Source organism: Saccostrea echinata, unplaced genomic scaffold, assembly GCF_033153115.1.
Source record: "Saccostrea echinata isolate AGI-Se365-2 ecotype Australia unplaced genomic scaffold, CSIRO_AGI_Sech_v1 ptg000002l, whole genome shotgun sequence".
Lineage (NCBI taxonomy): Eukaryota > Metazoa > Mollusca > Bivalvia > Ostreida > Ostreidae > Saccostrea > Saccostrea echinata.
Window position 1 is genome coordinate 15,943,998 of NW_026889751.1, and position 72,089 is coordinate 16,016,086.

The 72,089-nt window shown below is 32.4% G+C and overlaps 3 protein-coding genes across 3 annotated transcripts in view; 2 read left to right on the forward strand and 1 right to left on the reverse strand.

Annotated features, from left to right (window-relative positions):
* Window positions 1-20,419: 20,419 nt before the first annotated feature.
* Window positions 20,420-38,390, forward strand: LOC133173498 (neuronal acetylcholine receptor subunit alpha-7-like). The gene is made up of 8 exons (XM_061308486.1): window positions 20,420-20,553; window positions 28,945-29,096; window positions 29,970-30,014; window positions 31,795-31,901; window positions 33,880-34,094; window positions 35,539-35,865; window positions 36,941-37,152; window positions 37,432-38,390. The coding sequence occupies exons 1-8, from the start codon at window positions 20,496-20,498 to the stop codon at window positions 37,789-37,791; spliced, it is 1,476 nt and encodes a 491-aa protein (XP_061164470.1). The 5' UTR covers window positions 20,420-20,495; the 3' UTR covers window positions 37,792-38,390.
* A 4,757-nt stretch (window positions 38,391-43,147) lies between these two features.
* On the reverse strand, window positions 43,148-59,630 carry LOC133173509 (neuronal acetylcholine receptor subunit alpha-7-like). The gene is made up of 8 exons (XM_061308494.1): window positions 59,550-59,630; window positions 50,147-50,295; window positions 49,754-49,798; window positions 49,559-49,668; window positions 47,093-47,304; window positions 44,445-44,771; window positions 43,571-43,785; window positions 43,148-43,475 (listed from the first exon to the last, which is right to left on the reverse strand). The coding sequence occupies exons 1-8, from the start codon at window positions 59,593-59,595 to the stop codon at window positions 43,197-43,199; spliced, it is 1,383 nt and encodes a 460-aa protein (XP_061164478.1). The 5' UTR covers window positions 59,596-59,630; the 3' UTR covers window positions 43,148-43,196.
* Window positions 59,631-68,922: 9,292 nt separating this feature from the next.
* Window positions 68,923-72,089, forward strand: part of LOC133173518 (neuronal acetylcholine receptor subunit alpha-7-like) — a 5,753-nt gene continuing 2,586 nt past the window's right edge. The window contains exons 1-4 of the mRNA XM_061308506.1: window positions 68,923-68,962; window positions 70,061-70,170; window positions 71,149-71,360; window positions 71,699-72,025. Of these exons, the coding sequence (XP_061164490.1) occupies window positions 68,954-68,962; window positions 70,061-70,170; window positions 71,149-71,360; window positions 71,699-72,025 (658 nt within the window). The 5' untranslated portion in view covers window positions 68,923-68,953. The remainder of the gene's footprint in view (window positions 68,963-70,060; window positions 70,171-71,148; window positions 71,361-71,698; window positions 72,026-72,089) is intronic.

Here is a 72,089-nt window from a genome sequence, read left to right on the forward strand (position 1 = left end):
TAAATATACAGGAAAAGCTAAATGAATCTAATTTGTGTAGCTTGTTGAATGTTTTCATTTATAATATTCTTATAAGTGACTTGCTTGGATACATGTTTTCATTTTGAAAAAATCCTTATTTGTCTAGATGCATGTATTCTGTTGTGAGTACTTATATAGTCCTAACTATAAAGATTCCAACCTTTTGATATGTAAATTACAGAACAAGATGAGATTAAAGTTTGGCACTTTAAACTGGAAAGCTTGATAGGAAACCAAAGGCAAGGACAAAAGAAAAGGATAACCCAAAATTTCAGAAAGTGTTTGTTAAGTTGTGAATATACTTTTCGCTGTGTATTCTTTTTAGTGCCTTGGTCGGAAAGCAATGTCCGCTAATTCAAGTACAACGCTAAATGTCTTGCACAAATACACATAAAGAAGAACATTAACAAATGCTCTAAATCAAATCTCCACTAACTTGCTCAATAATCAACTTCTGCCAAATATCGTACATGCTAAATATTATACATTTAAAGTAATTCAAAAGGCTAACAAGTTCTAAAGGATAATCATTTAATACAAATCAAATACACAAAATGTTAACTAGCTGTTTTAGGAATTTTAATTTTAAAATTTATTCTTGTCCTTTTGCTTTTAAAGAAGTGTTGTTGTGTCTTAATTAAGATTGGAAACTTGATCACTGATATATTTTTATTTCATTTTTATGTAAAAGCTTTAATGGTTCTATTATATAATTATGTATTTCAGTTCCATTTGTAAGATGTGTGGACAAAAGAAAAACAGCCATAGAGTGCCAATGTGGAGTGGAATAAGTCAGTATGACTTAAACATGGTCAATTGAAGTGTTTGAATGCCCCTCCAGAAAGCAGAACAATCTTTGAATTTGCAGGAAAGAGTATAAAATTTGCTGTTAAAATATCATAACAGCTAGACAAAGATTAAATAACAACTACATGTACATCTAAAGAATTCTTTTGTCATAATAGTGATTCATGTGCTAGTACATGTGACAAGTGCTATAACGACCTAATATAAGTGTGTTTTAGGAGCATGTTGACTCTATTGTAAATGTATTGACTCCTTATATGACCTCATTTATATATAACATTATATGAATGGTAGTGTAGTGACTTGAAATGTGTATTAGTAGTATAGCTCGTTATGTGTGGTAATTTTGTTATTTGTTTTACATGTATGATGGTACATATAGTATGGTGACTCATGTGTTGGGAATTAATGTATAATTTTATGTGTGTTACTGGTATAACTCATAATGTGTGTAAATATTGTTTTTTGTAATATATATTAGTAGTGTAGTGACTCGACATGTGTGTAGGTAGTGTAGTGACTCGACATGTGTGTTATGAGTGTAGCTTATGATGTGTGGTAATTTTGTGTACGTATGTAGTATGGTGACGCATGTGTTAGGAATGTTTAATTTTATGTATGTTACTGATATGCCTCATCGTGTGATTTAAAATGGTTATTTGTAATGTATATATTAGTAGTAAAGTGACTCGACATGTGTGTTAGTAGTGTAGTGACTCGACATGTGTGTTAGTAGTGTAGTGACATGTGTGTTAGTAGTGTAGTGACTCGACATGTGTGTTAGTAGTGTAGCTTATTATGTGTGGTAATTTTGTTATTTGTTATGTGTGTTGTACATGTAGTATGGTGACTCATGTGTTGGGAATGTATTATTATATTCTTGCTCCAAAAGATACTGTTTTACCCTTGTCTGTCTAGCTGTGTGTGTGTCTGTCTGACTGTCCATAACAAATTTTTGGTCACAGTTTTCTGAGCAACTACTCATTGCAGATGCTTGAAATTTTAGCATACTCTTTGTTTAGGCTTGGTGGGAATCATTTTCATACAAATCTGATGTCAACTTCCTGTTTATCCATGTGTCTGTCCATACCACACATAACACATTTTCGTCGCAGTTTTCTAAGCAACTACTTATTGCTTGAAATTTTAGCACACTCATTGCTGAGACATGTCATATGGTGGGATTCATTTTTGTATGAATTTGATGCCAACTTCCTTTTTATCTGTGCGTCTGTCCGTACCATACATAACGAATTTTTTTCGCAGTTTTTTCAGCAATTACTCAGAGCAGATGCTTGAAATTTTAGCACATTCTTTATTTTGGCATGCCATATCGTGGGATTTATTTTTGTACAAGTCTGATGTCAACTTCCTGTTTATCTGTGTGTCTGTCTATACCATATATAACAAATATTTGTTGCAGTTTCTCATCAACTACTTATTGCAGATGCATGAAAGTTTACACACTCTTTGTTTAGGCATGCCATATGATGGGATTCATTTCTGAATTTGATGTCAACTTCCTGTCTAACTGTGCGTCTGTCTGTATAATATGGAACAAATTTTTGTCAAAGTTTTCTCAGCAACAACTCATTGCAGATGCTTGAAATTTTAGCACACTCTTTGTTGACGCATAATTGTCATATGGTGGGATTCCTTTTTGTATGAATCTGATGTCAACTTCCTGTTTATTCATGCATCTGTCCATAGTTGAACTTGTGAATATACACATGATAGTGTATATTCAAATCACAGCGGAGGTATTACCAGTGAGCATTGGCTCACAGGCTTCTTGTTTTATGTGTGTTACTGGTATAGCTCATCATGTGATTTAATGTTGTTATTTGTAATGTATATATTAGAAGTGTAGTGACTCGACATGTGTGTTAGTAGTGTAGTGACTCGACATGTGTGTTTGTAGTGTAGCTTTTTATGTGTGGTAATTTTGTTATTTGTTATGTGTGTTGTACATGTAGTATGTTGAATCATTACGTGTTGGGAATATGTGATTTTATGTGTGTTATTGGTAAAGCTCCTCATGTGTTCTTATATTGTTATTTGTAATATACAGTGAAACTTGTCTTATTCGGATGTTGTGTACTCCAAAAACTTGACTTATACAATGTTAACTTTAAGTCACCTGCAGTAGACTCAATTGTTTTAAATGTTGTCTAATCCGGAATGTCGTCTAATCCAGCGAATTTCTCGACATGTGTGTAAGTAGTGTAGTGACTCGACATGTGTGTAAGTAGTGTAGTGACTCGACATGTGTGTTATGAGTGTAGCTTATGATGTGTGGTAATTTTGTTATTTGTTATGTGAGTTGTACATGTAGTATGGTGACTGGTGTGTCGGGATTGTATAATATAAAATGTGTTACTTGTATAACTCATTGCGCGATTTAAAACTGTTATTTGTAAGGTATATATTAGAAGTGTAGTGACTCGATATGTGTGTAAGTAGTGTAGTGACTCAACATGTGTGTAAGTAGTGTAGTGACTCGGCATGTGTTTTATGAGTGTAGCTTATGATGTGTGGTAATTTTGTTATGTGAGTTGTACATGTAGTATGGTGACTGGTGTGTCGGGATTGTATAATTTTAAATGTGTTACTTGTATAACTCATTGCGCGATTTAAAACTGTTATTTGTAAGGTATATATTAGAAGTGTAGTGACTCGATATGTGTGTAAGTAGTGTAGTGACTCGATATGTGTGTAAGTAGTGTAGTGACTCGGCATGTGTTTTATGAGTGTAGCTTATGAAGTGTGGTAATTTTGTTATTTGTTATGTGAATTGTACATGTAGTATGGTGACTGGTGTGTCGGGATTGTATAATTTTAAATGTGTTACTTGTATAACTCATTGCGCGATTTAAAACTGTTATTTGTAAGTTATATATTAGAAGTGTAGTGACTCGACATGTGTAAGTAGTGTAGTGACTCGACATGTGTGTTAGTAGTGTAGTGAATCAACATGTGTGTTAGTAGTGTAGCGTATTATGTGTGGTAATTTTGTTGTTATGTGAGTCGTACATGTAGTATGGTGACTCGTGTGTTGGGAATGTATAATTTTATGTGTGTTACTTGTATTGCTCATCGTGTGATTTAAAATTGTTATTTGTAAGGTATATATCACTAGTGTAGTGACTCAACATGTGTGTAAGTAGTGTAGTGTCTTGACATGTGTGTAAGTAGTGTAGTTACTTGACATGTGTGTTAGTTCTGTAGTGACTCGACATGTGTGTTAGTAGTGTAGCTTATTATATGTGGTACTTTTGTTATTTGTTATGTGAGTTGTACATGTAGTATGGTGACTCATTTGTTGGGAATGTATAATTTTATGTGTGTTACTGGTATAGCTCTTTGTGTGTTTTAATATTGTTACATGTATTGTAATACATATTTTGTATTGTTATTTTGATTTGTTTGTTGTACATGTAGCATGGGATTCATTTTGTGTTGGGAATGTAGAATTTTACCTGCGGTAGTGTACATGTAGCTCATTTTGTGTGCTAATATTGTTATTTTTATGTGTAATAGTCATGTAGTGACTCAATATGTGTGTAAGTAGTGTAGCTCATTATGTGTTTTCATGTTGAGTTAGTTTAGAAGAGTGTTGACTTACCGTGTAAGTTAGAGTAGCCTCTTGCTATGTGTGAGCATAATATAAAAAGACACATTTTTATGATGTGTATATAATTATTAAAACATTGCTAAATATAATATTATATCAACCTCTATTGATAAACTTGCATGTGTTTGAATTTCTAATGTAATGTAAGCTACATGAATAGATCATATTTTGACTGAATTTTGAATGAGCACAATTTGTGATGATTTTTATTTTTGAAATAAACAGAAATTTAATTTTCTTTGTATATGTTTATTTTTTCGTTAGATTGCAGAATAAAACTACATAACTTTTGCAGTATTAAATATCTAGAAATGCTTTTCATGACCAGAACGGTGGATACTTATACAGTTAAAATATACCACTGAGGGAGTTAGCAAGATTCCAGTTCCCCAAGGCCAAGACTATTTCCCGAGGCGAAGCCGAGGGAAATAGTCCTGGTCGAGAGGAACTGAAATCTTGCTAACTCCCGCAATGATATACTTTTAACTGTTTTATTATACTGATAAAAACTTAAAATTTAGAGTTAGAGGATTCAGATAGCATGATTTCATAGCAGGGATTAGCTCACTAACTAACTAACACACGGGGATTAGTCCATTCACATATCATACCAATGTAAAAGTAAAATCTAGAGGATTACGGATAACCGGGAATTAGCTTTCGAACCAGGGATTAGCTCACTTGACTAACGCACGGGGACTAATCCATTCATTACGATTTCTAGAGAATTAGTCACATCTAACGATCTAATGTTCTATAGGGAAAAAATCAGTAGAGATATAATAAAACTATATAACATGTTATTCTGCTTGGGAGAAGGAGTTAAGGGGAAGATCAAATTGGGTAAGAATTATAGACCAATGCAAACTGATGTACAATGTATATACATGTAAAAGCAGATAAATGTTTGTCGGTGGTATGCTGTAAATTTTAAATGATAAAAGCTTGACTTCAACTGTAGGAAATTCTCGAATGGGACAAAAATACACACAATCAATCAATCAGCTGTAGGAAATATCCCTACTAAAATATCATGGTAAAGTTAGATCAAAATAACGATAGTGGTTTTATAATGCACATTATTGTGAAACCTAAAAGACATCTTAAAAGAAACGGGGCGTATAAGGCGGGGACAATCACCCGCTCAGGCCCCGCCGTCACCAACATCCCTCAACTCAATACTCAGCCTCAACTCTGAGGTTTTCTCTCAAATTCATAACCTCACCCTCAAGTCACCGTCACCACGCAAAAATTGAGTTTTCCTCAACCGAATTTTGAGTAAATACTCAAATATTTAAGTGTAGCTCTAAAGTAACCTTAAAATCTTCCTCAAGAGCAAAAATGGCGGAAAGACGTCGCAGACGTAGGAAGTATAATAGGTTTTTGCGTTTAAGAAATCAACCATCGAAGAGGACAATTAGAGACAGAACAAATCCTTTTGAAATTTATACTGACGACGAGTTGTTTGAGCGTTTCAGGTTTAGGGGGCCTACCATCATACATATTCTGCAGAAAATTGAAAATGATCTTTTAAACAGTGCGAGGAATAATGCCTTATCTCCACTTTTGCAACTTTTGGTGTGTTTACGGTTTTTTGCTACCGGGGCATTCCACAAACTTATTGGGGATAGCTTCAATGTGTCCGAGTGCACGGTAGGAAGATGTTGTCGTGCGGTGGCCAGTGCAATCGTCAGCGTCCGAGGCGACTTTATTCAATTCCCTAAGGATCATAAGGCCAGAGAAACCAAACAAGAATTCCTAAAAATTGCAGGTAAACTTTCCCCCACTAAAACCAGTCTGCTAGCCTTTACTTTCTTTTTAAGAGTTTACAAGAGAGATAATTCATGCACAACATTATCTTTGAAAGCTCGTACGTCGGAAAGTCGACTTTTTCTACTAACCTACAGTGTAAGAGTTTTTGTTAAACTTGTCAGTATGACCTGTCATGGCGAAATTCCAACGAGAATTTAATACATTCATTTAAATTTCTATATAATCGTCTGTATTCAGGTATCTTTATTGGCCTTCATATTTTTAGGTGTTTTTTTTTTAATTTTGCACCCCACCTTTCCAGTGAGAAAGTTGGTTCGGGGTTGGGTTTTTTTTTTTGGTTGTATCTTTGGCTTGTCAGTTTGCCCTCCTTCCCCCAGAAAACCGTTGCTATGTGCCTGTTTCATGCAATTTCTTATAAAAAAAATCATAATTTCTAATTATATATAATACTGACCAGTATTAACATGGCCGCAGGAACGGGGGGGGGGCACGGGGGGCAATAATTTTGCCAATATATAGATTACTATAGTAAACATAGATACTATATGCTAGTGCCCCCTCAATGAAAATGTCTGATGCCTTTTTTTTGGCTTGTCAAGGAATTTTTGGTAGTTGATAGTGCCCCCTCAACTGAAAATGTAGTATAGCTGTACCCCCCCCCCCCAACTGCTTCCTACGGGCCTGCATCTTACAGACTAGAGATATTAATTATTTTTAATATACAGGTATTTGTATAACGCAAAGATTAATTACAATTAAAGAATGAAAAAATGGGGATATAAAACACGTTATACACATTTAAAAAAAATATTACATAGAAGAATGTAAAATATTTTTTTTTATTTTATATATTTATTAAAGTTGTGTACGTTATCAGGCACACAAAAGGAATTAAGAACGGTAGAGTGTTAAAAAAATTGGTAAGATATTATTTTTGTTGTCGGACTGAAATAAACTAGTATAAATTTTGTGTATGCACCTGCTACTAAGGGAGATAATGATGCGAATCGTCTGGTCATCAAAACAGCGGAAGAGTTGGGGTAAGTTGAATGTTGATATAGAATACTTACGAATTGAGAGTGTCTGTGATAGACTGCCAGGTCTCTTCCTTGATTTTACTGTGCTTCCCCTTGATACCCGCCCCTTTCATTTTGCCAAATAATCTCTCCTCAAACTTTAGAACCTCCTCTATCAACACGATCTCCTCCTCGGATGACCAGTTAGCCCCCCTCTTCCTCTTTGCCGCAGATATTAAATTCTCAATTTCTTTTTCAGCCATTTTATAAAAACTTAAACACAGACGACAAAATTTTATTGCGTAAAATCATTACGTAAAAATTCCGCGAAATCCCGCGAAATTTTTCATGTACCTACTCAGCTGAGTTGAGTGTAAATTTTCAGCCTCAACTGAGGTATTCCTCAAACCGTTTGGTGACGCCGATTTGAGAAAAATCTCAGTTGAGGCTACCTCAGTGACTTGAGTTGAGGTTTGAGGCTGAGGTAAATAAAAGTTTGGTGACGGCGGGGCCTGAGATAATAAATTTCTCAATCTTTAAAGTTCATGGAAAAGTTATATTTTTCTAAAATAAAGTTTTCAGGAATGGCATTTTCAACATATTTGATTCATTTATTTTATTAAATGGCATTGGTTGATGATTTGTTTTAAAGTTGTAAGTAAAGCATATTTAGTGGAAAACTGGTTTTTTGGAGCCACACAAAATGATTTTTGAAAATGAATGGGGCAAGTTCCCTTTCTACATTAACCTTTAAATGACCGAAAAGTAAATGTAAATTTAACTTAAAGTTTTAAAAAATGGAGTCTGAGCCCATTCCATTTGAAAATCGAACATTATAGAAAAAAATACGCTTCAACAACCTCTTTTATTTTAATCACACTGAAACACATCAATGACAAGAAGACTTCGTGGCGAAAAATAAATTATTTATCAATAAGTTATTCAGTAAAATAAAGGAAGCTAATGTGTAAAAGATGATATTGACAATACATTTTTTTTTTTTTTAAATGTAACTTTTCAAGAACTTTCAAAATTGAGAATCGTGTTTTTTCAGGCTGGGAGATTGTCCTCGCTCTGTACCAGGGACCTTTACAGCGAATATAGGTTTTAAAACATATCATATATAATGTATCCATTTAATAATTGAAAGGAGATTATGCTTTAGAGGTTATTGACTCACACAGCACAGATTCTATAATTGGTCTTCCAAATTGAACATAGATTACCCCCCCCCCCCCCCCAAATAAGGAATAGAACAGGAAGTCACAGTCACGGTCTAGCCTTGATATTAAACCGGGAAATACTACGATCTGAAGCATGCAGTATCGAAGGGGTACAGGGATGCCCCCTAGTGTTTTTTTATTCTCCCGAGAAAATAACTGTTGCTAATGTACATAGGAAATTTTAATATAAGGCGTGTTGTCATGTTTTCTTCCCTTTTGCTGCTTAAAAATCGATTTTTAACGCGGGAGGGGGGGGGGGACTCCAAAACAGTTTGACAAGCAGGAAAAAAACCTAAACCTATTGTCTAAACTCGAAAATCTTTTCTACATTCGGGCCACAAAAAAGAGAGAGAAACTCCAACCATTTGAACATGGGTAGGAAAACGAGATTATATATATATTTTTTTCTTTTTGTCCTTGGTCTTCTTGTTGGATATCACCAATCCTTCTCTTTGAAGCGTTGTTCCACGTTTTCGCATATTGATAATATCTTTCCGCAAAAAATGAGTCACAATTTCTCGAATATTTTTTTTTAATTACGATTCCGCATAAAAAAGGGGGAAAATGTATTACGATTCCGCAAATATGTTATCTGGATCACTGGTACATAGATAAAATAAAAATTACACAACAGATTAAGATACAAACAGGAGTAGCTGAATAGATTGCTCCCATGCATGTAGTTGTTTTTTTTCTTAAATTTCATTAGAACGCCCTTCTTGTCTCTCTGAGCTGAGTCGAGTTTTCTACCAATTGGTCGAACTGGATTTAAAAAAAAAATCACGGAAATAAGTTTACGGAGGGCTTCTGAAATAATACACACCGATCGATGCCTTAACTACATGTAGCGCATGTATAATTCTTGTATGACTTTTTAAATAACTTTAAATAACTTAATAAGTCATACCAGATTATGTTCAGTTTGAGACTAAATGAAAAATTGTTACAATTTTCTTAATTCAATTGCAATGCATGTTTCTAACACCGACTATACTACTACGTATAGAACCATGTAAAAATAAAGTGGGTCAATTCTCTTCACTTTGTTGGACTTTCATTTAAATGTACATGTAATTATAAGTATATTTCGTGGGGGACTTAAAGGTGGAGTAAGGGTGAGATTAAACACTTTTACCAACAAGCAGTTTTCCTTCACATGCATATATGTATATAACGTCCTTACTTATAAGGGGTCGTGTTTCCTGAAATGGGGTGTGTATCGAAATTCATAATTTTGTTTCTTTATTAACTCTGAATAAGATGGAAGGCTTCAAAGACCCCTGACCGTCCTGCAAGTTTCGATATTGAGAAAATAAAAAGCTATTTATAAAACGAGCATTAAAGTGTAAAGAATAAAACAAGAGATTACAATTAAATTTGTCCACGGCTCTCCGAAAGGTTCCGGATTTTTTTTTTACTATTAAGTAGGGTCATAAGTATGTTTTAGGCGCAATCTTAATACCTGCCTAGGTACTACTTAAATTTGTCTTAAACCGTAACATATAATGAACTTAGCTAGGTCTTAGCTAAGTCAAACTTACGTTCAAAATATTTTATGAATCATCATAATTTTCATATTTATTTATATATATACATGTATTTCTAAAAAATGATTTAGTTGCGTTTTAAATTACACATAGATTAAAGTTGACGTCCTTACCTATCGGTTTTAGCTAGGTTAGATTAGATTTCGTATTAAAAATATTCTGTTTAAAATTAGTCTGAATATTTGAAAATAAATATTGCACGGACACAAAATAGTGGTTCACTGTAATCACTAGAGACTGCAATGTTTGTCGTTATTCTTTTGTTTTGACAAAGGTTCACTTGCTTTCAAATTGTCACTTTCGCAGACATTGCACGATAACCGAACATCTATGTACTTGAAATTGAAACTCTTAATAAAACAATAGGGACATATTAAATTCTTTTTACTCCGATGAATCAGCCCATATCAGCAGGCAAAGACTGCAGACGTTTTATGATATACTTATTTACAATTCTAATCAAGGATGGAAAAGAAGATAATTTTTCGTATACCTCCTCTCTCTCTCTCTCTCTCTCTCTCTTATATTAGTGAACTCTGTCTGAATCCACGCTTGTTGCATTCTACGTTTAATCTAATTTAAGCAGACACTCTTTATTAGTTTTCTAGTAAGCACCCTTTAATTCAACGACAATTTTTCTGTTTTTTTTTTTTTTTATATATATATAAATCTATATCATCTCATTTTTGAATATAAAAATCCATGATTACTGTGTACAATTAACTTATAATGCTTAGTGTTTATAACCTAGGTCCCACTAACATTCAATCGTATCCCAAAAATAAAATTTTGCCTTTACATGAATGTCATTTAGAGAGTGAAATTGGAATCAGTGATCAATATCACCCCCCTCCCCCTTCCCCCGACGAAAAAATAAAATTCTTATATATACCAATATTAAATAGAGAAAATTATTTTCTTTAATGTATACTATGATTAGATGAATGTTTTGACGTCGAAAGTCAACCTTTGAATAGTTCTAAATATGTGTTTAAAGAAGTTAAAACATGCTTAAGTCACCTCTACCGACTGCCTAAGTTTTGCTAAGATTGTCAAATCTTAGCACGCTTCTAGTTATGGTCTTAAGTTTTAAGACTGTACTTAAGTCCTACTTTAACATGGTCTTGGACTTAAGTACATTTATGTCACGACCCCCTGAACCGTAATCATGCTGAAAAATTCATTTAATCAAAACAGATTATGGGCAGAGCAAAAATAGACCTCTGAAAACAGATCAGGTGCCATGGAGGAGTAAGCAACCCCTACCGATTGACCGGTGTTGCATATTATTTGTTCCGCCTCGTTTAAAGATCGGGGGGGGGGGGGGGGGGCTAATACGATAACTTTTTAAAGAAAAGGTCCAGCGCGTATAAGAAAAGGTCTGCTTACATTTAAAGGTCCAGGTAGTGCAAAATGCTACCTGCATAAACCTTGACAATCACATAAATTTTCAGAGAATGGGTTTATATCATTTGAAAAAAGAATTGTTTACCCTTGTCGTTCAATATGATCTCTAAGGCAAGACTTGCTATTCCCTGTTCAGCTGCTTTGAGTTGTGCTGCTTATGCCCCAAAAAATAAATGTAAAAAGTGTCACATTTATGGTGCTATTGTTTGTTGTTGTTTTTTTTTTACCAGCGTTTGCTTCGATTAAAGGTGTTAAATCTGCCTGTGTGTTCAGGTAATAAAACAAGGGGGGGGGGGGGCGGTGAAGTAATCATACCTCTACCTGCAGGTAGGTAGCAATCGCAATGTAATGGCCATGTATTTGCCTTATATCAATTGCTCTGAATTCTTTATTTTAATAATTTATGCCAAGGAACAAATTATAGTACTATTATGATATTCATACTTTAAAATTGTAATTTATATTATTATAGTCTATTTTTAGTAGAATATTTTAAGATATTTCTTATCCCAAGTGTAGATTTCAATACGAAAATCGATTAAAAAAATATACGAATGACTATTCTTCAATTTTGTTTTAACAATCGCCATTTGTTTTCAGTTTATAATTACATTTTAATTATTTACTTTTGGATTGGGTAAAATATGCATTTACCTAATGATGTATTCTATGTATATCTACTACTGAAATAAATACATTTAATGCTTAAGCTTTAAACAGGTAACTCAATGTTGAAAACATACATCAGAATGAAAGTATGGTTGAATAGATTTAATTCTTTGAAGCATAGGGGAGGAGGGAAGGGGCTATTAGTTTGCAAATATTTACTCAAGAATAGAAAATAAAGCATATTTACAGTTGGGCCCATCGAAAATAACATCAGTTGATCCTTTTTTTTTTGCGTACCAAGGACTTTCTAATATGTGCAACCCCCCCCCCCCCCTTTAACTGAAAATTAGTTCAATGTGTAAGCCTGTATCTGTACCTGTAGGGTTTCTGAACATTATCATTGAGATACAGACATCAGCAGAATACGATTTGGGTATCTGGATTAACCGGGTGCAACATGCTGCATACACCCCGGGCACAACATTGAATTTTCGTCAATATCTTTAAATACGAACTGTTTTATAAACAGACAACTTATGCATACATTTATACAGATAACGTGTACTTAACAGTAATATGAAATTGGTGATAAAGCGAAGCTTTGTTCTGATATGTAGTAGTTACCCCATATAATATTGTTTGTTATGTACAGATAAGCTACACTTTTATATGGCCGTAGGAACCGGGGGGCATGGGGGTGGGGGCGTGCCCCCCCAATAATTTTGCCGATATATAGATTATTATAGGAAACATAGATACTATTTGCTTGTGCCCCTCAATAAAAACGTCTGATGCCCTTTTTTTATTTTTATTTTTTTGCTTGTCAGGAATTCTTGTGTCCTCTCAACTGTCAACTGAAAATGTATGGCTATGCCCCCCAAACTGAATTTGCTTACTACGGGGCTGTTTTAATAAAAAAAAAAAACCCAGCTAACTAATGGTACAATTGATCATAAACACAATGTAGCGTCAATCTTGCTCTGATCCTCGGAATTGTGTTGAGGTGTTTGATAAAACTAGAAAGTGTACAGTGGATTCATAGGTATCCATATACTTCTTAGATAATGCTTTCTTCCGTATGCATATGCTTTCCGGCGAAATATATCCATAAATTGAAATATTGATAAGGTACAAAAAGGATACATTGACCCCCTTTTTATCACCCCGAAAGCATATACCCCGTGCACAACGTAGCATACACCCCGTATGTTGGAATATACACGATGTAAAAGGTCGACCCTCTGTATTTCAGATACAGTTTATCTTTCTGTTAAAAAGTGAAAATTATGGACAGGGTTTATTGGATAGCGTAAAAACTAAAGGTTTACGTCAAACGTGGCCAACGCACATTTATTTTTCAATACTTCCCTCGAAAATTTTACCAGATGTGAGAACAAAGCAGTCCTGTAGTTTTTTGTTTTTTGTTGTTTTTTTTTTTTTTTTTGTTTTTTTGTATACCGTATTTAAAGAAGGCTGGTTAAGTCCTGTGCGTCACTTTCAAGCACCTGTTCGACTTCGATAAACTCGCTTGCCTGTCTGGAAGTTTTTGTATGCTTAGAAAGCATTGTCTTATAAAGTCTGAAAAAAAATTCTCGAGGAGTTTGTTTTCGACGAGTTACATATATGTCTTCTATAATTTTCGTAATTTTGGTAATAATTAATATATAATTATTGAAATTTGATACTGGTGTGCAACCTAGAGTAAGCCCCAGGGCGAACTTAAAAACTCAATTTGATATAAAAGATATCCCCTCTGTATTCCCAGGTATGCTTCAGTCAGAAACTTAATTAATATACATGCTATGATTTATGAATATCGCTCATTTCTGATATTTAAATAATATCAATTCATACGTAAACCTGTATGGCAAGGCCACACAGAATATGATGAGGTCATCTTTTGTCCTCTCCCGACCGACTGCTTCAAAATGGCTGTACTCAAACCTTTTTTAACCTCCAGGGAATGCTAATTTTCCCCTTTTATTCCCAGATTTTCTCATCTTGTCAATATGACAACCATTCAATTTTTTTCAGACCAGTGGAGAGCTACATGTATATATCTGCAGCTATAGATATGACTAAAATTTTTCGATAATATATATATAATATTTTGTATTTTATAAAACATTTATACCTCGTTCACCACTCTAAACAATTATTTATGTTATATACATGTAGTAGACTTTATCCCTAGCCCCCCCCCCCCCCCCCCGATCTTTTATTACATAGTGCCATTGTGCACCTCGTATATTACTTTTTGATCTGTCACTTATTTCGGGTCTCTCAGAGCAAAACATGGACTTTGCCTTTATAATCATATCGGAGGCGGGGGTATCCTTCAGTGAGTTCAGTGCTCACAGTACCTCTAGTTTGTTATGTGAGTTGTACATGTTGTATGTTGACTCATGTGTTGGTAACGTATAATTTTATATGTGTAACTGGTATAACTCATTGTGTGTGATTTAATATTGTTAGTTGTAATTAATATGTATTAGAAGTGTAGTGACTCGACATGTGTGTTAGTAGTGTAGTGACTCGACATGTGTGTTAGTTCTGTAGTTACTTGACATGTGTGTTAGTTCTGTAGTGACTCCACATGTGTGTTAGTAGTGTAGCTTATTATGTGTGGTAATTTTGTTGTTTGTTATGCGAGTTGTACATGTAGTATGGTGACTCATGTGTTGGGAATGTATAATTTTATATGTGTTTCTGGTATAGCTCATCGTGTGATTTAATATTGTTATTTTTAATGTATATTTCAGTCGTGTAGTGACTCGACATGTGTGTAAGTAGTGTAGTGACTCGACATGTGTGTTAGTAGTATAGTGACTCGACATGTGTGTTAGTAGTATAGTGACTCGACATTTGTGTTAGTAGTGTACCTTATTAATATGTGTGATGCATAAATAAACCTTCAGAAAAGCATTTATGGAGAAAGCAATACATTATATATGTAAACTTACGTTCATGTGACATCAAAAGTTTAGCCCAATAAGTAATCATTCGTGCCTTTATACGTATTATTAAAGGGTATCGCCCAGTTTCCCCATATATATATACCATACAATTTGGAGTGCTGGATTTAACATGTAAAACAAATTTCAGAAATTTTAAGTGTATACCGTAAATTAAATTACCTTATTTTTCTAAGTACTCCATACATGGCTTTTGATGCTTGTTTAGTTAAATGTGTTTTGGCACTTCTGAAGAAACCACTACGAGACATGATAACACCTACATTGTAAATATTTAAATTCGTTCACAATTTCAATTGGTGCACCTCTATACAAAAATATTTTCTTTGGTATTCTTCCTCTAGAAAAATTACTATTTTATTCTTGTCTGTATTTACTTGAAGCTTACAATGGTCACAATAATCAGAGAAAATATTCAAAGATCTTTGTAAATCCTCTGGATTATCAGATAATAAAACTGTGTCATCAGCATAAAAAAGTCTAAAAAGTTTAAACATTATCTGCATTTCAATTTCTAATTTTTCATCAAATCTCGTAACCCCTTCAATATTATTCTGCAATAAATAGTTTTCTAAATTGTTAATATATAAAGTAAAAAGAAATTGGGATAAATTTTCCCCTTGTCTTACCCCAAGGTTACACATGAAAAATTCAGAGATATTTTGATCAATATATATCTTCGATTTAATACCACTGTACATATTTTTGATAAATCTTAGACATTTACCATCTATACCACTTTTAAACACTTTGGACCACAAACCAGATCGATCGCCAAGCAGCATCAAAGGCTTGCTTAAAGTCAATAAATGCACAATAAAGTTTTTTCTTACTAAAAGAAACAAATTTACACAAAAAATCTAATATCAATATGTTATCTTTTGTACCATATCCTTTTCTAAAGCCAGCTTGGGCTTCAGTAATCAATTATAATTCATCAGAAAAAGTATCCAAACGCTCACATAAAATACTGGTAAATACTTTTCCTAAACAGCTTAATAGTGTTATTGGTCTATAGTTTTCAGGAAGAGGTGGGTCTTCCTTGTTTTTATACATTGGCCTAACGATACCAATAAGCCATTCCTCAGGTACAAAACCATTATCAAAAATCAAATTGAAAAGGTCAACATATAGTGGCAAAAAACATGATATTGTTGTACTAATATATTCGTTACAGAATTGATCATACCCTGGAGCTTTATTATTTTTCAGTTTGTTAACTGCTTGCAAGATTTCTTCTGCAGAGATTTGACAATTTAAAGGGGCGTTATTATCGAAATTGACATCATTATCATCTACATCACCTTCATCATCTTTAGATTCATTATTTTTTTTTCTTCAAAAAATCGTACATTGCTTTGATATCAACTTCAGTTTTACATCTAGCCTTCGAACTATTTAAAATTCTCCAATATTCCTTAATATCACTTTTCTGTAAATTTTCTAATTTTGACGTTATAGATAAAGAATATTCTTTAATACATTTATCCATTGTTTTCTTGTATTCTTGTATTTCTTAAACACGAAATAGTGAAGTCATCTTAAATTACTTGAAATATATCATTAAATCAATCATTGCTCTCATATGAACTGAAGTGCCAATCAATTATTGCTCTCATCAATTGAATTAATGCGAATTATTGATGCTGGCAAACATTAGAAAAATTAAGGCGCGCATCATTTGAATTGATGAGATCAGTAATTGATTTGATGCTAGCAGCAATTAAATTCAGTCATTCTTCTCATCAGTGGAATTTAACTCGAGCCCCAACAATGTGATGGCATTATTAATATTGCTGAAATATTTAAAATTTCTAACCAATTATCACATGTTTTTTTTTATCATTTCAATTTACATGCTTTATTTGAATATATCTTTAACACAAGTAACATAAAAAGTATGTTAATTTGGCTGGTATGGCAGAGCTTCCATATTTCCTTATATGCTCAAGCATGCACATCGTTTAGTCTCCCCCAAAGTAAATTGATTAAAAAAAAATTAATACTCCTTCAGGGCATAGGATACTCAAAATCAAAGGTTGTACATATTTTATCATTGACAAAACTATAATTATCACGAAGTTTGCATAGAAAGCCATCTTCGTATATGAATTTTCTCTTAATTTTTACTTTCATATTTATACTGAAATTCATTGTAGGAACACGATACAAAAATGTTATCACTAAAACACCCTTTTAAATTTTCTGTTTATGTACACTTTATAATGTATTTCATTAACTTATGATTGATTTATCTTCTTTAAAAAATTTTCAAATACTCTATTAATGTAGTACCGAGAAATTTCAGTCGCCCAGTATGCCTCACTAGAATAAGAACAAAAATATATCTATTCTCCAACTTCTTCTGTGAATAAAATGGCTTTGGATCGTCAAAATTCCGGAGCTTTCAGGGACTTTAGTCCTCTGCGCCATCATCTGGGCTTTGCCCTAAATCTATCAAGGGTATGGAGGCGGCTTGAGACACCCTGTCCGTTTAGAGAATGCATTTTAGCATTTTCTAGCTAAAACACATGTTTCTTGTTAGATAGCGTATTTTCAAATCATTGAAAGTCTCCCCCACCGGTCAATCTGAGCAGTAGGGTGTTACATGTAAAACACACTTTCCCAAGCGGTCAGGGAGTCTTCGCATCTTCTTAACTATACATTAGGGTATATGACTATATGTAATCTTTTAAGAATTTTCTCTTGAAAATGGTTAAAAATGGAACTGCGAAGTATTTTTATCATTATCATTATTCATTTTTTATCATGTTTTTGCATTGTATATATAGATATTGTACCTCTGAACAGTTTATATGAAATATATATATATATATATATATATATATATATATATATATATATATATATATATATATATATATATATATATATATATATATATATATATATATGTTATAAATGTATCCCATGTACTATTATTTTGGGTTGGGTGAATGAACTGAACTTGCACTTGAACTTGGGCGATTATCATTGGGTATTAATGAGAATGAATTATCATTAATACAATTAATTCCACTAACTTTTTGGTTACCCAGATCACGGAATATTTACTGTTTTGAAACTATGATGAATTGACGTTCGAGTTTGTTTTTTTACTAACTGACCACACGATTCTTCACACAGGGATTTTTTGGGAAAAATTTAAAGAAAATTCGATGCTGAAAGAATATATATTTCAAACATGCCACTACTCTAAATTTTGAAAGAACTTATAAATCGCAAGTTATCTAGCTTAATGCCAAGCAGCTAATATTGACTGCTGATAATAGCAGTATTGCTTCGGATGCTGCTTTTTCCTTCATTATCAGCAAAAGTGACCATTTAGGTGCTTAGGGAGTAGCTTTTTTCGTAACTTTAACAAGCATTTTGAGAGTATTGCATATGCAATGCTAGCACCCTACCGGCAAATGTTATCTGGTTCTCCTAAAAAATTGAAATGCCCGTAATTCCGTCAAAACTCTTGAAAGCAGAAATTCAAACTTGATCTGTAACTTAGTAAAGGTAGACTCACATACCAAACATCAGTTCAATATTTGCAAGCTGTAGAAAAAGGGCGGAAAATTCAAGTGCCATGGGAAGGACTTACAGAGGGACAAACAGGCAGACAGTTGAGGAAAGAACCGTTTTTACCAGTAGGGGACTAGTTTTTAGCTTAACGAATCTTGCACAGATGTTACATGGAAAGAAAAGATACAAGACATGCTTAGGATACTGCTTGAAATACATTTTCTGAATGAGTGAGAGCATCAGATCAGTTATTCCTCTCATCAGCTGGATTTATACGCGCAACTATTCAATAAAGGAGAGCAATAATTGATTTGATGCGCTTATCAATTGAATCGAAGATAGGCCTATCAATACAGTGGCGGAAAATTTACTCGCAAAGAATCAATTTAGAGATTGTCTTACAAAAGATTTTTTCCGTTCTTTCATTAAAAGAAAGTATCGTTCATTCCATTATTAATAATAAAAAATGAATTGATGATGTCCTTGATTATTAAAAGATATCTTCAATTATCGACTCTGAGATTAATGTTAATTAGAGTTTATGTTAGACCGCCGCTGTACATGCTGTATACATGTATATGTCAACATGGGAACAGCTCTGATAACATACATTTTTGCCGTATATCCAATCTTTTCCTTTGATCTTGTATACTGTCTTGTACATAAATACACCATTTATACCAGTAAATAAAATAAAATAAACGGTGCAATTAAAAAATTAAACATGATCACTAGCTGTAGTGATTTTCCTGTGTGTTTATAACCTTGTAGTGAATTGACGGTTGAATTAGCTGTACTGATTTGCACGTGTGTGTTCAATAAGTGTAAAAATGTAGTGAGATTCATGTCGAATTTCAATATACTTAAAGTAAAAGATATCAAAAATTCCTATAGATACAGAGAAATCCTAAGGTTAACCTCGTTATATTCTGGTCTTACTTTCTCTTTTTCAAGCCTCTAAATCGGTGAAGCGAGATGAAGGTAAAATTTCAAATGTAGTCAGTTGGCTGGATTTACAAACAAGGGTGTGTGTGTGTGTGTGTGTACAATTCCTATGGAAATTTTTAAAATGTGACAAAATTTTAATTTCCTTTAAAGACAGAATATTACGAGATTTTTGCTCCAGCAGACGAGGTTAAAGCGTGTTTTACAATGTGCCAAGCATTTTCCCGCCACATCTCAACGAAACTGAAAGAGAAGAAATGCAGTGGTGGATCTAGAGGGGATTGTGGGGTTTCAACACCCTTCGTTGGCTTTGCCTAAGAGAGAGAGAGAGAGAGTGAGAGTCTCAAATACTAGTACTTGTTGTGTTTTTACTAAAGTAAATGTTCCTTGAGAGACTACTTATAATAATGTTGTTGAAAAATAAAATCCGCGCCTGCAATGTCGCATGCACTGTTTTATGTCACCGGGATATATTAACAGATATATTAACAACAGATCACGCATTTCAGTCTGTTGCGTCATAAAACATGTAAAAGGAACAAATGGTTTGCAGCCGTTTTTTGACGCTTGCGTCAATATGTTTCTTGTAAATATAGAGATAGTTCGCTAACTTTTTAATCACCCCTCCTATAATGCATAGATGTTTTCTCCAGGTTCTATATACTACAGAATAATTCGAATGTATAAAATGTTATCAACTGTTATTGCACATTATTTATTTAGAATACCTAATGCGAGCAATTCAAAGTTTATCCCGAAGGTAAACGGAAATTGTTGAATAACAATACAACCATGAGCGCGTCAAGTACAGTAATCTATCGGCTGATGGACTGTACTCGAAAATTAGTCGTGTAGATTTAAAAGACGACGCCCGGACGTATAACGGGATTCCGGATATGCTTCAGTGAAGCAAATCATTTCTCTTATCACGTTCTCCACAATAATGAAAAAGACATTTTACATTTAAAATCACGGGAATAATTTCAAATCGATACACTTCTTTTAGAATGGATTATAGTTTCAACGGAATTTTACTTCTTTGTTTTTGTTCATCTTTCAGTACAGGTAAGTTATTAATATGTATGTATAAATTTTACAAGTGATTGTGATGCGATTATTTGAATGTCTACATTTTTCGATTGAAAAAAAAAACCCAGTTCAAATCTACACGTACAAAAAAATTCAACATGTTTGTACAAAAAGAAAAATATACCATTTGATAGATTATGTCATTTTTTTTTTTTTTTTTTTTTTTTTTGAGAAAAAAACATATTTCCTAAATTTCATTGTCACGGTATTTTTTTTTTATTGTACGTTTAATGATATTCAGATGGTATCATGTTCGGTTCGCAGTATAAAAAGGGTTTAAATGTAGAATAAAGTTACATAATTTTGAGAACTTAGGGGAGTGACAGCCCAGCCATTAGTCTGTTGACACGGCCATCAGTACTGTTCTATTGACTCTGTCATTTCGTTGGATTTTAAAATACCCGGGCTTATATTTTTATTTATTTATCCACTTTTTTCCCAAACCACGTATTTACCTTTACTATATGAAGTACCAGGGAAACACTGGCAAGAAAGGGCCATTGTAAATTCTAGTTACATTAAATAATTAAACAATCGTTGATTATTGTCAGTCAGAGCCGGTATTTCCCGGGAGATATGTTAACGTCAATATTGAAAATGAAGCGACTGTATCGACAAATTTAAAACTGGCCTATCTCAATCACAGAACACATCCTTAGTTATATACTTATAGCCATGTAAGAAACAATACATATCTCAAGGTCATATATCGCAAGATTTGTTGATAAAAGAACAGTTTTTGTTAAAATAAAGTACAGAAAAACTTTGACTACAAATAGCATTTTTAAGTATATTAAACATACAAATCCATGTTTGTTTATTTTTTTTATTTGCTGTATACTGCAGGGTGAAAATTTTGGCTGAGTGAATCATTCAGCGAAATCTGTTGATCCTTTGAGCGAAAATTCCCCGTGATTTGTGGGTAATTTTCCCCATCTTCACAAATTCAGAATTTTACTGCTTCAATAAAATGTAGTCAAGGTAATTCTGTGGCTTTTATTTTACCTGTTTCGGTAAATCTTTATGTGCAAACTGGAGGCGAGAAAGATAATATCTCAGGTATTGAAAACAAGTTTGCGCATCACCACTTCGTTTAAGTACAAGACTATTCCATCAGAAATATAAACATTAACTTATTCGCCTACAAACCTTCTGTTTGAAATGCTCTCTTTAGATGACACAGAGATGTTTTGATATTTACCTTGATTTTTTGTTATATATATATGATGAATCGGTTTTGTCATGGGAATCCGACCTAGATACTGAATCTGTTTTATTGATATTACGCACGCAACTCTCCAATAAGATAAATTACTGAGCAGTTGATAATTACTTATCAATTTAGGAAAAAATTTATTTGTCCCATTCTTTTTCCCAAATGCATTTTCTTCAATTAAATTTGGATAAGTCATTTTTGTTCATCACTATAACTATCTTACGTCTGTGTTGTACTGGTATCTGTGTTCGAGATAACGAAGTTCAACTGTATACGTAATCAAGGCCTTCGCCACGTGGATGTCTTAGCAAATCATTCCAAACATCTAATAAATGAAGACACACCAACTTTATTAAACTTCTGATAGGGAAGTTCTATGCAAATTTGAAAAAATAATTAAAGGTAAAATAATTTTTTAAAAAACTTTTTTATATATAAACATTTTAAAAGAAAATTGTAAACCATTCAGCATTAAGGCTTATTACTGAGGCTGATTATAAAAGGATATTTATGAGTTACAACAAATATAATCAAGGAATACCTTTTCCCTATGTTGACTATTGTTTATTTTATGAACCGATGTCACTTACATAATGCTAAAAACACACTAAATTAACCCTTCTTTTCGCATCAATTGTAAAGTATCTCATACTACGTATACACTGTATGTAAGATGATCTTTATGCTAATACGGGAAATATTTTTACCCATTGTTACTGAATTTATATGCTTGTAGGAAAAAATTATATCCCAGCTGAGTTATCATATTGATTATAAAGGCATTCTCACTATTTGTTCTTTATAATTGACATTAGATTCGATCTAATGTAATGAAATGTATGCAAATAAGATAAGGCTTCTTTGTAAGGCTTGTCAAATGTTGCAATATTCGATCTTTTCCATTTGTATTGTGTATTTCATAATTTTCTATTTGTATTTTATAATTTTACAATGGTATTGTATGTTTTACCTATATATGTACTATTATATATTTAACATTTTTTTTGGTATAATTCTTTATTTGTATTTCATATTTTTTAATTTGAATAACATATTTTTTTTTGTATTCTATAATTTCTATTTGCATTCTGTATTTCGTTATTTATATTATATAATTTCCATTTGTATTGTATAATACAACAATTTCATTCAATAATGTTTCAATTTGTATTGTACGCAAATTTCATTTGTATTTGATAACAATATTTATTTGCATTCTATAATTTGTAGGGTATGTTAATTTTCCTTGTCAGTATAGATTTTATACAAACAAAGATATATGGCAGGTTCCAGTAAATGTTCAACCAAGCCCCTATCCTTACTTCTCGCCTAAATATTAACTGCTGTGAAGGAGAAACTTCAGACGTATTGTGCCACAGCATATTCAAGAAGTGGTGTAAATCATACGTACATTCTAAAAACCTCCAAAAAACTTTTAGAAAATTTAAAATCTCAAAACTTTTCAAGTATCAATAGCAACAAAACATATGAGTTGTCTACAGTCTATCCAACCATTCTCCACGATAAATTAAAGAGCAGACTTTTTTGACATGATAGAGACAACTGCTTTCTCAGTAAAATGGAACTCGTGCATTTTCATATCTTGAAGTTGATATTAAAAAAATTCTGGAGTTTCTCATTGACAGTATCTATGTAACATTTGGAGACCAGGTCTTCCAACAATCTATTGGAATTTCGATAGGCACCAATTGTGTTCCTTTACTGCCTGACCTGTTTTTATATTCCTGTGAAGCACTATTATACGAGAAGAAGAAAACTCTTGCTGTACGTGTGACCTTTAATTCAACATTTAGAAATATCAAAGACGTTTTATCAATTAATAATAGCTACTTCCCTTCAAACGACCGGTTACGGTAGCCTAGTGGTAGGGCGTTCGCTTCGTGATCGGGAGGCCCGGGTTCGATTCTCGTTCGCCGCGCTGCGTCGAACCTAAGTCATAAACAAAGGTAGTGATTGTTCCTTCGCCCAGCGCGCGTCTTTAAAAGGTGAAAGTCAAGGGTCTTTGGGATAAGACCTTAAAAACCGAGGTCCCGTGTCACGGAAGGCGTTGGCACGATAAAGAACCATCAATTTGAAGCCCTTCACCACTATATAAGTGAAAAATTTTCAAATTGGACGTAAAACAACATTTAATCAATTAATCCATTTAAACGTCGATTCGATATACATGTACACTGTACATGTATTCCAGTGAACTCGAAATAAAAGAAACTTTGTGGTGTCTTTTATTTCGAGTTCACTGAGATGTATCGAGTCGACATATGAATAGAAGTAACTATTGTTAATTGATAAAACGTCGTCGATACATCTGAATGTTGAGTTGAAGGTCAAAGCAAATGTTTTCTTCTTCTCATGTTGAAATTTTTAAATAAATTCTGCTTCAGAGAAATATACAAACAGTGGGCTAATAAAGTAGCGCAATTAGTGCCCATTAGAGTACCGTCGTAACAAAAAAAGAAAGAAAATACACACATCCCATAATTCTAATTTTAGAACACAAATTAATTTTGTTTTCGAATTCGCATTCAGAAATTGAAACATTATAGAATGCAAATGCTGCATCATACAAAATAAATGGAAACCATGAAATATAAATAAAGAAATATATAATACTTTATACAAATAGAAAACATACAATACAAATAAAAAATTATACAACACAAATTGTGAAATATACAATACAAATGAAAGACATACAATACAAATGAAACAATCGAATATTGCAACGTTTGACACAGCATATCTCTGAAAGTGAGAATTAAACTTATATCGTACATTGCGATTTTTTTTTTTTTTTTTTTTTTTTTTTTTTTTTTTTTTTTTTTTTTTTTAGTTGAAATTCTCTTTGTCAGTTCGTTTCCCTGTTCTTGTTATATGTGACATTAATTTTCATACGTAATTTACCGTGTTCAATGTCATTACCGAATTTTAATAGTGACAAAGGTTTATGTCCCTGACATAGATGAATAACATTCAAAACATTTTCTTTTTCATCCTAGATCTAAGCAATTTAAACTTCTTATTTCATTCAATTGTGAAGCTGTTTACAGCCAGGCGCGTAGCTGCCTATACGCAAATACGCAAGTGCGTACACATCATTTTCAGAAAAAAGAAAAGAAATAAAGAGAGAATTATTCGGAGAAAAAAAATCTCAGTACCATCCAACATATATTCGTGTTTCAAATTATTCTGTGTCATACTGTGTCGATTTAAATTTTAAATTATCATGGCTGTATGATAAAATTGAAATCTTTTATTTAATAACTGACAAATCCAAATAAATCATTCATTATTTTGTCATTGTTCTATCATACATTGATATTTTTTAAAAAGATCTTTGAAAAATTAAATTTCAGCCACATCATTGAATGCTATGATCTACTAGTATGATTTACAATACGATATTTCTTTGTTCATAATTAAAATTTTGTATACGTGTTTTTAAACGTTAAGAATGATTATATGATACCAATTAATATATCGGTTAAATTTTTAGCCTCAATTATATGTACAATAAGTTTCCATGGAATATTAATTTTCGTTAAAACAATAAATATTACTATGTCTTTTATTTCCTAAACAAAAAATAAATGGCATGATTTTAATATTTCAAGAAAATGAATTAATTATTTGGTAAAACTTCGGAGCTTCTGGGCCCTCACCAGCAGGCACGTAGTATCAGGGGAGCCTCCCCCAACTTATTCCCAATACCTAACATTTTACTATTGAAAATGTACATTGACAGGGTGGACCCCCACTGTTTGTTGTACCATTGTTAAATCATGGTAATTTGGTAATGTATCAATAAAAGTTTGGTTTGTGAAAGATGGACCTCCGAATTTTGACAATCTTACTTTTTCGTCCTTGCAAATCAAAATTTTAAAGTTGTATTTTTCTTCCTGGCTGGCAAAAACTATATTACGTGCCTGACCAGAGCCCTTAAACACTGGGGGGGGGGGGCTTAAGACCCCCCGCACCCAACCCCTGCCGTTCTCTGCGTACACATCATTTCTATTCTGGCTACGCGCCTGACAGCTGTTTATCGTTAAAATGATTACAGTATCAAATCTCACAAATACATATTACTAAATTAACCAAATTTTATTTTTCGGAAAGAACTTTGATTTGAAGCACTACTCAGTATATAAAGATCTAAACTAGTTGATGTATGGCTTGCTACACTAATACAAATGTCATTGTATCTACTTATCATACACGTAACTAAATTCTCACACATTCTTATTATAAAATAGTCATGCATAAGAGAATTTTTAGTGGAAAATTTTAAATGTCTACCGTTTTTAAATTGGACTCATGACCTCCTTTTCAAATCAGTAATTTAAAATGATTTTTTTAACGGCGATAATTGTCCATAACATATGTAAATTAAGTTTATCATTTCTACTGTCGATGCTTGCAAATGAATTCTTTAAGAAATTTTGAAATTGTGTGTGCCAGTCACAGATCAAAATTGAATGTACATGTAAAACACTTTCTCTTGATTGTGCTAATGATCTATAAATATCTCTCTCTAAACTAACTATATGATCGGTATCTTTCCAATTAATGAAATTTCTGCGATTTAAAATTAAAGAAATATACGATTAATTTATTTTATACTGTCTGTGGATATTTCATAGTCTTTCAGTAAAATAAATCATCACTTTTGTTTGAAACTAGGTCCTTTCATATAGATGTTTGATTCACAAACACATCGTGTGCCTAGGGGCTCCGTACATGTGACTGCTTGTTAAATATATACAAAGGCTCTAGCAATTTTCTTCTGCAGAAAAAATAAATAAATTGTCCTTATCTTGTGAACATATCGAATTTTTGCACTTCTTGTTTCTCTTTAAATGAACTCGAGAGACGGAGAGATCTATATATTCAATAGCGTGTAAAATTAGAAATGTCTCTCTTTTACAACTTAACAACAAGGTTATGTACATTTAAGGACATATGTACATGTAAACAGGATTTATATCGTTTTGTTTTCGTCATTTCAGTTGATAATCTGAATTAAAGTTAACATTATGTTTTGAATTTTGAAAATTGATCGTTTTTAGACAAGGGTATATTGTCCTTTAATATCTTTTTTTTAATAATCATTTGTCAAACTCATCGTATAATTACACGTTATTAAAAAAAGACCTATGAACCGCTGTATTAATCACGGAAGTAAATCAAAATATGATTGTAACTGAGATTGACACTATTGATAAGCAAGGTCGCCTCTTCCCATGAATTCATCAGACCAAAAGATTACGTTTAAAAAACCAGACTAGTCAAATCTTGACATTCTAAAATTGTTCCTCAATTTTAGCTTGGTCAATCACTGGAATCATTAGCTTTTTAACATATGCTTTCGTACATATAATTTAGTGTAATGAAGTCTTCAACCTGTTTTTGATCAAGCAGATTTAGAAGTACTTTTGAAGCAGGTATGCTTTTGAAATTTAAGGTCTCCATCGCAAAACATGTGTGGTTTAATCTTTGATGCACACAATTTATTTAAATTCGATTCCTATTGTAAACAACATACGAGAGTCAATTTCTATTGACCTTAAAGATTCCAATTCCAAGTACATTAAATGAAGTTTCATTGGCAATTCAACACCACTCAATAGGAAAGATGTCCGACATCAAGCTTTTGAATGACCTTTTAGAAAATTAGTGAGAAATTGTTCATGGTCAATACACATTTTATAGTAAGACAAGAGAGTTAATTTGAAGGGTTTACCTGAGTTTGACAGTCTATGTTTATAACCAGGTCCCCCGCTGTCGCAGTGTTTATGTGTGTGTGTGTCTAGTGAATCACATTCTTTACATAGAATATTCTCTGTAACATGTTTCAGTTGTGATTACATGCTTTTCGTATAGAGTAAGGTGGTGACCTTTTATTTTGACAAAGTTGATGATAGATCGATGTTGTTTGATGATATTGACAATGTCTTACTCAAATTTATACAGTCATGTTTCCTACAATAAGATCTGATGGCTAGAAAAAGCACACACTGGCAATGTCCTATACACAGGCCTTTATATTGCTTCAATTCGACTTATAAAAAAATTGGGTGTAAAAAATACCATTTTTATATTGCTTTAATTCGACTTAGAAAAAAGGGGGTTTAAAAAATACCATTTTTATATTGCTTTAATTCGACTTAGAAAAAAGGGGGTTTAAAAAATACCATTTTTATATTGCTTTAATTCGACTTATAAAAAAATGGGGTGTAAAAAATACCATTTTTATATTGCTTTAATTCGACTTAGAAAAAAGGGGGTTTAAAAAATACCAATTTTATATTGCTTTAATTCGACTTATAAAAAAATGGGGTGTAAAAAATACCATTTTTATATTGCTTTAATTCGACTTTGAAAAAAGGGGGTTTAAAAAATACCATTTTTATATTGCTTTAATTCGACTTATAAAAAAATGGGGTGTAAAAAATACCATTTTTATATTGCTTTAATTCGACTTAGAAAAAAGTGGGTTTAAAAAATACCTTTTTTTGCAAGTCGGATTAAAGTGATCTAAAGGCCTGGGGTCCTATATATGAGGTTTACATGTAATGTAATGCATCATTATCAAAATAAAGTTTAGTAAGCTCTGCTGTACTCCATATAAATTTATTTTCTGTACAAAATTGTTTTTTTATCTCGTTTTGATAACTCATAATGCACAAAACACATGATTAAATTAACATTAACAAAGGTTTCAAAAGCATTTAAATATTTTATGGTCTTATTTTTAAGATTGAAACATTGAATATAGCAACTCTTCATATTGTCTATAATAACGCCTAATTTTTATGTCAATATTCTCATATTTATTGAGTAAACATCATTCATTTACTAAAGCTTTCAAACCTGCAAAGAAAATACACATAAAAAGGTTTACAATTGGAAAGTCAATCAGACAGTTAAGATTTCATTGTATCAAAATCAATTTCAATAAAAATTTTGCAACAAAATATTATTTATTTATTTTATTTATTTATAAATGAATAAAATGTACTTTCTTATGTTTGAGAGTACCTATATTTAAATTCTGTATCGTTTCAGTGATGTTGGCCGTCTCGTCCACTACAATGACTGACGCCTTATGATTAAATTCTGTATCATTTCAGTGATGTTGGCCGTCTCGTCCACTACAGTGACTGACGCCTTATACAACCAACTATTCACTAATAACTATAATGCCAAACTCTTGCCAAAATGTTCCCAGGGTAACAAGGTTGATGTGTTTCTGGGCACCGCCCTCAGACAACTGATGAATGTGGTAATGTTTTAATGTTTTACCTCGACGTGAAACTAGAATTCTGAGAGTACAATTCTTGCAATTCTTGGTGTACTTAAAACTTTCTTTTTGGATATCTGCCTATTATAAGAAAAAATGCAATATTTCTTGTTATGTTTTCTTCTTTTGAAATTAAGAATAAAAGGGTTCAAGAGACATTATACGAACTCTTCTGAGGTTAGAACAAATTCTTTCAATGCCTCATATGAGAAGATAGGGGAAGAGACACAGTAACCTCGGCAGTGTAAAGCGTAGGAAAATAAACTAATCTAATTATATTTAAATATAAGAACAATTCTATTCATATTTAGAAAAAAAATATTTTTGTCAGTTTTATTTTTGTAAATATGTAAGAAATGGAATTGCAAGGTTTTTTTTTTTCAATTTTCTTTTAATAATTAGAGCAATGTTCGTATGTAAATAAGTTTATCTCAAAGATATCTTCCATGATTCGGTCCTATCTCTTTAATTCACAAACTCGTCGTATTTTACTCTTTTAGCAATAAAACAAATTTTCTAAATTTTTAATCAGTACATAAATATTTAACTATTTCGCTGTCCCACTTGATCTATTTTTTATGCGCACACTATGAACAGAATTTTGCAAGGGATCTCATTCGAAATTTGTTAATTAACCTAATCATTTAACAAAAAAGATGTTCACACACACACATATTATATATATATATATATATATATATATATATATATATATATATATATATATATATATATATATATATATATATATATATATATATATATATATATCCTTACTTTGTGCATTCTGTTGTTTGACATTTCGATTTTGTTGCACTCAACGCTTTAATTTTTTTTTTGTTTGTAAATTGACAGAATGAAAAAGACCAGGTCCTGAAGATCAACATTTGGCTGAGACTGGTAAATCAATCTTTACTACTAGATCTATAACCTAGAATATTATAATAAATAAAACAAGGCTTTACTACTAGATAAACTTGAATATTGTAACAAATCTTTTAGTTCTGGAAAAACTTGAATATTATAATAAATAAAGTAAAGCTTTACTGCTAGTACACTAAAATATTATAATAAATAAAACTATTTTTTACTATTAGATAAATAAGAATATTATAATAAATAAAACAAATCTTTAGTACTTAGATAAATAAAAATATAATAAATAAACCAAAGCTTTACTGCTAGATAATACCAAATAAACTAGAACATTGAAATTAAACAAATCTTTACACCTAGAACCACTAGAATATGATAATAAATAAAACAAATTTGAACTTCTAGTTTATCTATAATATTATAATAAATAAAACAAAGCTTTACAGCTAGATACACAAGAATATTTGAATGAATAAAACAAATCTTTAGTACTAAAAAAACTTGAATATTATAACAAATCTTTGATTTCAGAAAAACTAGAACATTACTATAAATAATGCAAAGCTTAACTACTAGATACACTAGAACATAAAATTAAAGATAACATCTTTAGTACTAGAAAAACTTGAATATTATAATATTTACCACTAGATTCACTAGAATATTATAATAAATAAAACAAATTTTTAGTACTAGAAAAACTTGTATATTATAATAAAGGAAGAGAAAAATAAATCTTTTCTACTAGATAAACTAGAATATTAAAGATAGAAAAAAATTACAATCTTTGCTACTAGTTACACTCAAAAATTAAAATAAAAAAAACCATTTTCTTAAACATGACGAATGGGTACAAAGGAGGTGGAAGTTTCAATATATTGGATTTCAATGACTGGTTATATCTGTGCGTATTGTCTAGAGGAAGTTTCACAGCAGAAAATGACAATTATCTTAACCTAATGGGATGGAATGGAGTTAGTAAATAAATCATTTATTATACGAACCCGTGTTGCATTTACATTATATGATGAATTCCTAGGTGTGCCAGTGTCAGTGTGACACGAATGCCCCAGTTGAAACTCAAGTTTTTAAAAATATCTAAAAGTCCAACACCAAGAATGTGACAATATCATTGGGTGGAAATAAAACAGATAAAGAATATGATATCTGCTTTTGTTATCTAAATGACTTGTCAATACTACAACTTACTATCCACAAGCACATCCCCCCCCCCACCCCAAAAAAAAAAATCAAGCCAGCACAACTATGAATTTTCGAAAGTCAATTACCCTCGTGATAAATAGGATCAATTAACATGAAACTCAAATTGATTTGTAAATCATCAATATAATAAACAAAACCAAAATAAATTCAGTATCTACAAGATCAGAAAAAAGTCTGAAAACAGTGAATATTAGAAATTTTCAAAGTCTAACGGCAAAAATTTTAGTGAACATGGATCAACTGACAAGAAGTCCTAACTTATACCGTAAGTCATATACTTTGTCTTAATTCCCAAGTTTGCAGTTGGAGCAAAGCTCGCGCTAAGGTGCGTGCAACTGGGGGACGTTGTGTTTATGTTACAGACTGTGATCGATCATTATTTTTTACCCCCTAGTTTTCAGCCCTTTAAATTTAATTATTTTGCCTTTTTGAAAAAAAAGTACGATATATAGTTCATAGAAATAATTTATTATCTACTAGATATGTCGATTAATAATTGTAACGAATTCTGGGCACTGTATTCATTCTTAAATGTTTCAGACGTCTATGAATTTCTCCTGTATGTAAACTATTTCTACAGAAATGGACAGACTGCCGCTTGAGTTGGAACATTTCTCAGTATAACAATTCCAATCTGGTGGTTCCCTATGAGACAGTGTGGACCCCCGACATTACACTCTACGACAGGTATCTTATTTACAACTGTTCAGTCTGAATTATCTTGAGAATTACAATCTCCAATAACACACATCAAGTAGTTGATTACAATGTAATTTGAAGAAAATGATGAACCAGCATAGAGAGGTCAGAACCCGCGCCAAACGTGTTCTCTCTAGACTTTTTGTGCAATTCCGGGACGCCTCTACACTTTACATAGTTAGAAATCATCACTTGTTACTTTCAGTTTCAGTGCTAGGTATCGAGGTTGTTTTGGTTTACTGCATGTTTTAATCGGCAGACGGTAGAAGGGAGTTATTCAATCATTTTTGAAACCTGATCTTACCCGACACCGGTAGGAAAAGTGTAGATATTGAATAAAATCAAGTGTAAACCGAGGCACCCTGGGATCCAAGATGGCAATTGCGAACCTTGTGTCTTTTTATATGCAGAAATACGATATCTTTAAGAAAAATGCTTATTTCAGCCATTTTTTATTTTTATTTCAATGAATGTATTTAGACAAACATAGAAAAACACACAATTCACAAAATACACAATCCTGAAACTTAAGAGTCTATGCTGCATACCTACCTGTAATAATAAGGCAGGATGTGACACGTCATGGAACTGTTATTCACATAAAGTAAATCTGACAAGCAATCGAAATCACCAATAGACAAGATAGATTTATATAACAGATTTACATATATACATGTAATAGAGGATAAATATAAAGCTAGCAATAAAGGGACGCATTATAAATGATCTGTTACATAATTATGAAACAGCTCCAGTAAATGTGTAAACAAGATCATCCAATCTAAAAGACATACTTTTTGCATTTTGAAGGACACCAGCCAGATCTTAAACAAGAGATGGCAAACCTAAGAAAGGTCATTTAAAGGTTGAGTCCCTTATCAGACTAAGATATTTTTTTTTTCAAATTAAATTTCATACAAATTTAAATTGAAAATTATGCTAAATTTGGTAGAGGACACTTGAATGTATGGAAAATAAGTATAAAGATCACTTTAATTGACGTACCGGGCATATGTAAAAGATTTCTGAAAACCAATACTGCATTAGTGGGCTGAGAAGGTGAACATTATAATGTAGATAAATACTTGATCTTTGTAGGTATTTCCCCCATCGAAAGAAAATTTAAGTCACATTGATTCTATATCATGAATAAATCATACACAATCAATACTAATCATTGTCCAAAAGGTCATTATGAACTGAAAACATTTGCTTGCGATGGCATTAACAACCCGTTTCCTGACATGACAATTCCAAGTTGAAACATTAATTTTATAAATGAAATGCGTTGAACCATGTCCCAGAATAAGAGATGTATTTACACTGACGTTCATCCATTCTAAAAGCTTGAATTTTCTCAAACTTAACCTTGGATACAATGTTACATATGTTAGTTGTATTACATGTACCAACCCAGAGAAAATATCTACTGTATGTGACCAGCACCTGGGCAATAAAACCACATTCCGAAAGTGCGATATTGAGAAAGAAAGTCGAAGACGCGAGGGATCAATCTAGAAATATCTGTAAAACAAGTGATATGACACAAGAACATGATTCTGCAAGATTGAAAAAAAAAATCCACTACCCTGAAAAATATGAGGCACACTGATGATTATTTTTCTTTACTACTCTCTAACCATGTCACGGTGTTTGATTATAAGTTATCATGGCTAACAGCTGTGATGACCCATCTTTATTGATTACAAGAAGAATTGTAGTGTCTACAAAATACTAAAGAGCAAGGAAAGCAATTTGAGGGTTCCGTTTTGCATCATGTTAATGTCAGTTTATATAAAAGACTGTGCAAAGCATACAATTTGGGATACGTAAATAAATACCGATTATGGTATGATATCTCTGCGACCTGTCAACGTACATGTTGTATTCTACATAAGTATTTCTTCAAACTCAAAATGCTAAATACGTGTTGAGGACACCTACAGGTATTGTTGTATTTTTGAAGCTCGGCTGAGGAGGAGATGATGCCGGGTAGAACAGACTACCGAGCCACGATTTACCCCAGCGGCACGGTATATTATAACTTCCCCACCGTCCTACAGAGTGCCTGCCTCGTCAACGTTCTCTACTTCCCCATGGATACTCAGATCTGTTCCCTCAAGTTTGGGTCGTGGTCGCACAGTGGAGCGGAACTAGATCTCTACCCGAGCAAGGATCAGGGTAGGCCTATAAGCAAGTAACATAAATATTCATCGAATTTTCGGAGCTTATGGGAAATTGTTTGTTAATTTTTAAGTAAAATGTATGCTTCTATCACTAGAAGTTTTTCTAAAATGCCATAATGACTGGTAGGTAAATGTCTGTATGAGTGCTTCGTTGTCACTGGACACCTTACTGACTTGCTTAACACTTCAAAATTTCACTAAATGTTGCTTGCTTTAAGTGATGTACAACTATCTATTTCTATTCGGATATTAATTTGTATTTTGTAGAAAATTGTCTAGTAGTTAAATCATGCATTACTTAGTTTAAGGTCACATGAAAAACAAGGACTGTTCATTACTATTCATTTTCGTTTGTACATCGTCCCTTATCCATCATTCACAAACCTTTAAAATTATCGGTCTCTTATTCAGAACTACTCCACGTTCAATAAACTTGCCTCAAGGCTTACTTGGTAAGGATTCTGGAAAGGAATTGAGCCACAAAAGCAATTCAAAGAATGCATCAGAAATTTATATAACAGATGATGGGATTTAATCTATGAAAATCCTACTTTACTTCTCTCATGCAGTGTAATTAATATTTGTTTATATTTTGGCCATTAGGATTTGTTTGGTCCGAAAGTAAGTCTTGCGCTGAAAGACTGGGGCAAAAAAGATAGAGGATATATTTCAGAAAATAAAATACTCAGATAATAGTCTCTGAAATTAAAAGAATATAAGTTTAAATTAAGTAACTGCATGTTCGACCTCATCTTAATTTTATCTGTCTTCAATTCCACTGGCCGTTAAAACATTGATATAAGCCAAGAGATATGTTTCTCAAACATACTTGAAGAGCACATTTGTATTCTTTTTCTGTATTTTCACGCTGTTTATTTTCATTGAAATATTATTCAAAACGAATTATAGCATGACGTTGTGTTTCTGTAGAGTATAATACAGCTGTATGAATTTAATTTTCTCAAGCAACAACTTCACTCTAGGGTGGGAATTTTTCACCCAACCTTGCAAATGATCTATTTGGTATGTGTAAAGCTTTCAAAATCGCTGTATTACATTTAAAAAGTTATGTAGTATGAAGTACAACACTTTAATATGACCCTGTATAGTGTATAGATGTATGTTTACACACTTTTATGATCCTGTATAGTATTTAGGTATATTTACACACTTAGTTGACCAGTAGCGTGTAGAAATGTATGCTGTCGGTGTGTTATGTTACTGCTAAACTATCTTGAGCACTTAACTCATTCAAATTCTACAATCTTACTGCAAAACTTCACTCCCAATTTTCAATTTCGTAATTGTAAAAACACTTGATAAAGACAAATAGGCATTTTAGTAAAGTGTAAAATGTGACAATTATCTTTCTTTTTCATCAAGCAAGATGTATATCTCCATCTGATTTGTTCTTAACACTATTTTACTAATAATTTCAGCTGATTTAACAAACCTGGTTTTACACAACGAATGGGACGTTGTTTCAATGAATGCAAAAAGGACTGTCCTCTATTACCAATGTTGTCCGGAACCGTACCCTGATATTACATTTTTCTTGGAAATTAAACGGAAACCGTTGTTTTACATCATGAGCATCTTGTTTCCCTGTATTTTGACGAGTTCGGTGGCAGCCCTTGGATTCCTTCTCCCACCAGAGTCTGGAGAAAAAGTCTCCCTGGAAGTCACAGTGCTATTGTCCTTGGCTGTGTTCCTCCTGATGGTAACCGATCAACTTCCGGCCTCATCAATTAATTTTCCATACGTAGGTAAGATTTCTTTAACCCTACCTTTGGAGGAGGATGTTTTCAGCTGGTTATGTATTTGATTGCCTTTCTGTCTCGTTTCTTTCCGAACGATCTATGCGTCCTTTTTGACATATTTTATTATGACTGTTTTAAAGGTCAGGTTGCAGATTTACCTGACAAATTGAAATATCAGAAAGGACATATGAAAGAAATCGTAACAATTTTTAACTAAATTTTAGGAATACAGAATAATGAGAATTTAGGGCGGATTCGTCCACAAATGCAGGTTTTGGGAAGAAAATTACTTATTTTGCCTTTGCTTATTCTTTGAAATGTACTCGTATTTTAAACAGTCATTAGTAAGGTCTTAGAGGATTTTGTATCTTGTCTAAGAAAAAATAATGTCATAATTCGATTAAAATCTTATGAAAATAATCTAGTTTGCCTCACATATTACATTTTAACACATGAAGAACAATAATTCTACTTTGTATTTTTTGATTTCCAAGGGTGGCAAAAGAAAAGCACCCCTCTTTGCCCTAAACTTTCTTCATGTGATAATTATTGATTACTCTTTTTGTCCAAATTTCATTAGAGATCATTTAAGTCAAGTTGATGCTTTTAAACTCAAGTGGAAACTCTAGTATGTAAGGTTTGAGGAGCATAATTTTAAAAATAGTAACTCCTTCAAGTTTCATTGAAAGTTGCAAAACACCTTTTGCTCTCATTCAATTTTTTGTCAAATCAATAGAACGTAATCAGCAAAACTATTATTCCTCCCCTAGACCAATATATCTACATGTACACGTCTACTTCATCAACTGATTTTCCATTTGTTCTATATTCTTCCTTCACCTGGACCATTCTTTGGAGAACCCCTTACATTTGCACAAAATAATCAAATGGAAAACTGTCACAACCTCAGCGATTTTTGACATAAAATTCAGTTGATACTGTTGAAGTTACTTTGTTACGAACTAAAAATTTACTGAATATAGCTGCAGAATTAAATTAAAATAAAAATTTCAAGAGCTAAAATAAAAAAGTTAATAAAATAGTTAAAAAGTTTTCAATATTATAAGTATTTTATTTTCAGGGATGTATTTCGTGTCTTCAATGGTTCTCGTGTCGTTTTCATGTGCGATGACAGTGTTGGTTCTAAACATTCATTTCCGTGGAGCCACGGGTAATAAACTTCCGGACTGGATGAGGAAGCTTTTTCTCAGCAGATTGGCTTGGATTGTGTGCGTTAAGACCGGGAAAAGAGCAAATAAAGTACACTCAGAGAAAAGGGATCCCAAAAGTCTGGTAATTGAAATTGAAATTATGATTTTCATTTTAGCCAATAAATAATTTTTAAAATATTATGCTCTTTATTAAGATTAATTATCAAAGCGATAGTAAATTAATCCAGTTTTTTGAACAATTAGAAACATGGGAAATTGTGCATGTATTGTATCAAGAAATTCCATATACATTGCTTTTTTATTTATATGAACAAAAAATGTTGGTTTAACAAAGCAATTCTTAAGGAATTGATCAAAACTTTCTGTGATGAATGTTTTATGTTTCTATTTTTGTTTTCAGGAGGAGCCAAACCAGAATGAATACACTAATAAGTCATTTAAATTAGAAAGTGACGATTCAACGAAAATTCCTACCTCAAATGGAAACATTGGTCAGCCTCGACTACCAAGTATTGTGACGAACACTTCATCACGTGACCTTCTTCTTAGAACAGGTGACCCAATGTTGACAATACTCTCGGAGCAATCAGATACTTTGAAAAAAATAGAGGGTCACATGCAAAAAGACGAATCTGAAGAACAAACAAACAATGAATGGTATTTGTTTGCCAAAGTTCTCGACAGAATCTGTTTGATTTTATATATATTTCTTACTATTTTAACATCCATAATTTTCTTAGCAAAAATGGCGGGATCTTAAGTAACTTATCAACCAAATAAATAATGTCTGTATTTATTGACTTGAATGTGTGTGATATTCAGTTTACTCATTTTTAAGTATTTCTTATATTTTGTTGTTGTTGTTTTATTCTTTGAGTAAGTTTTCCATTTATACATATTTCAACAATCCTATATTTATGCTTCACGTGACAAATACACCTTTGGAATCGGAGATGAATGAATAAGTTACACATATAAGGTATTCCATTCCCTGGCATGCAGTGTGTGCAATTAACGTGATTGTCTTTGTTATATATGCACCTCCCCTGGTTGGTTCTCAAATCTCGAGAACAAGGCAGGTTTTTAAAAAAAAATTATTTACGTTGTGTCATTGTGGATTTTGATGTTTTCACTCAAAAATGTAATAATTATCCTTAGATGTAGCTTGATGAACGGCGTAAAAAAGTTTTTGAAAAATTCATGTTGTAGGTTCACAATATTTCTCATTGACCAAATTTATAACGTTGATTTCACTAAAAGACTGAGAGGATTTGTCAAAAATTGTCTTTCGCTTTAAATGGAAAGAGAGAGAGAGAGAATGTGTTTATGTGTGTTCACATATATTGTCATTTAACCTGTTGAAGTATTTAATGTTAAGTTATTTAAATGAAAATTAACATTTTCATTAAGATTTTTTTTTTGTATTTCATGTTTTATACATTAAAAAATTGAGACCATTTTGTTTGTTATTTGTACCTCAGCAAAATTATTAGGGTAAATAACTCTTGCATCCAGGTTCGGTAAAAGGACTCTGTCCCAATTGAAAATTGACTCTTATTTCCCCAAACTTCAGGTAAAAATTCCCAAATGAAAAGGAAATTGATTTTTTTTCAGTGCTTTTTATATAAAAAAAAAATTTTAAGGTTATAATGATTCATTAATATGCGAATAGAAAACAAGCATTCAATTTAACTCTTTATTCTACAGTAAAACTTAATATAAGACATCAAATGAATAAGACATGATATTTCCAAATTTTGTCACTTTTTCCGATTTAAAATTCTTAATTGAAAGGGTACAGGACCCTGTAACAAAAAGGATCAATTAATGTTCGTCTTAATATCAGATGGAAAATTACTGGTTGTTAATGTCCAATCAAAACCATATAAAATGTACACCTGTTATTTTCAAAAATAATAGTCCCGGTAAATGGACAATTTTAATTGTGTATGTGATCTTAAGATTTGTGAGAAATTTTTATTTATTGGTATTTATTTACATCCACTGGATATTTTCTTATTTATTTCTTATGAAACTTATAACTGCTGTTGCATTTAACAACAACAATTAACCTCTAAACTGCTTAAATTCGATCTTTGGCTTTTGCATATTTTGAGATAATATGACATAATCTTCAAGAACAGGAAGCATTGAATATTTCAGTTGCAGAAACGTATGCTTAAAACTGTTTTTGGAGTTTTAGGCCAAAAATTATCACCGTTCTTTATTTTTCAATTGCAAAAATCCTGTTTTGTGGGCGAGGTGTACATGGAGGTACATGTACTACCATTACTGTACATGTACAGAGAGGAAACTCAGCCAAGAACTGCTGTCAGAGGTGACCACTCTTACTGCACGTGTACAGAGAGAAAACTCAGCCCAGACCTGCTGTCTGAGGTGACCACTTTTACTGCACGTGTACAGAGAGAAAACTCAGCCAAGAACTGCTGTCTGAGGTGACCACTTTTACTGCACGTGTACAGAGAGGAAACTCTGCCCAGACCTGCTGTCAGAGGTGACCACTTTTACTGCACGTGTACAGAGAGGAAACTCTGCTCAGACCTGCTGTCGGAGGTGACCACTTTTACTGCACGTGTACAGAGAGAAAACTCAGCCAAGAACTGCTGTCTGGGGTGACAACTTTTACTGCACGTGTACAGAGAGGAAACTCTGCCCAGTCCTGCTGTCAGAGGTGACCACTTTTACTGCACGTGTACAGAGAGGAAACTCTGCCCAGACCTGCTCTCTGAGGTGACCACTTTTACTGCACGTGTACAGAGAGAAAACTCAGCCAAGAACTGCTGTCAGAGGTGACCACTCTTACTGCACGTGTACAGAGAAGAAACTCTGCCCAGACCTGCTGTCTGAGGTGACCACTTTTACTGCACGTGTACAGAGAGAAAACTCAGCCAAGAACTGCTGTCTGAGGTGACCACTTTTACTGCACGTGTACAGAGAGGAAACTCTGCCCAGACCTGCTCTCTGAGGTGACCACTTTTACTGCACGTGTACAGAGAGAAAACTCAGCCAAGAACTGCTGTCTGAGGTGACCACTTTTACTGCACGTGTACAGAGAGGAAACTCTGCCCAGACCTGCTGTCAGAGGTGACCACTCTTACTGCACGTGTACAGAGAAGAAACTCAGCCAAAAACTGCTGTCTGAGGTGACCACTTTTACTGCACGTATACAGAGAGAAAACTCAGTCAAGAACTGCTGTCAGAGGTGACCACTCTTACTGCACGTGTACAGCGAGGAAACTCTGCTCAGACCTGCTGTCGGAGGTGACCACTTTTACTGCACGTGTACAGAGAGGAAACTCAGCCAAGAAGTGCTGTCGGAGGTGACTACTTTTAGGCCAAATCAATTATTAATCAGTTCATTGTCTTGCTTTTTGGATGCAAGACAGTCCAAGACATTATTATAATTGGATTCTTGTGCAAATTAAGATTTCAACTATTTATCAATTATTCAAGTTTAGTTCGACTTAAATTATTTATTCGAAATCCATTAAAACAACTGCCATGTCTTTTTTATTCCTATACATTGCTACTAAATTTTCTCGTAATAACGAGAAAACTATCTCTTAATATAGAGATAACCAACTTGTTATAACGAGATACTAACTCGTTATAACGAAATATTAACTCGTTATAAAGAGATATAAAATCGTTATAACGAGATAACTTACTCATTATAATAGGATACTATCTCGTTATAAACAGTTATGAACTCGTTATAACGAGATAATTAACTCGTTATAGCGAGAAAATAACTTTGATAACGAGATAGCTATCTCGTTATAACGCAGTTTATGGTCAGACGACACGCTCCTCAATAATATGTAATTTTTCTCAAGGATTTTTTATAAAATTATTATTACTTGAACAAGTTTACTCTCCAAAAAATGAGGTACCTTACCAGACATTTGTGCAAGATACAAGAGGATGGCGTTTCCTATATAATCTTATTAGAAATCACTTCAAATGCTCATGTCATATATGTGGAGTTTTTCTTTTTTAAGACATTTTGAAAACGTTGTAGAAATCACAAGATGATGATAATTATTAATATTTTTTTAAAAATATTTACACGAAGAATTATAAAATATTCAATAAACGTGCCGTCTGACCTTTAAAAGTTTCTTTTGCTGTAGTGAATTATCCTTCAGAAAGAATAATTTCTCTATTGAACGGAGAAATTAAAGAGCTGTCAAATTTTAATCTTACTCGTACGTTTTTTTTTGTTTTTTTTTTTGTTTTGTTTTGTTTTTTTTTTTGTGAAAAAGCTCACAGATACATTGTTGGCTCTGGTCCGTTGCAACCATTGTTTACAAGGCGATTTTTTATGCTGTCTTTTGTGAGGTTACCATCCTGACCCTCCTGTGAAAACGGCATCAAATCCAGTGAATATGTAGTGCTATGTAGCGTTTGTATACATCACATAAGGACTATAAATAGACTATATAATAATACAATATACTGTTCCTAAACTGAGATTCACACAAACAACATCCTGAAGTCATCTGCACTCTTTCATTTGGTCATCATGTTTCATGATTATACATGGCAACAGGCGTTCGGCAAAGGTCAATATATATATATATATATATATATATATATATATATATATATATATATATATATATATATATATATATATATATATATATATTAGGGATGGCAACGAATATTCGAACATTCAAATATTCATTCGATGAGTTGATATTCGAATATGAATTTTAGATTCGAATATTCGGTGTTTTTCAGATTTCATAAAAAGAAGTACTGTGATTAATAAATTTTGATTAGAACAGTGCTGGAATTATCCCTGTTTAATTTACTAGCGATCAATTTCGATTGCCTGATTTCTTTCACTACATTCTTATCTTATAAATCTACTGAAATAAAATTACAGGTATTTTGTTTTGAGTGAGGAATTGTACAATAATGCTTTATGTATAATACAAATCGTATTTTCATAGTTTTTATTTGTTAGATACGATCGGATCTAGAATCGAGGACAACAAATGGAATCTAAGAATGTCTGAAAGGCGTGAGGTGTATACTTATCAAAATAAAATTAATTGATCATTGAATGAATGTCCGATAGAATTATTCTGTAATTAATATTGTAAAGGGCTTAATTTCAGAATAAATGTGTAAATTACTTGATTATCTTGGGTTGTACATAATCCTGAATTTAATATTCATTATCGGGAAATTAGTTAATTACCTAGGAAAATTGTCTATGGAAATATTTGTTTACATTGTATCAAAGATTATAATCATATCTCTTATTAGGCAGATAACTGTAATTTATTACACGTATTGAAATCTGAACAGTATACCGTTACGACTATCTCTTGCCTTTTGTAAGACGACTGGTTCCTCAGTTGGAGCTACTAAATATATACATGTTTCATTTGTTAAAATTATATTTTTCTACATTTAAATCAATTATTTATTTCAAACATTGACAAATATCAAAAGGATTTTCTTATTGTACACCTACAAAAGTTTTCATACAATTTTACGTCCAATATAAGTATACCTACGCTAAACCTTTCATGAGAGTACGATGATGCATATTTACAGATTTTATTTATTTTATCGAATATTCGAATATATTCGAATACTTTCGTTGAATATTCGAATATGAATTATTGACAAAATTGACATCCCTAATATATATATATATATATATATATATATATATATATATATATATATATTATTTATTTTCATAATAAATATACAAACATCTTTCACTCACCCTTTCATCTACATATATATATATATATATATATATATATATATATATATATATATATATATATATATATATATATATATATATATATATATATATATATATATATCTGTGTGTGTGTGTTTGTGTCAGTCCTCATCGCTTCCACAAACTTCGAAAATTTTTACTCAGAATGTTCTACACATTCATGATAAGCTTTGAAAAATAATTAATCAAACTTAATATATATCAGTTAGGAAATTTAAACAGTCTTAATACGGATATATTAACTTTGTTCATGTTTCAAAAGATGGAATGTGTTGAAATGCACGCAGACATTTATAAATTATACTCAACGTCCATAACAATGACTACAATTACAACTTTTAAAGAGTATTGGTTTAATAAACTTGGAATTACCCACTAGTCATCAGAGAGAGAAACAAAACGGTGGGTGTAATTGAAAATGCGATAAATATGATTAAAAACAATCTGTCCATAATAATAGCGACCTCTTGCCATTCATTGATGTCATTTACATTCTGTTGAATGTCATATGATAGATCTTCACCTGTCCTGTCAGCAGGATTTCCTATGTGTCGTACATCTACCTCTGTTTGCAATTCTCTTGTGGTGTTTTTCAAGTAGATTTCAGAATCGCACAATATTTTACATTCGTTGCCTGTATATTCATTCTATTAAAAAGAGACATTTAAATTACAAACACAGTATTATCCGTTATCTTCTAATTAAATATAATGATCTAAAAAAATATCAAACAAATTCCTACCTTGTTTTTGTCACCATACTTATTGTTACCGTATTTCTTACGTAAAGTTTTTCTTATTGGACTTCGACATAAACATCCAAGGTGGTGAATAAAAATCCACCTCATCCAAGGAGAAACCCGATTCCCAAAAGTTTTTCTGAAGTGTACGTTTAGTACTACAACAGTCATTAAAAGTGACAGAGCTACCAGACTCATCAGAGAAGCCATGTACATTCCTGAAAAAAAGTCAAATATCAAATTTTGTTCACAAAATATAACTAATATAGAATCATTAAATCGTGTTTCCATTTTATAAATCTGCCTACAAGGTGAAATGAAGATTTTACATTTTTGTTTGCCTATGATTTTATTTGTTCTGTACCTTTTTTGTTTGTCTTTTTACCCGTCCTGTATTTTTATGTTTGTCTGTATGTTTATCTGTCATATATTATCTTTTTTGACTGTATGTCTATCTGTCTTATAAATGTTATGTTTGTCTGTATGTTTATCTGTCTTGTAAATGTTATGTTTGTCTGTATGTTTATCTGTCATATATTATCTTTTTTGACTGTATGTCTATCTGTCTTATAAATGTTATGTTTGTCTGTATGTTTATCTTTCCTTTACATTTTTTGTTTGTCTGTACGTTTATCTATTTGTCTGTGCTGTAAGTTTTATGTTTGTATGTTTATCTGTTCTGTAGATTTTATGGCTGTTTTGAAGGGTGTCATTGAGAGGAAAGGAGAGAAGAAATTGTGTAATGGAAATTGTTAGAATAGAGTTTAAAAAAAATGGATTTTTTTCATCAGAATGCAAAGAAATAGATCACATCAAAAATGAATTATTTGACATAGAATTCAAAAAAATTAAATGTTTGTAATTTTCTGTTTCTTACCTACATACGGAAAATGTTCAGAGGATGCAGGAAGTTGGTCGGTTACCATGAGAAGAAAAACTGCCAAAGACAACAGGACTGTCACATTTAAAGAAATCTTCTCACCAGATTCTGGTGGCAAAAGGAACCCAAGGGTGGCAATAGATGACGTCAGCATACAGGGGAATAGGACAGATACAATGTAAAAGAATGGCTTGCGACGGATCTTTAAGTAGAACGTCACATCCGGGAAAGGCTCCGGGCAGCATTTGTAAAACACCGTATTTCTTTTGACGTGAGCTGATGTCACTTCCCATTCGTTATGGGTAATGTAGTATTCCATGTCCACTGTTTAGAAAGGAAATAATTTTCAAGAGTCAAGAAAGATACCGGTTGTAGAGTAGGATTCCCCCCCCCCCTAGTCAGCCCCCCCCCCTCCGAAATCTGTACTATAGAGTAGGATTTCCCCCCGAGGGGAAATATCACAATAGAGCCAAATTTCCCCCTCGTTCTTTCTCAGAGTAGGACACCCCCCCCCCTCCCCCGTATCAATGCTTAAATTATATCCACAAAATTCTGGCTAAAAGTTTATATGAAAGTCAACTGATTTTTTAATGGAAAATGAGTGCTTTCGATTAAAAAATTGTCAAATGTAGTATTAAATCTTAAAATATTTAGTTTAAATTATTAAGTCTGAACCCAAAATTTGAACTCATAGAAAATTTGTAAAATTAGTCACATAAAAAAATTCCAAAGACTCAATGTCTCAACAACTCTCTCTTTTTCTTTTTCCCTGTTTGTTCAGGAATTTTAAAATGTATATCAGGCCATCTTTGGCCCTCTAAAGGCCTTGAATATTTTATTTATGCATCCATCCTTTTTTGCAAAGAATGTGTGAGAAAATTTTAAAATTTATGTTATTGGTAAGTTCCACATACCATTTTGTGAGTTTTTAAATGGTGCGCTTCTTCAAAGAAAAAAAGCCAAGACTAAAAAAAATTAATTATATAAGAAATACTGCTTTTGCAAGCCGAAACATAGGTATGTCCTCTTGACCCCTGTAGCGTAATATTGAATTTGAAAGCAGAGAGCAAATACTCTGTTATATTTTGCAAAATTTCATTTTTTTTTAAAGAAATAAATAATCAATATTTAGTTTCGTGGCAACGGCAATTATTTTGAATATATTCAAATCCAAGAAACTTGGAGATACACTCACATATCAGTATTATGTATACATGTATTATGAAATACAATTGGAGAAAAAAAATCCATTTCAAATAAAATTCCATGAATAGAGTAAAAATTTGTCAAATCGATTACAATACCCTTTTTTTTAAAAGCCAGTTTGAAGAGATGAAAAGGAAATTTTAATGCTTCAAAAGATTTGATGGTCAGTTACGGAGACAAAGGGAAATTCAAATTTTTCAATTTTCATAATAATTCATATTTTCAATGTAACTGGGTGCCGTTTTGAAGAAGGGACACTTGTGACAAATGTCGCCCCCTTTCTCCCATGTATACGAAAAGCCACAATATTTTATTGGGGGGAAATTTGGCTCTGGGGAAATCGCACTCTAATACTATTAAACATAGTAGGACATCCCCCCGGACAATTGACTCTGATATAGGATTAGGGGAATCCTACTCTAGAGTCATTTTTTTTCCGTGGGGGAAATCCTGATCTAGAGCTAATTTTCCAGGGGGATCTCCTACTCTAGAGCCAGTTTTCCGAGGGGAAACATTTTACGGGGGAAAGCATACTCTACAAGACCTGTACCGGTATTCCTGTATAATATGCTTGTAGCATACATAAAAATGTTAAATATGTTAATGTTTTCATTCAAATAGAGGAACATTCATTCAAAGACGATGGGCGAACAAGGCGACCGAAGTGCCTATAGTGCAACAAACATGAAGGTGAAAAATTAAATCTCAAATATAACAAAATTTTCTTTGATATTTCATCTATCATTAAAGTATACTTTATGTAAAATCTCCACAATTTGCAAAAAATATCACAAAGATAGAAATTAGTTGCCTATAAAATAGCATACACACACTAAAGAGAGCAAAAAGGGCCATTTTCTCATACTTTAACACGATTTTTCGATATGAGTGGGTCTTCGCTCCATTTATTTTAAAGTTTGTCCTCAAAGTTTGCGTAAAAATATACATTTTTTTTGTTAACAAAAAAAATGGAGCAAAGACCCACTATACCGTAAAAATACACTTTTATGACACAATATTTGCATCTTACCGAAAAATACTTAAGTCCCTTTAGTCAAGGGCCATATCACAAACATGATTTAAATGCCATTATTCATCAGGAGCTGTGTGGCGTAATGGTTAGTGCGCTAGTGTCAAAGGAAAATGATACTCAGGCTTTTTATTGCTAGAGTTCGAACCCCACGACTACCACATCATTTATTTTTATTTAATAGAATAACTTTTGTCTAGAAAATTTTCCCCAGAAAAGTTTTTTTAAATTATAATTTCATAAATTTTAATAATGAGAAGTTTACTCTAAATACTAAATTCACAAATTGAATATGATTTGTATATATCTGGAGCTATAGGCATTCTGCACGCCTTGTTCACCCATCTCCTTTACTAACAATTTTGTCAAAACTTTTACTTCACTTCTATTTTATTTTGTTTCCCTTTACCTGATTGTGTCTTTGGATAAAAGTCGAGATCCACACCTGAATATGACCAAGAGGCAAACTTGAGTGGACAAACTTGGGTGTCAATGGGAAAGTATCTAACATTAATCCGACAAACACTGTCCAATATAGTAGAGAATAAGTAGTTGACAGAGCCGTTGTGGTGAACTATCGGCCTGTACTCCTTATGACCAGGCATCATTTCCTCTGAGGCACTATAACGAAGACACATGTTATTACAAGTGGGGGATTCCATGGCAGTGTACAGTTGTCACCAACCGCTACATTTACATTCAGCTTGGTACTATGTTACTTTTTCTGCTCCAATCACAATGACGTTAATAATATATAAAAATGTAATTACTTTCTCTATTTGAACTAGAAAATTAAAACGTTTTTGTTATACATGGCCCTAGAGTTTCCTTACAAAATAATCTTTTTTTTCTGCCTTTGAGTAATTAAACTTGTACACTATTGGTGAATAAGATAAAAAATATTTTTAGTTTGTATTGCATAAAAATGAGTGCATGGGCATATAAACAAATATAAACTTTTGGCTTTTTAATGAAGAAATTACTGATTTGTGGGTATCTTATCACTGCTCACGTATGTAGTGATAACAGGGTTTTAAAGAGTTAGGTTTACTTTATGCATAAAATATGGAGATAACGAACGATAATCGAGCTCAAAGGTCCTTTGAAACAATACAAATCGGGAGCAGAGCAAACACGGAACTCTAAAAACATCAGGGGTGGGATCAAGTACCATGGAGGATTCCTTGACCGGTCACACCCGCCTTGTGCTAATTGGCATGATCGGGCAAACGGAAAAATCCGTAGAAAATTCAGTGTAAATAATGGCCTAACAATTGTAAGAAAAACTTCAGTCACCATTCGACTTAATGATAGATTGTATTTGCTGACTAGATCATTATATCGACCATAGAATTTTGCGAAATGTTGACTTCAACCAAAACTGTTGATATCCTTGTTTCATCAACATGTCAGACTCTATGACCCTGATTAGGGACCAATTCAAGAATTATTTATGTCCAATTTTAAACATTAAGATAAAGCAGGCTACATGCTTCATATCATATTAACAAGAGGCTAATGGGCCACAACGCTCACCTGAGTAGCTATGGCCCTTCTGTTCTTTATCAGATTTTTTCCCTATGTAAAACTCAGATAATATATTGTGGCCCCGCCCTACCCCGAGCTCCCCTACCCTTAGGTTTCATGATTTGAGCAATCTTGAATCTGAAGATGTTTTTACATATATGATTAATCATGGTTTTGCTGTTCTGAAGAAGACTTTAAAAGATTTTTCCTATATTCTTAAGTAAAACTTAGATTGACCATTGTGGCCCAATCCTACCCTAGGGGTCATGATTTGAACAAAATTAGAATCTACACTACCTGAAAATGCTTCAGTATAAATATAACTGACGAATGCTTCGCCGTTCTTGAGAAGAATAATTTTGAAGATTTTTCTTATGTATAACTATGAAAAACTTTGATTGCCCATAGTGGCCCCACCCCACCCTACCCCATGGGTTATGATTTGAACAAACTTGAACATACACTCCTAAAGTATACTTCCATCTAGATATGACTAATCATGGCCTTGCTGTTCTTGAGAAGAATTAAATTTTTTTCTATGCATTCCAATGTAAAACTATAATTGCCAATAGTGGCCCCCTACCACGGGGGGCAATGATTTGGTCAAAATTGAATCTACACTACCTGAGAATGCTTCCTTATAAATATGACTAATCATGACTTTGCTGTTCTTTAAAAGAAAATTTCAAAGATTTTCCCTAGTAAGCATTCCTTTGTAAAACTTTGAAACCCAGAGTGGCCCCACCCTATCCCTGGGGGTCACGATTTGAACAAACTTGAATCTACAATATCCCAGAAAGCTTTCATATAAATTTCATCTTTTCTGGCCTAGTGGTTCTTGAGAAGAAGAATTTTAAATTATCCCACTTATTTTTCACTATTTATTAATTATTTCCCCTTGGAAGAGGGTGTGTCCCTTCATTTGAACAAACTGGAATCCCCTTTACCCAGGGATACTTTGTGCCAAAGTTAGTTGAAATTGACCCAGTGGTTCTGGAGAAAAAGATGAAAATGTGAAAAGTTTACGACAACGACGACGACAGACAATGGACAAATTTCGATCAGAAAAGCTCACTTCAGCCTCGGCTCAGGTGAGCTAATAAGTTCCTTCCCAAAGTCCGCTTGGAGAAATGACTTTGCAAATGTGCAATATTCTTCAGATTTCATCTATAATCGAATAATTCACCGATAAATATAGTTAAGACCTGCTGATATAATTTTGATTTGAAATAATTGTTAAATGAAAACATTCTGAAAATTTTAAAAATATTCAGAAAAAATTGTGATAATAAATGCAGTGAAATGAACAAGTACATGTGCTAGAATTTGAATCTGTACATGAGGTTACCTGTCAAACAGTGTAATATCTGGTGTCCAGACATTTGAATATGGTAGAATTATCTGTGTAATATTTCCATACTCCTTAATATCCCAACTGAGAAAAGGGTCATTCCACCACTGCAAGGAAATAATATCATTTTTCAAATTCAGAGTATTGTTACCCATCAAAAGAAAAGACGGCTCATTGTCAATTTACACTCACCAAACGCATCCAAATATTCAGTGTGATAACTTGATTTTTTTCATCCTAGAAAAATATAATCTTATGAGAGTTAAGATTCAGTCGCATGTAACACTGGACTTTGGTCATTAGAGGAGCAGCAATTATTCATAAAATAAAAACATAAGTAAAATTTATTGAAATAGTGAGCGATCAGCTATGAAAAATTGAAACCTAATGTTATGTCATTGTTGGATATATTTAAATAAATGCTATAAATTGAATCATCTTTAAAAAACGTGTTGATTACTAATTTAATTTCTTCATAACCCAACTTGTCTTTAAGAAATGTGAATGAAACGAACAGTAATGTAAGTTACTTTATCAGATTTTTTAATGTTATTGTAATGAATAAAATAGAATACTGCTATGTACCAGCTTCATCAGTTGTCTAAGAGCAATGTTCACCGCAATGGAGACATTCTCCTTGGGCGTTGTTACAGGAAGAACGCGTGGATCATAATTTTTCAGTAGATCGTTTACCAACTTTAAAGAAAATGCTGTCCTGTTTCTGGCAATAATTTCTGTAGAAATTAAATCAAACGGAAAAGATTAAAGTATATTATAAAGTATATTATTTAATTGTTAATCATTCATTGCAATTGCTCATTGCAGCTTACCATGTATATTTGGATTTCAAGTTAAAATGCAAGAGATAATGATTTCATATTTAAGAAAATTTCCGAAATTGCTTTAAAATACTATTGAGTTTTTCAGCTAACACTGCTGTAAAAAAAATTACTAATTATGAAAACAAGAAACTGGAACAAGTGTAATTAGACACTAGTTTAAAATCAGTACATAAAATCAGTACAGTGATATCAATATGAAATTAGAGTTCACTTATAAAATAATCAGACCTAACTACAACAACAATTCGGGTCGAGGTTACTTGTTGAAATAAAAGGCCATTAACGATGGAAGAACTCTACAAGTTTATTTTGAACATGTGTTTTCTGTAAATTCAGGTCTAGCAACGATATTAAAAGGGGCAACCTAAAAAAGGGGGGGGGCTTGTCCAAGGGGGAGGGGTTCACCTTTCTTTACTTTTTGGTACATTTTTTTCGAATACTGGAATTTGTCAGTGCTCGACATTTACAGCAATAAAATATGGGAGAGCCAACCAGCAGCTAAATGAAAATTTATATATTATAATCACAGCAAAAAGAATATACTCGGAAAAAAATTCTTAATACAATAGGCAAACAAGCGCTGAATTAAGTTTTTTTTTATTTCATAAAATATCAAACTTTCATTCACTGTACAATGAGTTTTAGCGTGTCTGTATAATATGAGCAGAGAACCAAACCACGGTCAAAATGTACGATCCTCTCCCATTCTGGAGAAAGAGCTATATGCGGTCTCCGGACCGTGGCTTGAGACGATGAGGATCAAAGGATGTTTTTAACGATCATTTAGCCCTGCCAATAAATTAAAAAATGAAATGATTTGGGATGCGAAACTAATGATGTTTACTGAATATCTATAGACTAAGGGGGTTTTCGTATCTCTGAATACCCGTTGTCTTAATCTTAAATATTTTCTTTTGAACCAAATTATGGACTAATGCCATGTTAATCTTATAACACGATAATTAATTAAATTTAACATAATGTTAGTCTATATTTTGGTTCAAAACAAAACATTGCAGAAGAGAACGGGGTTATTTATGTTATCTTAAGATTAATACAGATCTCAAAATTATTATAAGTTATGAGAGTTTTGTGAAACAGCTATGGTGCAATCTTGAAAAAAGTAGTTTTTTGGACTTAAGACAAATCTTAGTCATAAAATAGTTTAGTGAAACGGACACCCTGATTATCAAGTGATATTCAAGGATTCTTCTGGTCTCGTGCCTCAGATTTCCATAAATATAACTTTTTTAATTCATGTGTATTGCGAATGCACAGTTAAAGGTCATAGGAAACGATTCTTAACATTAGGATTTCACTTTTTAAGCCCAAAGCTATATGTGAAAGAATGTTAAATTACGAGTAGTAATATTTTTTGGCCTTTGTTCTACTGAAAAATAAAGGTGAAAACTTTTCAACTTGTTACTTTTCTTACCCGCTTATCGTTCTTGATTTTGTGGTTTTATGACGTCACAAGAGCCCACTGATGTAAACAGAGCATTAGACTAATGTATTTCTACCATATTTTTATCTAGTTAATTTAAGTTATTTTTGTTAATATAAATGTGTCTATGTTTTCAGTGAGTTATCTGATTTCGTAGTTTAGTCAGTTTGAACGAGTCGTTAATAAGGCACGGCGACTCAAAACGGGGGCTTTTTATCGGAGGATGATCCTGATGGATATCCTATATAAAATTACGCTTAAATTAAGCTACAACTTCGATTACTTACTCTGCATCAAACCTTTAGAAACAAAAAAAAAAAATATTTCCCTGTTTAATACACATATACGACATTCCTGTGGGACGTGAAGACCGGTCCTTGGGATGAGACCGTATAAACCGAGGTCCCGCGTCGCAGTAGGTGCTGGCACGAAAAAGATCCCTCACTGCTCAATGGCCGTAAGTGCCGAGTATAGGACAAAATTTGCAGCTCTCCACCGGCAAGTGGTGGCGTGCGTCTCCATATGAGTGAAAAATTCTCGAGAGGGACGTTAAACAACAAACAAACAAATATATACGACATTCCAAAAGGATTCCATCGTCATTAAAAAAAGTTAAGTCGTTTTTTATTCCAAGAAAAATCGCATAATGCAACATAAAATAGAATAGTTTATTAAAAGTGACCTTTTCTGATCTGAATAAAAATTTTGATTAAGCCTATAATATTCTGTTAAAGAAAGAATATGACACTTATATGGGAAATATCCCTAATGTGAATCCCGAAAATAAACACGGAGCCGGTGGTATTGAAGTCCATGATAAGCGTGAACCACTGAAAATGTCAGCGTCTTTGAAGTTTCGTTTTCCCCGATCCGAAACACACATATTGCTGTAAAAACGATATAGCAATAGAATCCCTGAGTTTATGACATGATCGTATTCTTCTATAAAAAATATATATATATATAAAGAAGAAATGTTGAGCCCAGAGCAAATGAGATTGTTACGATGCCGATACTTTGTGCAGACACGGTTTAACTCTACAATATCGAATTTTGAAATAATCAGTATGTATTAGTAAACAGTACAGTCCGTGATCAGTTTGAAAATCCATCCATCATTTGCGAGACTGCAATTTTAACATTAATGTTCTTTTTAACAGATGATAAAACTTTTGAAATTATATCCTTTACAAAAAAAAAAAAAAAAAAAAAAAAAAAAAAAAACATAAATATAACACACACTGGAAAGACAAACAGGTTTGTATATACGATGATAAGTACTGATCTATGATAATGAATTTGGTAGAATCCTTATTCTTCATAGAAATATTTCCACATGTTAGAGCTGCTTTTTTTTAAACGTCGTTTGTACTAACTCCCATATATACAAGTTTACGTATAGTTCTTGCCAGAGTTGTTTTTAACCCATCTGCAGTGTGTTTAAAAACGACACGATTATTTCAAGAACTTTCAATTACAAAAAGAAAGAAATAACAAGGGGGATGGGAGGGGGCGCCAGAGATCGGGTATTGGTGGTGATGTTGTACATGAGTAAGTGAATATTAAGACAGTGTCAAATGATAAGAATTGATTTAATTATATAAAACAGTAACACAAGAAATTTTTTTCTTGTTTTTTTTTAAGTCATGCGATAACGCAGCAGGTACGTATCGTTTGTCAAGAAAAGTGTCATACTGACAGTGTTGGACTCTCTGTGAAAGTAAAACTAGGTTGTAAATAAATGATTTCATAAAAACAACTGCCCTGGTTATGAAAAATGAATTCATTCTCACTCTCCCTTCTTTCTCTCTTCCGATTGCTTTATTTTTCTCTCAATACATCAAAGTGTCAAACGATGAAAATGATCACATTTTGATTGATAAAAACATGCAAACATCTTGCAAATATGCAATGGAATTTTTAAAAAGAAATACTTGCTTGTTTGAAGATCGTATATTTATACTAGGTTTTAGCCATGATTATGATATTCTTTAAAATTAAGCTGCAAAATGACATGATAGTTTGTAAACATTGCATAGCTTTGAACAGCGATTGGGCCTTACTGACGTCATATGCTAAGGGAGATAAGCAACGTTAGTCAAAGTGAATTTTCACGACTGAGTAATTTTGATCGACTGTGCTGTAGCTATGTTGCGTTAAAAATCCAAAAAACAATTTCAGTCTTATTTTACCAGCTCATATGAACTTATTCCCGTATGTAACTCAATATGTTCAGGTAATTGTCTCCTATGACCTTTAAGATATCGGTGATTTATATTTTGGGAGGAAATAAACATTTTGTAAAACTTTCAATTTACGGCATTTTTTTCAGGACTTTTAAGTCCGCTCATTCTTTATACATATAAGTTTTGTTAGAAGGCATCAATATGTACTGCAGTAAATACATGCATTAATTATAAAACATAATTTAATTATAAATTTGTCCATAGTGTTTTCGAAATTGTCATAAATAGAGAATGTTTTGATGATTTTCCCACTTTCTATGTGACCTTAAACATTACTATTCCAGAAGACCAAATACCTTTATGTTCAATATATTGTAATACAAACAATTAACAAAGAAATAAGTAATTTAGGAAATTTTTATATTTTGTTAACAAACTACGATCTGAATATTTGAAGCGAAAAAAATTTAGTAATATGACAGTTGATTCATATGTTTGTAATTGTATGTTTCTATATATTATGTATGTATGGTATAAATGCATTGTAAAGCCTATGAAATGTTTGTCCAACAAAATAAAGAACTGAACTGAACTGAGCTTTTATCACAATGGCTTGAGGTTAGTAAACGTTGCAAATGATTGGTCCAATAATTAATCAATTTACACTGCCCATTCAAAATGTCCCGTACAGCTCTCAGTGTTTTAGTGGAATCTTTGGTGTTCAGAGTAAAAGCATGCAATAAATAATATAACATATCCTCTGTGATAAGGAGCATAAAAGGATCTAGAATTATACTAACGACAAAGTCGCAAAAAAGTCTTAGATTCATGTATTCAGTGCATTTAGAGTACCGCTACAGTAAAGTTAGTTTTTGCTACATATTTAGGATAAGATCCTAACCTACCTCATGTCTTTATTTTTCATTACCAATTATAATAAAAATTTTAACATATTTTATTTTTATCAGCAATTAAAAGCGGACGTAGGTAGAATTTTTCACGGCAAGTGTCGTCGGTAGTTCAATGGCTTTGTTCTTGTCTTAAACGTTACATATACGTATCTTGCGCGATTCTACGATTTACCTCGTTGAAATATATATAGATACATTTCTTTTTCAAATTTATTGTTCAAGAATGTTAAATGTAACATTTAAGAATCAGTGGTACGTATTTAATTTGTGTATATTCAACCATTTTTGAAATTTTTGGAGATAATAGTTAATCACCGACCCAAAACACTACAACTCTTTAATTATATATTACTACAAATCGAATATTGAGAAGATATTATTTAAAAAATGAGTAATATTTTAACACAAATTTAAACACCAACACACCCATAGACAAGACCCATTACAATCCCAGCGAGAGAGAGAGGGGAGGTTGAAGAGGGAAAGAGCGACTGTGAATAAGGGGGTAATGGGTGAGAGAGAGTGGGTGAGTGAGAAAGAGAGGAAGGGTGAATGAGACAGGGAGCTAGAAAGGGTGAGAGAGTGAGAGAGAGGATGGTGAGAGAGATAGGATGAGTGGGGGAGACAGAAAAGGAGTGAGAGAGAGAGAGAGAGGAAGGGGGAGTGCGAGAGAGAGAGGAAAGGGAGAAGATGAATGAGAGGAAAGGGAAGAGAGTGAGAGGAAGGGGGAGTGCGAGAGAGAGAGAGAGAGAAAGGGGGAGGGTGAGAGGATGGATGAGAGAGGATGGGAGAGAGTGAGAGACAGTGGATGGGTGAGTGGGAGAAAGTGTGAGAGAGACAGAAAGGGTGAGTGAGAGGAAGAGAGGAGTGATTGAAAGAGTATCAGAGAGAAGAGAAGTGGTGTGAAAGAGTTTGAGAGCACGAGAGAGGAAGCATTTTTATTTCAATCACCAGGGAATTCAGAATTAAATAAAGGGTTAATGAATTTATAGAAAAACTTTTATTCCATCATAGAAAATGTGTTATGAGGTCAGGTATGATGGGTTATTGAACAGGTATGATGGGTTCATAATTGTTATAATATCATCTTAATTGAATTTGACAAAGACCCACCCCGACTTAAACACCCTGATTGATCCGCCTTTGCAATTGCATACAAAACAGTATGCAGTTTCAAAAGCTTATCTGAGGCACGGCAACATTAGATTTATAATCCCAAATATTTTTTTAGTTTTCACCTGGGAACGGCAATGAGCATTTATATATCGTTTTTGAGTGTGTCCATTATCAAGAGAATATCGTTTTTAGAGAAGCCAAACATCATCAAGATTGATTGTATATTGTTTTACGTCCCATTCGAGAATTTTTCACTCATGGGTGAATTCAAAAAAAATGACCACCAAACTGAATTTTTTTGGAAAAATTCAACTACTTCTAACATATTTTTCACTTATATCATCATATTGCACATGCATTCTAGTTTAAAATCCTGAAGTGGCAATAGAATAGACAATTTGATTAAAAAGTTTCAGAATTTTTATTAGTAAAATTTCTTTTGAAAAAAGAAAAGATCATTACACCTTAAAAGACTTTCTAAAATACATAATCACAAGAAATTATAGTTTTTTATGCTTCAAAATGGTAAAAGGGGTATAAATGATCAAATCTAGACCTTGATTGAGTATCTTCTCTTGTATGTGTGACAAAAAATTGGCTTTTTGATTGTTATTTTACATTATTTTTTCAATTCTGGTTTGAAAAGTTTTAATAAGAAAAAAATATGAAGCAATAAAATTCCCCAAATTTCACTTTTTTGTCCGTTCAAGTCATTTCTTTAAATCTAAGCCAAAAAAGAATTTTTATATACGAGTTCTCTTAAAAAAATACTAGATTTTGAAGTGACCCTATGTTACATTATTGTGTTGCACTCCTGACATCTGATATGTATTTTATTTAACATTGTTTTAAAAATTATAACACACAATAACCCATTCTTACTTTGTAAATTAATTTGTCATTTTGATATTTTTCATCGTTTACGGCAGGTTTTTCATATTTTGAAGACCTTAACACATGATTATTTGCAAAGTGTAATATACATAATTTGTATCTAAAACTATATGTGAAATGATGAAAACTATTCCCTGAATTGACAAGAAAATTTCTGTAATTTGTTGATAGACATAGTGTTTTGAACATCAAATAGTATCAAACATTTTTTTCAACTCATTTTTTTAGTAAAGATAATTAAAAAGCATTGGTAATTATAAAGCAGTTTTGTTGCACTCCAGACTGCAGTAAAATTTAAAATTAAAATCGTAGAACACAAAAATTCATAAAGTGTTGGCAACATGAAGTGGTAATGAAATTGTGCAATATTTATAGTCCAATACTTCATAATTAAAATGGATGAAAGTATTTGAAATTCATATTTTATCTGGAATTATTCTCTATTTATGCCAAAAAACTAGCTTAAATGTATATTTAGAAGATAAATATTTTATAGCATATTTTCCTTTAGAGGACAAACACAGTAACCCACTAGAAAAATTCTACTCATCATTTTTTCTTTATTTTTATTCTTATTGGATGATTTATAATTCCAACATATTTGTTGCACTCTTGACCAAAAGTATTGGGACCTTTAAAGTAGAATTGTGAAGTGAAAATCACATAGGAACTTGTTCTGTTGTTTCAGTGAAGTTGAGGAGGAATTACTTGAATTTTATGACAATGTTTTAGTGTGTTTATTTTTAACATTCATTAAAAAAATCACAAAAAAGACAAAAACACATCTGAATTGATAAAATTGAAAAAGGAAGGATTTTAATAATAAAACTGTCAATAATTTAGTATTAAATTATACAAAAAGATCATTATTAATTAATGAATACGTCTAAGCATGAATAGAAGTGTTTTTGTCACACAACTTGAATCTTTAAAAAAATGTGTTGCACTCCTGACCATAGAAATATTGATCTGAAGCACAGACAGATCCTGTAATTGATAAATCTATTTGGTAAAAATGTTCTTTGTGTCTTTCTTTTCCAAAATAAAAATCAGAAAATCATATAAAGATAATAGTTTTTTCATGCTTGGGAGCAAAACATCAAATGTTGCACTCCTGACATTATTGGGTATGCACATATACTTGACTCTAATTAATGCTGCTTGTGATTTATATAACATTTTTAAGATTTAAAATGTCTATCAGTTATTGTTTTACACTTCGAAAATTCTTTTTTGTCTTGATTTTCTTTCAGAATTTTACAATTGATGTTTTTTTGGCAACACTACATTTTTTCTGTTGCACTCCTGACATGGTATGACATTTTTTTAAACATCAGCCATGACAACAACTTGATTAAACAAAAGTTACTACAGCCCACATTTAAAGCTCAATACTTTGAATATTATCAGGAAAGTCTTTATTTTCAACATAAAGCATTATTATTTATTTCACAGATCTCCAAAAAATATTGAAATTTCAAAATGTCACAAAAAGGTGTTGCACTCCTGACAATTTTAGCATCATTTTTGGGCATAACTTTTTTGTTAATTGAGATATCAACCAGATATTTGGCAGGTATTTAGACACTATCTAAAGACATATGCTGAGACATAGAAATCTATTTTCATTGCCTGTATTTTTAGTGTGGGTTGATAAATATGCATTTGGTCATTTTTTTTGAATTCACCCTCATATAGAGACGTCACCATATACCGGTGAAGGGCTTCAAATTTTGACCTTTACTCGGCACTCAGGGCCATTGAGCAGTGAGGGATCTTTATCGTGCCAACGCCTGCCGTGAGACGGGGCCTCGGTTTTTAAGGTCTCATCCGAAGGACCCGCAACTTTCACTTCAAAGTGCCGAGCGCATGGCGAAGGAACAGTTGCTACCTATTTTTTATCGACTTAGGTCTGTCGCGGCCGAGATTCGAACTCACGACCTCCCGATCACGGGGCGAGCGCTCTATCAAACATCATCAAGAACAAATGCATCTAATCTATAACGGATGATTTTGGTCGCCTTGTAAGTTGTTAAATAAGATTCACACTCTTCATCCCATCTATCTAGTCCTCAAGTTTAGAATAACATTAACTCAAAATTTAAATCTACCCCTGGCGAGGTTTAGACTAAGCTTAACATCTGAGCTGCGCTCACCTTTGAGATGTGGAATAGATTTATAAAATGTTAGCTGTTCTTAGTGGTAAACCGGGTTCAATCACAAGTGTGAATACGGGCAAGAAAGGGGGGAGAGAAAGCGCGAGAGAGACAGGGAGAGGGGGAAAGAGGAAAAGGGAGGAAGAGAGAGAGAAAGAGAGAAAATTTAAACTGTTGCTAGTTACTTTCTGTAAAATAACTGCACCAATATATATATATATATATATATATATATATATATATATATATATATATATATATATATATATATATATATATATATATTAAGTATTGACCTCTCTGCCGAACAGATATCGTCTTACCAATGCATGTAAATTATTGGTCATTTACTGGACCTGCTGTTTAGCCTAAAAAAAAATACATAATTAGGTATGATTTAATCGAGAATTTTAGAAACAGGTAAAAGATATTTTCTTACCTTGTGTAAAAAGTTGTAACAAAAACAACTTGACACTGATCAACATCTCGTAGTTATTGGAGAAGTATCCTTGTTGCTGTGACCGAAAAGTAATATTGCGAATATATATCTTGTTAAAGATAAGCACCATTGCGAGCATGCGCAGTTATTAAACGTTATTATCTCGATCAACAACAGAAAATGATGCCAACTGCATCTGCGAGAATATTGACCCACTGGGAAAACAGATGTGTAGGTTGAAGTGATGCAAAATTTATTTATTATTCATGTACATTATTTTCTAAAAGCATAAAATTTTCCAAACTATGTCATTACTTTTGGGTACTCCTCTTGCTCTTTTAAAACAAATGAATACAAATTGTAATTTAAATGGTAATTAAATTGTCTGAAATGTAGAAATAATTTGCCATAAAAAATTGGTCAAAATTTGTCCTTGGTAATTTGAGGACAAAAATGTGTCTCCTGCATGAATATTTGTAATTAATTAAAAACAAGAGGCGTAAGGGTCAACTGATCACTTTGGCCACGTCCTACCCCCGGGGGTCATGATTTGAACAAACATGAATCTACACTACCTGAGGATGCTTCTGTACTAATGTGACTATTCATGGCTTTGCTGCTCTTGAAAAAAAAAAGATTTTTAAAGATACTTCTTAAATATTCCTATGTATAACTTTTGATCCCCTGTTGTAGCTACACCTTAATTACCCCCGGGAGTCACGATTTGAACAAACTTGAATATATACTATCCCCCCTCATATAATGAAGTTTTCACATACATAAGTTTAAAGGAGGGTGTAGTCCTTCATCTGAACAAATTTGAACCCCGTTTTACCCAAGGATGCTATGTGGCAAGTTTGGTTGAAATTGGCCCAGTGATTCTTGAGAAGAAGTCCAAAATGTGAAAAGTTTATAAACAACAGACCGCCGGACACCCTTCGATCAGAAAAGCTCACTTGAGCCTTTGAGCTAAGAGCTAAAACCTTACATCAATGATTTTAAGTAATATTACCCACTGTCGGAGCATCAGTTCTCAAAGTACAAAATCATTCAAAATAGTAATACTAAAAGTTTTAGGGGAGAATATTACTTGAAAGACGATATTTTTATTTATATTTCTTCCAAACAGTCTCTCGAATGGTGCAGCTGTAATTTCAATATACTTTGTTTGACATTTAATTGTGTATTCATTAATCATTGGACTTTCTGATATTTATCCACAATCATTGTGTAATTCCGTGTCATATCAATTATTGGGCAATAATAACTGACAATGTTATGAGGGGAAACGAGGGAAAATCCTATGTGTCATACTAGTATAATTGAAATACTTGACATTGGAAAGTTCCTGTTGGAATATCTAACACTTGATCGAATAACCATCATTTATTATTTGGGAGAAATTTATCAAAATAAACAAATGTTGTTGCAGACTACTATTTTTTTTGGGGGGGGGGGGGGCTTAAAAATCAGTACAGTGACTCAATTTTGCAATAAAACTCTTAATTTATCAAAGACGCTGATAGCAGACTTTTTGGATAATTGGTTCAGCTTAAATAACTAACAAACCGTAATATTACAAAGACATCTTGAAAGGATTTGGTCTATTGAGTATTGACTAGGACATTATTTTTATTGAGTTCTCTTGATTTGCATTACCATATGCAATTTATATTTTTATAAACAACACTTAAAACATTCGTTAACTATGTTTTTTGTACATAATATATAATGCATATAACAGTTTCTTTTGAAACTGGATTATTTCTTGCATTATGGAAGAAAATACATTACTATTATTCAGTTATCTGCATTAAGTGTATTTTTTTCTCTTAAGATTACTTTTTCAACAGTTCTTGCAAAAGATCCTTTTAAGATAAATTAATGATAATTACGATAATATTGCACCTAATAATCACTTGAATTTTCATAACTTTTGACAGCCCTAAATTTAAAAATATTACATTTTATATTATAAACCTAATGTTTTGTTAGTGTCTTCTTCAAATGATTATTTTCATACAAATATAGAAACCCAGGGCAGGTTTGTAGCTAGAATATTGTGTGTAACGTGCGGAAGCGCTAACTGGACTGTTTTCAACAAGTCAAGAACTCCATTAAAAGTTTATGAATTTATTTCACAGGACACAGAAACAAAACAATACTGTTCAATATTCACAAAATCTCTAGTGTTTCATAAATTAATAAAAACCTCTATAACTGGAGTCTTATCCAGTAATAATAATTCATGTGCAAGTCTAACTCTCTTAGACCTAATAAAAATCCTGGTAATCCTAAGTATAATCCCCAACTGGTAATAAACCAGTAAACTTGAAAATCTAAACCAGTAATATACCGGTAAATAAATATTATTCAATCTCTGAATAAAGTTTTCCCCCACACCACTTAATATTATCAAACTATTAACTTAAAGAACTAAATTAAAGGACTTATCGCATGATTTTTCAAACATCTGAATTTTATGAAAAATATTATTTACAACCTTGTTTATTAAAATTCTGAATACAATAAACGTTGTTGAAAGCTTATTTTAAGAGATATTGAGAGTTGAAATTCAAATACGGCAATATGCATATTTCAGTCGGATTTCGGCAAAATACTGCTCTGACGTCATAGGCGACAATTCAGTGATAGAGAGATGAGAAGTTGCACACTATTTACGGAGTTATCAATGACAAATGCAGTTTAATTATTAAAAATGCTGAAAAAATTAATTCCTAACGTGATTTTCAATTACTATAGAAACATTAACTAGTTCTAAGGTGTAAGAATTTTGAGATATTTCGTTTTTTATTCGAAACATTTAGAATCTGTAGGTCTGATTACGGCAATGTTTCGTGATCGGAAAATTATTTTTCAAAACCGCCATCCTTTACAAAACATATGAAGGCATACTTGCATAAATTAATATTATGTTAAAAACTAAGAATAACAAAGTTATGTAATTTAAATGTGTGAATCAAGTAAGCTAGTTCATACATGTGATAAAATGACAAATCAAATTGTATTGTTATGGCGAGTTTCTTCGTCTTCGCCGCGTCTCCCTCGCTATCGTCGCTGCTATTTTTACAATGTTAACGGATTTTTCAGATTATTTCTTGCTGACATTCTAAAATATAAGGTTGGATATTATATTTCATATCGATAAAATCAGTGATTTGGTCGTCCATAACGCAGAAAATTCAGGTTGTATCGCGTATATTTTAGTAAGATTTAGGTGAAGAGCTGATCAGCCATTGTCGCCTTTGACGTCACAGGGTCACGTGATCGCTATCTGATTAACTTAGATTTTTAATTCAGGGGTTTTCATGTGAGTCAATAATTGGTTAATTACCGTGATTTATCCGCAGTAAAAACACAAAATTTATAAACTGTGGTCATAAGTAACGTTTTATGCTCTTAATTTCAAATATTTTAGAAACATGCGATAAGTCCTTTAAACACGCACCTTGATACAGTGGTGTAGCCTACTGTTCAAACTCTGCAACTCCGCGTTCTTACTATAGATACGTCATTAAATACTACGAAATGACGTAAAATACGTTCACCAATCAGAAACATCGCGCACCTGATCATCAACCAATCACAGGCGATACGCGATACCCCAATTCCCACGGCAACGAAAACGTGTGCACATGTTTCACCAGAAAATAGAAACAAGTAAAATATTATAACTACCTTATGAACAAAGTAAATTTCGAAATGATTATAAAATATTGACATACAATTAATTAAATAAATCGCCGCTTACAACTTTTCACATCTTAAAAATAATGCATTATGGGAAATCGCACTTCCGGAATAACAACCATGCGGCGAAAACATATCAGGTAACAATGTTTACCGAATAATAGCTAAATAAACACTGTTTTAATTATGCGATCTCGTAAAGAATATAGAAAATATAGATAACAATTAGTTCAACATCATATCAGCATTAAAGTCTTAAATAGCAAAGAAAATAACTTGTATTTGGCAATGCACATCGTCTGACAGCAATCGGGGGTCATATCAAAACACAATTTATAAAAAAAAATGTATTCAAGTGATATAGTAATAAGTTAAAACATCGTAATTATAATATCGCTCTCACTACATCTGTCACATTGTGCAATCAAGACCTTAAAACGATCTCACCAAAACTTCGTCAAATATGACTCGATTGTTATTAAATTTATATGTATAATGGCAAATAGTTGATATAATGGGCATTTAAACTAATGACAAGGGCAAAAACCTGATACACAGTAAAAATTTAGTTTGTGGATATAAGAGTTTATGATTTTAAGAGAATATTGAAAAAATATACACACAAAGTGTGTCAAAACATGTTTGATATAAGAACGTTCAGACAATATTGATATTTAAGCCTTTTAGTCGTACATAGACACACTTTTTCAGTCATAAAACCGACTGTCTTCAATATTTTTTCTCCAAATTTGCTAAAATGTTTAATGACGATTTTTTTCACCAATAGAGAAATCGATAGACACATGATTAATTCCTTATGGAGAAAAATATACATTTATCTTCTTAATAAGAGCCTCTGGTTTTGCAATAAATTTCCCACAAGAAACTGATTTAGGCATGTAATAATTACTAAAAGTATTGCTAAGCTTTAAAAATTCATCTACCTTTCCTAGCATAATTCTATTAATTTGTAGCAAGAGTAAGCTTAAGAGCATTGACAAATACTATAAACAAACAAGATGTGTTTTTGAAACACTGAGGCCCCAGTATGGCAGCTTATTGATAAGGTCAAAGTGTTTCATGTGTAGATCAAACTCCAAGGTCAAGGTTAAGAGGTCAAAAATGTTTGTACTCAAAGAAAGGTTTTGTCACAAGAAGAACACAGGAGTTCAGGAGTTATGGACAAGGTTTAAGTCTTACTTAAGTAGTTCAACTCCAAGATCAAGGTCAAGAGGTAAAAAAAACTTTGATAACAACTTCAGAAAAGTTTTGTCACAAGGAATCATTGTCGGAACCCACGGGTATTTTCTCTGTTACACTGAAAGTAGTGTAAGGGGGAGAAAACCCGTGGGTTCCGACGATGACAAGGAACATACTTGTGAAATATATAAGCCCTAGTACCAACCATTCAAGTTCTAGGTAATGTTAAAGTTTTTGCGGACAAACAAACAGAGGACAGACGGACGGACCAAAACTATATGCACCCGAATCTTCGGTAACAGGGTCATAAAAATTGGATGCATGTATTGGTGTATACAATATTTGCTTGTAAATGATTCAAATATTAAATTAAGAAATAGTAAATTTTCTATGATGTTCAGGAAATTCTTACTTTTTGCCATCACCCTTATATAAATCTATGTATTTTTTTTTCTTTATTGATCATTATGTTATATGCTCTTATATAAAAACAATATTTTTTCTTAAAAATTTAAGCACTTTTCAAACACATCAAAATTTCATATCTGGGCCCAGTTAGATCTCAATTTCTGATTTTAGGATCCGTTTCTCTGAAAGTTTCCTTACTTAGGTGAGGAGGAGTGGAAATATTTATATTTGGAATAAAGAGTACATATATTGAAGTTGTGCATCGACACACCTGCTCTTTTATGCATGCATATGAGAGCAGTTTGCAATTAGAAAAAAATCAAATCTTAAAGTTTATTGCATATACCTTTAAGTTAACACGTACAGTGACCATTGAATAAAGGGTGACAGTTCCTTTTATTAGAGATTAGATGCCTACATCTTTTGAATATGATTTATAAACAAAATACTAGCATAACTTTCATCTATACAACATTAGAGCAGTGTAGTGACCATTATTGTGGCGATATGCACTACCGATATAAAGTTACATTAGAAATCAGAATCCTGGTCCTGAATGATATAATTACCAATGTAATTAGATCATTAACAACAATACCCTTTTCCTATGATGAAAAAATTCTAGATTTCTATCATTAATAGAAAAGATCCACGTTCACTAATGCTATAAAATGAAAAAGCAAAATATGTACCACCTTGGCCACCAATGATATATACATGTGTATTTTGATTTCATTGCTGGATGGACTTGTAACCACTGATGGTATGAATATTTTTTTTTCAAACTGACTAGAATGCGATGCATTTTTCATATTTATACATTTAGATTTACTCTTTTTTATTGTTTACCTGGGTTCCTGTCAATCTTTCAGAGAGAGAAAAAAAGAAAAGTTTTTTTGTTTTTTTTTTTTGTTTTTTTTTGTTTTTTGCGATTTTTCAAATAGATATGATATTAACCTCTGAATGTATGACGATTTGTATGTTAAAGTTGCAAAACTGTGGGCCTTGTGTATTTGTAGTCGAAGGTGTCGTGCCAAAACAAAATACCCAGAAGTGATACTGTTATTTATTCCAGTCATAGGTGTACCCCTACCCCCTCCCCAAGATTAGATCCGGATAACGAATTCATCTCCTTTGTCGCCTACATTGTATGTTACTTGTGAGTAAAATTCCAAGCCTCTTGTATAGAACTTTATTTTGCAGATAATTTCGGTAAATCAATTTTTTTTATATGGAAATGTAAATTCTTTTAAAAATTCAAATATTTCATTCCAGGTCTCCTATGAATCTGATTTACTGCGGTGAGAAGTCAACAGTACCGTGTAATATCTGTCAGTCCCACAGAGCTCTAAAAGACAATAAAGAAAAGAAAAATTGTTTATGATGTTTTCTTTGGTAATAAATTCCCCCCTTGGATTCCGTCTCCTCTTTATTAGACAGATACGCAGTTCATATTGAGAAGATGCCTAAATCATTGACATTTTGAGGGATTTGCGGGAGTAAATCTATGATCAACAGAATAGTTAGCTCTGGCATGTTTAGGTTAAATTAAAGAACGTTTTCAAAGTGAGCAAAATCTTTTGTCAGATGTGATATAGAACATGCCTGACAAACAAATATATTTTGCGCGAAACAGTTACTATCATTATGATAATTCCAAAATTTTAAGATCTCGAAAAGTTAATTAAAATACTGTTTGGGGTTAGCAAGTTACATAAATGATCAAAACAATGTTTTAAAATATTAGAGCATCATTGACAGTTCTAAATTATTTCAAGAAGGTTGCACGCGACGCTAATGCATGATTGCATAGAAACTGAGTTTTTCTCTATAGGAAAGGATACATGTCAAATACGGCCATTTCAGGCCTAATCATAATTTATATTATTCATAAATCTTTGTTAACAAACATGCTCATGTAATGTATGGCACCTCAATGTTCATGTCGAAATTGATGAGATTATTGTTTAAATTTGGTAATGCCAATTTCCAACTCACCATTGTCCATTTATGGAATATCTCTTTTGTCCTTACAATTTCTGTACATCTAAAAATCTTTATAAAAACCCCTGATTTCCAAGCTGACAAGTCAAAGCAGCGTATAACAATGTGCCTGTCCTATTACATATAAAAAGTGAATAATTTGTATTCTAAATTATTTTTTTCATTTATCATTTCTTTTTAGTATTTTTTTCCCAATAAATACATTTTTAAAATCTGCAGGCATTCATTAATAATATCTTGACAGAACAAGCTTGTACTTTTCTGCGCATGTCCAAGAAGTAAATAAAACAATATAAATCTTGAGGAATTAATAGATTCAAAGTCAGAAAAATGCTCAGGGTGTGCATCATTTGTATTTCCTGTTTCGTTGCAGAAGGTAGGGAGAATTTATTTTAATTTCAGATAATAACTTTTCAAATTTAGCTTAAGTACACGTGGATGAAATAGTTTAGAATGCAATAAGATTTTCTTGAATTGAAAAATTTATACTTTAATAACGAAAAATAATTGGCAGACAGGCGCTTTTTTTCTCCTACTACCCAAAGTTAGAAGATTTTGAAAATTGCAAAATTTAAAAACCCCAGATCTCATGGGGGAAAGGGAAATAAGGTTTACAGAGATTCATAAAACTTAGCCATATATAATGCTTGAACATAGACTTTACTATTTTTCACTGCATCTTCATTTCAGTATAGTTTTGAAAAGAGATTTCAATTTACACAAAAGTATGAGTCTTCCAGGAAAATTCATCTATTTGTCAATAGGGTGTTGATTTTTGAGATCTTTCGATATTAAATATTCTTTATTTATCACCAGCGTGTGGTGCACTAATCTCGACATCTTGACAAAGTTTTTTTTTCACAAACTGAAAGAGCAGTAGCACTAATTTTTATTGTACTTATATTAGCTTCTAAAATATGCAGAATCAAGGTCAAGGTCACATCAGTATTCTTTTTTAGAAAAAGGCATGAACTTTGAATTTTAATATCTTATAATATAAAGAAAATCATCTTATTCGACACTTCCAAATAAAAACGCCAGATGTGAATATTTTCATGACGTCAAGATTGGTCTTGGGTCCACAACGATTGTCTTATTTCAGCATTACTCTATTTCTGTGACGACTTGTAAGTAATTTTTGCAAAGACTGTGGATTTTTTTTCCCCATACAACACATGTAATTGCATTAATCAATAACAAAAATATATGGATCAGAACCATAAAGTATGAATTTTCAATTTATTTAATAGATAATACTAGGTTTTAGTTGAAATATCAAACAATAGGACTATATGTCCCTTACTGAAAATTGAAGTCAGTATGCAAATATTATAATAAATCATTTCTAGATCGATGTTAATTTAAATGTGAAATATTTATATTCACATTGTAACTGCTTTCTTATTACGTGGGAACTCTTACGGTAGGCATTAGATTCCACATAAAAATCCTACTTTTAGACGTATGGACTTTTTTGCTGGGTATAAATGATTAAGATATACAAGTATATCGGTTAGTTTATATGTTTAATGAATTATAGTTGTTCATTTTCGGTCGGGGGGGGGGGGGGTTATATATACACATTTTCCGCACAATACAATAACAATAATTATGTCACAATGTTAATAAAACATTATATTAGCCAATGGCCAACAACAAGCAGTACGAATGGAAGTCAAAACTCAATCCTGAATTAAGATTAATTATACATCAGAGTATCTGTAAAAAGGCAAATTGAAATTGACGACTTTTGTCTCAAACACAGGAACCTTTACTAACAAGACGGTAGCCACAAGTCAGCTAGTTAGCGATCTTCTTCAGGACTATGATCCCCGGTTGCTGCCCGTCAGGAAAGCTCATGAAAAGGTTTCCATTCTCATCAACACAGCTCTTCGCCAGCTCATAAAACTGGTACATAAAGTGATATCACTAAAACTTGGGCAAAAAATATGATACTTTTTTGTAATTTCAAGAATATGTTCGCTTTTAGTCACGTTACAAAGATTATGGGAAAATGTTTTAAGTTTTATTCTTTTACACTTCAGGATGAAAAGAACCAGATAATATCGTTAAATGTTTGGATGCGCTTAGTAAGTATCGAAAAAATTCTACAGATCAATTTTTATGCCCCCGTATCGAAGATTCGGGGGTATATAGTTTTTGCCTTGTCCGTCCGTATGTCTGCCTGTTTGTCCGCAAAAAACTTTAACATTGCCCATAACTTTTGATTGGTAGCTATGGCTTTCATATTTCACATGTGTATTTCTTGTGACAAGACCTTTCTTTGGGTACCATCATATTTGACCTTGGAGTTTGACCCAGTTTTGCAAAATTTTACCGAACTTTAACCTTATCCATAACTTTTGAACGGTTGGTGCTAGCGCTTTCATACTTCACATATGTAATTCTTGTGACAAGACCTTCCTTTGGATACCAACAACTTTGACCCTTTGACCTTGGAGTTTGACCTACTTTGGAAAACTTTAACTTTGGCCATAACTTTTGAACAGTTGGTGCTAAGGCTTTCATATTTAACATGTCTTTTCCTTGTGACAAGACCTTCCTTTGGATACCAACAACTTTGACCCTTTGACCTTGGAGTTTGACCTACTTTGGAAAACTTTAACTTTGGCCATAACTTTTGAACAGTTGCTGCTAAGGCTTTCATATTTAACATGTCTATTCCTTGTGACAAGACCTTCCTTTGGATACCAACAATTGTAATCCATTTACCTTGACCTTGAAATTTGACCTACTTTTGAAAAACGTTAACCTTGGCCATAACTTTTGAACGATTGGTGCTATGGCTTTCATATTTCACATGTGTATTTCTTAAGAGAAGGCCTTTCCTTTGGTACCATTAATTTTGACCATTTGACCTTGATGTTTGACTTACTTTTGAAAACTTTAACCTTTTCCATATCTATTCCATGTTTGCTGCTAGGGCTTTCATATTTCACAGGTACATTCCTCGATACAAGACCTTACTTTGAGTACCAACATACTTGATTTGCATTTGAGAAAGTTTAACCTTTGCCATAAGTTGCCATACTTTGGCATCAGTGTTTCACACACACATCTTGTTTATGGATAGCAATTTTATTATAATTTCATATAGTGAGATATAGATATCGCTCACTGTTTGGTGTGTCTCTGAGTTGTTTGCTAAATTCACTTTTGCCATTTAGTGGTGGAACGACCCTAGACTGGTCTGGAATATCAGCGATTACGGGGGAGAGGATCAGATCGTATTGCCGTTCAAAGAATTGTGGACACCAGATATAACTATTTTTGATAGGTGAGTTGATGAAACTATATACTAGTGTATACTACCAGGTATGTGCACGGTAGTCCTGTATGTAAAAGGATGTCTATCACAATAGCAAATGATGGTTACATCAGCTACCTTTTAGACTACAAGTCTTTACTAGTATTCGTTTTATTCATTTTCCCACGTCTTTTCTTACAGCTTATATCTTATAACTTAATTTGGCAGTATAAATAAAAACTTTTAAATTATTTTGCTGAATTTCTTTGATAAAATAAATTCTGTCGAAAAGGACATATACTTTTAGAAGCATGGAGTCGTCTTTTATTTTTTTTTGGGGGGGGGGGGTTATTCTTTTTCATCTCTATGCTTATTTTTTTTTTAAAGATATTTATACATTTAAATTTACTCTTTGGTTTATTATGAATTGTATAATATTTTGATCATCAAAATATTGTCAAGTTTTAAAAATGTTTCATAAACTCTCTCCGGTAGAAGTTTTCAATTATTATAACTCTGTTGCCCTTTGTAATTATATTTCTTGGAAATAATGCCCGCAAATGCTCAAAAATTCATTTGCTTGTTGTTGTTGCTGTTGTTTTTTTTTTTTTGTCTTGATTTTTTTTTTTGTTTGTTTTTTTTTACTCTGGATAATAGATATCCTTTGTATTCTGTCTGCTACGCTTTCTCAGTTTAAAAAAAAACCTAAAATACTATTGCTTTGTCATAATATATTTAAAATAGATCCTTGAAAGATATTTTTAGCGATTATAAAAAAGATTTCTTTATGTCTTCCATTTTCATTGAAATAAATTTAAATGCATACTACAAAACAGGATTTGGTTCCAAACAAAAATCAAATTAAATTTACCCTAAAACATTTTCGTGATTTTTTTCTTCGAGCTAAATCTTTCATTTATCTTTTCTTACTTTTGAATGATAAAGAATTAAAACTTACTTTGTATCTCAGCATTAAGCTAGCCTAATGAATATATTTTTTTTCCTTAGCGCATCTGAAACGATGATGCCAGGTCGCCGAGAGTACCGTCCTATAGTACTACATGACGGGACAGTGATTTATCTCTTCCCGACAATTGTGGACAGCATCTGTGTCATTGATGTCTTGTACTTCCCCATGGATACCCAAGAATGTCGCCTTATGTTTGGGTCGTGGTCACATTCCGGAATAGAAATCGACTTTTTCCCTAAAGTTCCAACAGGTACTGTAGTAATTATAATGATAAAGAAATCGATGTGAATTAAGTCTGGCCAATCGGCTGACTCCATAAAAGAAAACGAATTTCACCTTTATCAAAGTTTACTTCATTTATAGCAATATTTTAATAATAAAAGCAAGCACTTAGGATTTTAAAAAAATGCATGTGTATTTGTATATCGTTATCAAACATAGAATGAAAGAATAAACGAGGTAAAAGTATTGTATCTGGCTTTAAACATTTAGAATCACCAATTATGTGCCTTCTTTTGATGAAAGTTGCATATTTGTTATTAAACCATATTAATTCAGAAGTTGTATGGATGGCGTTTGTCATTGTAGGTGACATGGATTTCTTTATCACTAATAATGAGTGGACTGTCCTGTCCTTTAACGCCAGAAGAAATGTGGCTTACTACAAATGCTGTCCGGATCCGTTCCCGGATGTGACGTTTTACCTAAGGATCCGCCGTAAACCCCTCTTCTATATTCTATCTGTCCTCTTCCCCTGTATTCTGACGTCATCAGTGGCCATATTAGCTTTTCTGTTGCCCCCAGATTCCGGAGAAAAGGTTTCCTTGAACGTAACAGTTCTCTTGTCTCTGGCTGTTTTTCTTTTGATGGTCAGTGACCAGCTCCCTGCTTCATCAGACCATTTTCCATACGTAGGTGAGCACAAAGCTAATGAAATGTAATTTGTGGAATACACCTAAGTTTGATCAGGTTATAATTG

Bases quoted from the DNA above. Each gene is read 5' to 3' on its own strand.
- LOC133173498 (XM_061308486.1), top strand. From the start codon at position 20,496: ATGGATTATAGTTTCAACGGAATTTTACTTCTTTGTTTTTGTTCATCT. The intron at 30,015-31,794 runs GTAAATCAATCT...CTATTTCTACAG, and splicing joins TCAACATTTGGCTGAGACTG to AAATGGACAGACTGCCGCTT. The intron at 35,866-36,940 runs GTAAGATTTCTT...TTTTATTTTCAG, and splicing joins AATTAATTTTCCATACGTAG to GGATGTATTTCGTGTCTTCA.
- LOC133173509 (XM_061308494.1), bottom strand. From the start codon at position 59,595: ATGTTGATCAGTGTCAAGTTGTTTTTGTTACAACTTTTTACACAAG. The intron at 50,296-59,549 runs GTAAGAAAATAT...TAATTTCTACAG, and splicing joins GTTACAACTTTTTACACAAG to AAATTATTGCCAGAAACAGG. The intron at 49,669-49,753 runs GTGAGTGTAAAT...ATTTCCTTGCAG, and splicing joins TGAATATTTGGATGCGTTTG to TGGTGGAATGACCCTTTTCT.